We start from the raw sequence: 72,089 nt of genomic DNA, 5'->3' as shown, positions 1-72,089 counted from the left end.
TGCATGAGCCCAAGCAAAGCGAAACAGAATGTGTTTCGCTTCGCATGCTTCATGCGAAGCGAAAAAGCCTCTTTAAGCGAAAAAACTGACTTAGCTATTTTTGATCCCCTTTTCATTCCTTGGGTGTCTCCTAGATCCGAATTGGTTTTCTGGAAAGTTTGGGACAAAATCCCTCTGGTCATGGTCAATTGAACCTTTAAATCCTTGAACAAAACCTAGATCTACAAACTTTTCAAAATAACCTAAAAACTAACAAATAATGATGATTAACACAAACTAAAGTCTAATCGATGATCCTAAGCTAGATAAACAGCACATATTTGAAGATCTGTTCTCAGATCTAGCTGATGGTTAACCAGAAGAACAGAACAGATGGTGATGAACATGATTATGAAGTTATAGCGAACTGAAGAAAAAGTCAAAATTGATCGGGTTTTCATCATTGTCTAACCGTGTTCAAAGCTATTTATTTCTAAGGCATTCGAGAAGTTGGATCCGAAAGATGAACTTCGAACAAATTAGCTTTGTCATTTGACCGTTGAATTCGGTAATTCGATATTGATTTGTGGATATTCAAGCTCATCTCAACCTATATTGCTTAAGATCCGAGAGAATGGATAAAGAAGCGAGAACTCCTTCATGAATGAAAATAGGTGGGTCATACCTCGAAGGGGTGAATTGAAACGATGAGGTTTCGGTTTATCGGGTGATTTGTGAAGATGCGAGACATGGTTTGACAAAGTTGATATCACAAGCCAAGGGTGATTGTAAGGCCAAAAATATGACTTGTGATATCAATGTGACGAAAATTGTTTTATATATATTGGTTAATCAAAATGGTGACGTCGGATAAAAACATGGATACGAAACGAGAGCTTTGGGACGCACGTTTAGCTTCAATGGGGAAAGCTTCAAGAATGTTAATTGTTTGGCTATAAATAGAGCCTTATGTTGTTAGTTTTAGGGTGTGTTTTCCATGGTGTAAATAGGGATGGCAACAGGCCGGGTTCGGGCCGAGTATTGCTAAACGTGTACCCGTACCCGATTATAAATTTCAATCCCATACCCGGCCCATTACCCGTCGGGTATGTGTCGGGTAATTACCAGTTGGGTATCGGGTGTACCCGAGGGTATTGGGTATACCCATTAGATTGTTATAAAAAATTCATTAGGATTTTTACCATTATAGTTATCGTATATATTTTATATATGAACTGTTATAAACTAAAATATGACACATTACATGTATTTAAATGCTAGCTTAAATAAATAATAATACTATAACTTTTGTATAACTTTATATATAAACTTGATAACATATAAACATAAATAATACTTTTTAACGCACATCTTAAATACAAAATGTAAAGAAAAAATGGAAGTAATAATATAAAAGTTTGGGTTTCATTTCAGGTATATAGTTCAGGTAAACGGGTATGCCTTTTCGGGTAATCGGGCCGGGTATCACCAAATCCCATACCCAGCCCGTACCCACGAAAAATTTTCAAAACTAATCCCATAACCTGCCTAATACCCGTCGGGCTTTGAGTATACCCGTCCCAAATGCTTCGGGTTTCGTGTATACCCGTCGGGTCCAGGTTATTTTGCCATCCCTAGGTGTAAATCATCCACCCATGGGGAGATCACCTTGGTTGGGTCGGTTCGTTTATGAATATATCAAATCTTTAACCGACAACGAGATCGTTCACTTATTTTATCTTTGTTTTAGTTATGTTCGGTCGTTTGATTTACCGCACCCGTCTCGAGCACCAATCAAGAACAAAGCCGTTAGTTTTCGTATCCGGTTTCGGGACCTACAATTGGTATCAGAGCGGGTTTGAATCAACTGATTCAACTTTGTTCTTGATATTCGGGTTCTATTTCCACTATTACCCGAACCAAGACGTTAATTCTGTTGAAGTTTTGAAAATAAAGTTGGAAGTTTGGAAATAAAGTTTGAAGATTTGAGAAAATAAAGGTGCTCGAAGTTCGTCACGGGTTCGTACCTCCAGGTTCACTGCCGATTTGAGGTTCGTTTTTGGTTTTTATGAAGATTTTATGAGTTGTTGAAGATGAACAGGAAGAACAATAGATGTTTGTGTGTATCAAAGCTGAAAAAGTTGGAATTTTCATGCATCATCAAATCAAAACTTATTTAAAGATTTGTATGATATGTTGAAGATCTGGAAATCAAATCAATATGGGATTTTTTTTTCTCTATTGCTTTTAGTACACATAGTTGTGTAAGAGAGAGTTGAAAAAAAAAACAAATTCAAATCCAGATCTAAAAAAAACAATAATAACAATAAATAAATAATTTTCTTCATTGTCGCCTTTGGCTCACATTCAATTGTTACATATATTTATCTCAAGATCACCGGAGTTTGTGATCTAGTCAGGGAGGTTCTAAGGTGAACCACAGTAACCTGGTTTAGTAAGGGTGTTCTCTGGTGGAACTAATATGTCAGCGCATGGTGGTCGATGGCCACTTTGAGAGATGATGATTGTCGACGGTGGTTGTTAATGGTGGGGGCTGTTATCGAAGCTGAGTGGCGGGGTGTTAGAAGAAGGTTTTCCGGTGAGTGTTTTCCGGCGGGGGTCACAAATGGTGGCAGCTGTGGTGTCGGATACGGGTTTAGTGGAGAAGAGGTATCCGGAAATGGAGGTTGTTGATGACCTAGAGAGAAGATAACTGATGTCGTCAGCGTATGTGTGGCTGGTGTGTCGCCGGAGTTCCTTTTTCCGGCGAGAGTCAGATCTGGTGGCTGTGATGTCAAGTATTTCCATATAGATAAAGTTTTTATGTTGGGCTTTACTAGTGTGGACTTGGGCTGAATTTTAAATTGTGGGCTGGAGTGTATTATAAGCTTGGGCCAGATTATTTTATTATGGATCGGATGGTTGTAAGTTAAATTTTGGGCTCAAGATGTTGAGATTATTTTTGTTGCTTATGTTCGGGGTTGACCAAACTGAAGAAAGTCAAAATGATCGGGTTTTTGTCGTTGTTTAACCGTGTTCAAAGCTTGTTATTTTTATATTATTTTCATGGCATTTGAGAAGTTGGATCCGTGTGATGAACTTTGAACAAATTGGATATGGATTTGGATTTAAAGAAGAAATAATGAGTTTTGTTCATTTAATCGATGAAGCCGGTAATTCGAGATTGATTTGTGGATATTCGAGCTCATTTCATGCCTATATACAACTTAAGATCCGAGAGAGCGGACAAAGAAGCGAGAACTACTTCAACATTAAATATACGTGGGTCATACCTTGAGGGGGTGAATTGAAACGAAAAGGCTTCGGTTTATCGATTGATTTGTGAAGATGAAAGACACGGTTTGACAAAGTTTTTGAGATCACAAGTCAAGGGGGTGATTGTAAGGCCAAAAATGTGACTTGCGATATCAAAGTACGAAACCCGTTATATATTTACAGTCAAGTTAATAATTAAAGTGGGCGAGAAATCCGGACATGAGACGAGAACTTCGACACACGTTTAAGTTTAGCGGGAAGGCTTCTAGAAAGAATATTGTCTTTTTTGTTATATATATGTAACATGTTGTCATATGTATGTGTGTGTTTTGATGGTGTAAACAACCACCCAAGGGGAGCTCACCTTTGGTGGGATCGGTCCGTTTTAATATGTTAATCTTTTGTACCGGTTACGAGATCGTTTACCCTTTATATTATATGTTCAATCGTTTTTTTTATGCCGCACCCGTCTCACACGTTTACCAAGAACAAAACCGTTCGTTGTCGGATCCAGTTTCGGGACCTACAATTGGTATCAAAGCGGGTCGAATCTTATGATTCAACTTTGTTCTTTATATTCGGGTTCTATTTCCGCTATTACCTGAACCGAGACGTTAAAGATCCGTTAAAGTTTTGGAAATAAAATTTGAAGTTTGGAAATAAAGTGTTTGAAGTTCGTTTAAGGTTCGTAGATCTTGATTCACATCCAATTTTAAAGTGTGTTCTTCAACGGCTTCATACAAGGGTTTGCTTCCTGTAAAGAATATGTTTATGGCTGATTTACGTATGGATTTTCTTCGGCTGGAATACGTTTTTCCGGCAAAGCGGTGTTGATGGCTGTAAATGGCGGGTTTATCCGGTGACATGTGACGGGGGTGGCTGTGACTGGAATGGTTTTCTGGAAAAAATGCGAGACACGGATTCGACGATGTTTTGAGATCACAAGTCAAGGGGGGTGATTGTAAGACCAAAAATGTGACTTGCGATATCAAAGTACAAAACCCGTTATATATCTACGATCAAGTTAATAATTAAAGTGGGCGGGAAATCCGAACACGAGACGAGAACTTCGACACGCGTTTAAGTTTAACGAGAATGCTTCTAGATTGTTTTCTTTTTTACTATGTTTAGCTATAAATAGAAACTTATTGTCTTTGTTTATGTGTGTGTTTTTCATGGTGTAAATCATCCACCCAAGGGGAGCTCACCTTGGGTGGGTCGGTTCGTTTATGAATATATCAAATCTTTAACCGACAACGAGATCGTTCACTTATTTTATCTTTATATTATTTATGTTCGGTTATTTGATTTACCGCACCCATCTCGAGCATCTATCAAGAACAAAGCCGTTCGTTGTCGGATCCGGTTTCGGGACCTGCATTTTCTCATTTGCAACTAGTTTTTCTCTCATTTGCAAATAGTTTTTTTCTCTCATTCGCATCCCTAACTCGCATCCTAACCCTTATCAAACTTGCACTCCTAACTCGCAGATCCGATTAGCATCCCCACGTGACTCGCATTCGCAAACCCCTAACTCGCAAATACCTTTCTCATATCCCATTCCTAACTTGCAAAAGCCACATATCTCACAAAAGCCTATCAATCTTGCAAAACCCTTGTCAATCTTGCAAATTCTCGTAAAACTCTTTTACTCAAATTATCCATCTTGCAAGTTCCAAAACTTAGAAACTTTTCAAGTTTGTATATTTTCGTCTTGCAACATCAAATATAGCTTCCGAAGAAGAATCTCTCTTCAAGTTTGCGGTAACATTCTGTAGGTCCCTATTTGGGTGGATCTAACAACGTCTTTGGATCAACCTAACTTAGTGCTAGCGGAAATCACACTAAGCAACCAAGAGGTCTCGGATCTTGAGTTTATTTTCGGTTAAAGAAAGGTGAGTGAGAGAGAGAGAGCCGAGAGAAAATAAGAGAGAAGGTTAGAGTGATAGAATTTTTGCCAAAAGGTTTTCTATTGAATTATCAACAACATGCTTCTCATGGCATGCTTCCTATTTACAGGGAAGCATGCATGAGAAGTAGAAAACATCCAATGCCCAATGGGTTTTTCAACATTGTTTCCCTTGGGCCCGTACATTTAGCTCTAACAACTAAAGTCCAAAACTTATATTTACAATATAAAAGACTAAAACAAAATGGGACTTAAAATCTCCCTCTAGTCTTTAGTATTGGAACCCGTCGGTGTCGTAATCCAGCCAACCGTTCTCGGGTAGTGGAAGTTCAACAACTCTTTTAACAAATTTGTTGAAGGCTTCCACTATCCGGTCTGTGTTCTGACACCGATGTCCTCGATGGTTCCCAGGGGTGAAATGCAGAGCTTCTTGATATCTTCTATATGCAATCCCTCAGCTCATGCTCGTCAAATACGCGAATCTCTGGCAGATCTTTGCAGCGTATGGTGGCGCTCCCCTGTTGTGTTGTCAAATTCCCAGCCTGTAAAGTCTCAGAGAATGTTAGGAATAAAAGGCTCTCCATAATAAATGATATGACAATTCTTCGGTGCCCTATATCTCCACATGGTTCGTGGCTCTCTGGTGGCTGGTCAATTTCTCTTGGGTTCTTGTACTTTTGACCCTTATTTGGCTCAAACTCCTTGTAATTGACCTTCGACTGTCGATGAAGATAATCTGGAATCCAACTGTCCAGAGTGCTCCCAAATGCACCATGACCTAGAGCTTTTCGAAGATAATTGAGGTCAAGCTCTGGTAGTGACTTTAGCTCATGATGGTTGAGATATTTCAGATCACCACTGTATCGCCTGATTGCCCAACATGCGTTCTCCTTGTTGTACTTTGCATATACGATCAAAGAATCATCGTGGTAAGGATAGATGAGATCGTGGGCGCATGCACTACTTGACACTATGTGATTCTTTCTCTTTCTCTTTAGTGGTTCCTGTGTCAAGTCATCAGCAGCAGGAGTCTCTGTAGTCTGAACTTGAGCAGGAGGAGTATCTGGATTTGGTGAGAATTTATGTAATTGTATTCAATCCTCCCCTCCGTATTTTGATCAATAAGTTGATCCAAGTTCTTTCCTTCTTCGATAAATCATCCATGGCACCTACAAAGTCATCAGGAAATAAATCTTTATAAATGTCAGTAATCTGAGTGTCATGTTCCCTGACTTTGCCAGCAGAGTCGCGAGCAGCAAGGTCTTGAACATCATGTTGATCTGGTTGAGGTGTTTGAGAGTTATCTCCACCTCCTCCTCCTGCTTCCTCGAGTCCTCCGTTTCCACCTGCTCCACCTTCATCACCATCATTGTCATCATCATCAAAACTTTCATGAACTTCATCATCGTCGTCATCTTCTTCTTCATCATCATCATCTTCTTCATCACCATCATCATCACCATCATAACCACCACCAACACCGCTAGATTGGCCACCCTGTTGTACTAACCGACCAACAGTCGCCTCTCCTTCACACACAACAGCCTGTATGCCTCGCACGGTCACAGAAGGACCTATGACAGGTTGTGAACCACCGACTTGAGAAGTCTCACCAGACCTTCTCCAAGTTCCAAAAATAGCGTCAAGCCTATCCTCTAGACCATGAAATTCATATTCTTGAATACCCATGAGGTCTGAGGAGGCCGCCTGGTACTTGCTCACCATATCTTCATTAGTCTTGAGCTTTAGCTCATTCAAACGGTCTTGTTCCTTGATCCTTTCTTTTATGGCCTCCATTTCTGCTCTGAGCGTATCGAGAGAGGTGGAGGAAGCAAGTTGATTTTCCAAATTAGCAACTCTTGAGTTTGTAGCTTCCTTTTCAACATCCCACCTACTCGTAGCATCTTCAATTTTCTTGTTTACGCTTGATCTGAGAGCACTAGCACTTGGTAAGTCTCTTTCAAGTGTAGCCAGTCTATCTCCAAGTCTATTGTGATATGTTCTCATATTAGCGTTCTCAAAGGCCTCATGATTCATCAACGCTTGTAGATTCTGGATTCGAGTGTGGAAGGTGTTTGTCAACAATCTTTGTTTTTCGGCAAGAGCCTCACTTGCCTCCTTCTGCTCTTCCAACACCCTTATCCTATCCCTCAGGGCCGCCTTTTCTGCCTCATCCTCCAGCGCTTTCTGCTTCATCTCCTTGATGAAATTGAGGAGCACTATTTCTCTTTCCGCCCTTTTAGTGTTTGATTCCTCCAGTGCGACGATCCTATCAAGGATAGGATCAACGTATACTGGAGGTGTCAAAGACATCCCTCGGGAGATGGGTTTGGGTGAGATAATGGTGGATGGTGGGGTGGTGGTTGTTATGGGTGGTGAGGTTGTTGGCAAAGGTAAGGTGATGGCTTGTGTAAGGATTGGTGAAGGTATAGTGGTGGGTGGTGTTGGTTTTATTGTAGATGGTGTGACGGTTTGGGTTGGGGAAGTAGGGATGGTTTTGCTTCCTAAGCTTGTTGTTTGTATTGGGGAGCTAAAAATTGATGAAGTGAATATGGATGAGGTTGGTTGGGTAGGTGGTGTTGAGGCTTGAGTTGGTTCGGGTTGGGTTTGTTGTTGTGATGGTGAGTGTGGTAAGGAAGGTATTTGGGGTAGGAATGTTGAAATTGGTTGGTCTGTTGGTGAGGGTTCAGGTGAGGATTCTAGTGAGTCATGAAGTAGGGTCTTGGTTTTCTTGGCTTTGGTTTTCTTTCTGGTTTTTGTTGGCTTGTAGGTAGGGATTTGTATTTTAGTTACATCTAGTGTTTTGAGGGCTTGGCCAGGGCTTCTTTGGTTATTTTTGGTTGTTCGGAGGGCTTGTCTTGTGAGGGAGACTTGACATGAGACTTGGTTGACATCTGGGAGTCTCCAAGTCTCCTCAAGCGCTTCAGGGGCGGCTGGTCTTCTTCCACCTCATCAAGTTCTATCATTTTACCCTTTTTAGCCACTTTCCTCTTCAAGTCATGCTTGGCCTTTGTTCGATCCTCGGCCGGCTCATCTGATGAATCTTATTCACCTTAAACTTCAGCTTCTTCATCACTTTCATCTTCCCCAGACGCCTATTCCCCAGCAGGCTCTGTCTCTTCAAATAAACCAAACTTAGGCCAGGTCGTGGTCCCGTATATTGATGACCTCTGCCCTTGGTGCTCAACAACACACCAAAAACTGACACCTTAATCTCGTTCACATGATATGGCTCGGGGTGTGACTTCTTGTCCTTTGCTTTCTTGAACCCTGGCCTTTGAACATTTGGTAACATATCATCTTACAGAAGCTGCACAAATCTTGGGTACATAAGCCATGTAACCCCACTCTTTATATTTCCCATCATACACAGAAATATCCTTCGAGAATAGTTGAACTTCTCATTGGTAGTCAATGCAGACATAACACGCACCCAGTCAGAGCTCATGCTGTCAAACCCTCCACAAATATCGGAAAAACAGTGAGTGATGATGTGGAATATGAATTTCTAGTATGGTGACAAGTGACTCTTCTCCAAACTTTTCCATTCAGTGTCATATCCCATCTGTGTGACAAAGTCAGCCAGCTTCTTCTTGTTTCCTCTTTCATACTTATACTCTGGCTCATCCTTTATTTTCAACACTCTTCGGATATCAGCTTCTGTGATGGTCAATCCCTGTTATGTGACCGTTTTTGTGAAGGACAGAGAATCTTAAGATATCTTTGCAAATGCTCAGAAGTCCAAAATCCACTTGTAATACACGGCTGGATTGGCTGTAATAGCATATGAAAGGGGTGATTGCTTTAGCCCCTTGACCATGGATGTGAACACCTTATCTGCCTTCGCCTTAGGCAACCTGAGAGCACAAAAGTTGTTATGCCCCTAAAGTTAAAAACCAACAGAGCATGAGAGTCATCATTAAGACATAAGCAAACTAAACAAGATATAAACATAAGTATTAAGTATCTACATATTATAAATAACATCATTATGTACATTTTAGATTTAGTAAGTTAATAAGTCAATTTTAGTCAGTCTATAAGTTAATTAGACCATAATGTTCAAAGATCAAGTCCAAAACAGTCCACTAGACCAAACAGTTTATTTGTTCAAAAACAGTTCAGTAGCATTTGGTTTGGGATTTTGAAAATTTTGCTAAGTGTGGGTTTTTCGCGTGAGACCTTGTTTCGTTTCGCATGGGGTCAAGTGAAGAGAAACGGAAAGATGTTTCTCTTCGCATGGGGTCAAGTGAAGCGAAACAGAAAGGTGTTTCGCTTCGCATGGGTCAAGCGAAGCGAAACGGAAAGATGTTTCGCTTCACATGGGGTCAAGCGAAGCGAAACAGAAAGATGTTTTGCTTCGCAGGGGTCAAGCGAAGCGAAACAGAAAGATGTTTCGCTTCGCAGGGTCAAGCGAAGCGAAACATCACGGAATGATGTTTCGCTTCGCATGGGTCAAGCGAAGCGAAACAGAAAGATGTTTCGCTTCACATGGGGTCAAGCGAAGCGAAACAGAAGGATGTTTCACTTCGCATGGGTCAAGCGAAGTGAAAAACCCTTTCATGCGAAGACCTGTACTTAGCCCTTTTTGATCCTCCCTTTTCTTTACTCAAGGTCGCCTAGATGCGAATCAGGTTTCTGGAAAGTTTGAACTTGAATCTCCTTTGTTTACTTGGTCAATTTGTCCTTAGAACATTTGAACAAAAACTTAAATCTACAAACTTTACACAAACAACCCTATTTCTAATAATTAATGATGATAATCAAGATCAATAAGTCCAACAACAGATTATTCACAACATATGAATCAATCTCATAAGAAGATCAGACATGGATCAAGCCGTCGTCTCGATCCACGAGAACCCAGAAACATGAAGATGAAATGATTTATGGTATTCTGATGTCATACCGAGGGTGGATACTCAGGATTCAACGGCATGTTTGTGATTATGAGGGCCGGATTCTTTGAAAAGTAGAAGATTAGGGTTTGAGAGTTTAAAGATGTGAGAGAGAAGAGAGTTAAAGTTAAAAGTGTTTGGTGAATAGTGAAAGATATTTTAGGTTTCCCTTATATACAGGGTCAGCCTATCTCGCGATAAGGTCAAAACATCGTGAGTATTCACCAAAAATACACTCTCAGTCCTCGGTCTTTAAAACAATTAGCATTTTCAAACCCGAAAAACATTTTTCCACCGAAACCACGCACTTGATTGTTTATAATATTTTCTTTTATTGGTCCATAAGTGTTAACATTTGCAAGAACGATCTCTTTTGTCAAAATAAAACGTAATAAAAGAAGACACCAAACTAAAAGCAAAAATAAAATTAAAATTTAAAACTAAAGATAAAATAAAATAAAAATAAATAAAAAAATAAAAAATAAAGTTTAAGATATTAAACTATTCAGATACTTAATATTTTAGAAAATACAAACAACAAAAAAAAACAAAAAAAAAGATAATTTAAGACATTTTAAAGTTAAATCAATAATATTAAATTGATTTTCATAGTTCTTTTCTTTGGTTAATTTACAAAGAACGATCACGATTTGAAATCATATGGATTTGCAAAGCCCTAGATCGCATTTCCATTTTGAAGTTATTCTGACACAAGATCATCATTGACTGTAGGTAATGTCCTCCTTTTTTTAACTTGACAAGTGTTTTGATGCCAGTAATGATACGTTTAAAGTACAATTAGGCACGGTGCTTATGTGGTCCCCACTTAATCAAACATGTTACTGATTCCATCATATCTCAGGCCTACTTTGTGTTAACATATCACCTCAACTTGACTTAGACCTTTCTGAGTTGATCACAACACTCTTATTAACAGACTGACTTACTGTACACTTTACACATGACACTTTGTGCTTTGCACACTTGACTCGATCTAGAAAGATTAAAATAAGGCAGAAGTTCAGGCCATAACAATCGGGTTGGATAATACCATATTATCGCGCAGAGAAAGTCCAAGGCTTGAAAAAAAAAGAAAATAAAACAAAGCAGAAGACTCAGGGCCTTAACAATCAGATCTTATATGACTACAAACGTAGAAAGTCCAAGGCTTGAGTCGAAAATAAATGAAGAAATAAAGCAGAAGTTAAAATTCCTAGGACTGACTCCTTTTCTGACTATTTTTCTTGATTTTTCTTTTTCTTTTCTGACTCTTTTGTTTTTCTTTTTCTTGCTTTTCTTGACATTTTACTTGACTCAATAAAAATTAAAACTGACTTTCGTAAGACGACTGTGATCAGTTAAAGAGAGGCTTGGGTATGGCATGTATAGCTACATTTTTGCCTTCATGATTATGACTTGGTGGTTAGCCATTGGTTGTACATTCATTCAGTATGGGTGCATCAGCAGCTATGTCAACATGTCCAAGATCTTTCAAAATAGCATGCATCAGGATAGACTGATCATTATCTGGTTGAGCAAGCGGCGAAAGCAACAGTGAAACCACTGGTGCAGCTGGTGTCATATACATTCCACGAAACTGCTTGAACAATCCTTCATAATCAAACATCCAATCCGGACCATTGTGTGCATCAGTAGGGTTTAACCCTTGCCAATCAATGTTGAAGGATTCCAGGATTACTCTTGATTCCTTGTTATACACATGATAAGCACTTTTATCAGCAGAATAACCAACAAAGTAGCACTCATCCGCCTTTTCAACAAACTTGGAAGTCGTTCCAATATTCATTTGGAAAATGGTACAGGGACATCCAAACGTTCGGAATAAATTTACCCTTGGCTTCGATCCATAGAAGACTTCATATGGAGTCTTGTTCAGTCTTTTGTTAAGCAGCACACGATTTTGGGTAAAGTAGGCAGCGTTGATGGCTTCTCCCCAGAAAATCAATGGTAGTTTTGAATATGAGAGCATTGTTCTAGCGGCTTCCACCAAAGTACGGTTTCTTCTCTCAGCCACCCCATTTTGATTGGGAGTGTAAGGTGCGCTGAGTTGATGAACAATTCCCTTGTTTTGACAGAATTCATTCACCACCTTGTTGCAAAATTCTGTGCCATTGTCACTTCTGATACATTTTACCTTCTTATCAGTTTGATTCTCAACCAACACAATAAACCTGAGCAAAAAATGTGACGTCTCGTCCTTGTGCCCTAACAAAAATGTCCAATTAAAACGCGAAAAGTCATCAGTAATAACCAGACAAAAGGCTTTTCGACCTATTGCCATTGGTTGAATTGGACCAAAAAGATCCATGTGCAACAACTGAAGAGTGGATTTGATGGAATTGACAAGCTTGGGGCTATGAGGGAGTTTGTGCTGTTTGCATTTAGAACAAGATAAACATTTTTCAGCACAGTGAAAAGATTTTACTGGCAAACCCATCACATGGTCACCTTTAACCAACTTGTTCAAGTTCTTAAAGTTGACGTGACCCAACCGTCGATGCCATAAAGATGAATCGTTCTCTGAGGCCTTGGACATCAAGCAAGAAGCAGACCGCATGGAATAATTGCTTCTCATGTCCAGAATGTAGGCATCGTTGTGCCTTGGAGTACGCATCATAATCCATTCTTCCGGGACTTTGAAACCTGGTTTCAGAATAAGACATTCATTTTCAGTAAATAGGGTTGAAAATTTCTTATCACAGATCTGAGAGACGCTTAGCAGGTTGTGGTTGAGCTGTTCCACCAGATTGACTTCATCAAATGTTAATGTGCCATTCGAGACTTTTCCTTGTTTCGTTATCTCTCCTCCAATTTCACCGGCAAAGGAAACATGACCACCGTTGAATGGTTTGATGTCGAACAACAGCGATTCATCTCCTGTCATGTATCGGGTGCAGCCACTATCCAAGTACCAAATGCTGTTGACACGCCATCCAGGCTGACCCTACACACGAAGAACCAGTCAGTGGAGGGTTTCTCGAGACACTCTTGTCTCGGGAAGGTTAAACACAAAATCACCAAGTTTAATTTTATGATTTTTGAAAATGTAATCCTTTGGTGAATCAGAATCTGAAGAACAATCCCTCGAGGAACTTGAATTATGATTTCGTTTTGTTTCTTTTGTTCTTAACTTATTATTATTATTATTATTATTAGATGACACGTTTCCTTTTTTTTATTTTTTTTTATATTATAAATAATAGTTAATAAAAATTAGTAATATATAATATATGCTTGACCCTCGGTCTCAAGTTTAGTAAAAGTGTTTCATTTTAGCTCATACTCTCTAGAAACTATTTAACTTACATTCGAACCAAATAATAATAATATTCAATAAAAACTTGGCTCATAAGTATCTAAAAGTTGGGATTATTTATATAATAATATGTATAATTGAGATCACATCAAATATCCTCACACTTAAATCTTTTTCGTCCCTAAAAAAGCTATTTGCAATGGTATCATAATCGGAAAACTGATTTTCAAAACATTTAGGTTACTTTAGTTAATAATAGATAAACGCAAAAACCGCGATTGCCGATATTGTTGTCCACTTAAACCCAGCCACCAACCTATCAAGCCCCCCCCTCATCATATTCAGTGATTAAGTTTAAGTGATATCAAAACCTATGGGTCCCACACCTAAAAAGTTAAAGATCCGCTTACCCTCATCTCAAGCATAATCAAGACAATATAAACCGGGTTGAAGCAGACTGGTTCAACCTATCACCGTAAGCTAAAAACCCTTTAATGGTAAGAAGAAAATGCACTTAGGTGGAATTTAGATGGATGAGAGGTCAAGTGAGGTCGTACGAGCAATTCCTAAACCTAAAACTATATTAGCGGATGTCGGCCCAGCATTGTTTCACCCGAGCTGCAACCCAGTATATGATGGTCCCAGGCCTCCACCTTTAGTATTTCCTAAAAATATTTATTGACTAAAGACCTTGAACCCCAATAATGTATCCTTAGAATCGCCATCCCCTTGGTAGCAAGTAAGCTCTCGGCCCTGCCTAGTATGTGCCTTTTGGCCTCTTTTACTATTTTTTTAGATTTTTTTCTTTTTTTCTTTTCTTTTTTTTCTTTTTTTTTTGAATGCTTCTTTGGCATTTGCATTACTTTCTCATTCACTTTGACTTTCAAAATATTTGCACATATTTGACGTTCGTGCAACAAATTTTTGTGCTCTTAGGCATCTTTTACCTAAATATATAACTATTTTTCTAAGCTCGTAAAGAATTTGCACATGGCCGAGCGCCACCAATCATTATTTACTTTCATAAAACAAAGTGGTGTGTTAATTTTTAAGTGCATGTAATTCTCACCACATCAAGGTAGTCAAATAATACTCGCTATGCCTTATCGAATTTTCAGCTTCACTATCCCCCCTCAAGATGAGAACCCACAAGGTTTATGACTATTAGGTATATTAATAATAATCAGGGGAAACCTTTCAAGGCTAGTTGGGCCAACCGACACATCCCACATTAAGTGCGCTTTCTTTTTTTTTTCTCATATATATTAGTAGTTTTAAAAACCAATCCCCAATTTTTCTATCATTTTCCATTTTGTTGCAAAACATTCAATTCAATGGACACTTTTTTTTTTGTTTTTTGTTTATTTTATATAAATATATACTTTTTTCATTTTTTTAATTTTTATTTACTTTTTTTTATATATATATTTTAAACTACCTAAAAACGTCAGTTTCCCATCCCCACACTTAAATTTCACATTGTCCTCAATGTGAGACAGGAAAAAGACAAAAATAAAGGAGAAATAAAATAAAAAAAATCATAAATAAAATGGAACAGACTCCCCTGGTAAATATGCAGTGGTCGTGTGCCATGAGTCTTGTTCCGTGCCCTCCAATTCGAATGCGATAAAAAAATGCTGCAATAACGTAATCTCCTACGAACGAAAGTGGCAATCCTGAAGCAACTTGCATCCCCACACTTGTTTAATACCATAGCTGAGCAACCATCTCATAAGAAACTTTGGAACAACCTGCAAGCGAAAGAAGAAACACCTAACAAAACAACGAAATAAAAAAATGAAAATAAAATAAAAAGAAAAGATATTACCGGGTTGCCTCCCTGGAAGCGCTAAGTTCACAGAAAAGTCTTCAGCCGGACTCACTCCCAAAACGTCAATCAGTAGGCTTCTCCTTTATCCTCTTTCCACTTGTACCCCTCAACACTCTCCTCTTACACATGGTCAGGAAGAAACCCATTTCAAAACTCTCGTGGACCCAAAGATATGAATTCAACTCCGCCCATCAACTCATAAATTTCCCAGGACCGAACTGTATGATATGCATATAATCCAAGAGGTTGTCAACCCTATAGAATGAATTGATGAAGTTAGGCGGGTATGACAAATTCCTACGCGCAATTCGATCCCTGAGCCTCGGTATCCTTTCTCTTCTAGCCAATTTTTCAAACCTCGACACGTCCCGAATGGAAATTGAGTACGGTTTGTGTTTTGGTTTATCGGATTCAATGTGTAATGCAATAGGAACTGAATCACTTACATCCTCACGGCTCTCCTCACAAGGCTCCTTCTCGATCCCCGCACTTGGCTCGTTATACAGTAAATCTTTGAGATGTTGTAAATCACCAAGTGGGTCAAACTCCTCTTCTTCACAACACGGAATGGGCAAATCTAATAGCTCGTCACCAAATTCCAGCTCCCATGAAGGAATGTGCTTCTGCTCCATGCCGTTCTCAATCACCTCATCGCCCTCATCAATTTCAACCTCGGTGTTATTAGACAACTCTACTACCTCTGTCTCCTCATCACCCCAAAAATCATCATCAATGGGTTCTGATCCAAAGTACCAAAGCATGGAATACTGATAATCTGAGCCAACATGGCCAACACTCTGCTGAACTGGAGGTGGGACTTCATCGTCCATTATGGTCTCCGGTTTCGGGACGTGTTCCGGCTCACAAACAATTTTCTCGGTACTGCTAGTTAAATGCTCCTCTCGATCTTTGGTTCAATAAATCCAAATTCTCATTCATTTTTCTAACTGCTTCATCAAATTCCTTTAGATGTTGCTCAGTTCTAATTCTACTTTGCTCTGGATTCCAACGATGACAACTATTTAAACATTTTTCCAACAACTCATCATTGAATCTAGCGAGCTCACGTATAGATGGTGATTGACATTGAGGCTCATACGGTTGTGAGTAAGGTCGATGATCTTCATACTCGTATGCTCGACCCCCTTGTGAATAATAGCAATCATTTGACCAATGGAGTCCACCACATATCTCACACAAAACTTCCCTAAAATGATCCCGATGACTATAATTGTGTCCATGCTAGCGGTTCCTGTAGTAATGCTCCATAATAATCACTGTAATTGACACTCAAACAAAACGGATCACGGGCACCAGATAAATATATAAATAAGAATATTTACAAAAATTTAAATATATGTGTATAAAAAAATAAAAAGAAATATATACAATATAAAATAATAATAATTTTTTTTCTTTTTTTTTTTTACAAAAATTACTATACACACTAAAAAGACTGTCTAAGACCTACTAAACACTAACAATTAGATACACAAATAAGACCAAGTAATCAATTAAGAATGTCAATCAAAGCTAGTTTCGCTATCGCCTAAGTGTCCGCGGCAACGGCTCCAAAAACTTAACCTAACCTAGACACTCTAGTTTTAAATTTATAAATCTAGACTATCCTAATGCTAGACCAATAGACAGGCAAGTGTACCTATCAACTGTAGTAAAGCCTAATGAAGTCCGGATATCGAACCTAAAGGACACTAGCGACACCTAAACTAGACCCTGACTAATAACTTAATTAAATAGATTTAATTGTTTTTTTTATTAACTATAAACTAAAAAATACTTAAACTAAAACTAACACTAACTGACTTTGACAAACTTTAACTCTATAACTTAGACGAACTCAAAGATAGGAAAAGCACTACCTAGGTTTAGAATCATACTTGTGAATCTTGGATCTCTCTCGGCTATGGAAACTATGATGGAACCGGGATCTTAAAATACGACACCCTTAGACAACCTAGTGGGTCCCTGATCATTCTTCGGGTGTCACCTAAAAGGAAACCTAGGGGCGTTTAAACATACCGGTTAGTCAGATCACTTGTCAGTCTCTCCAACAATACTCAAGTACCCTAAAAGATAGATTACCTGGCAGTCTCACTATCTCAATACACCCTAAAGTGCAAGGGGTAACCTAAGAACAATCGATAAGACACGGAATTACAATGAAACTAGGGAAATCTACGAAACCTTATGTCAGAGCGTTGTAGACTAAACACCTAATCCCAAGGACAACCCGACTATCTATTACCTCTTAGTCTCTAGATAGGTAGAATATAAAATCTTAATAAATCACCAATCAATGTTCCTATGGATTACTACGTCTAGTAAAACCATAAAATAATAACAAACACACAGTAAGCGACCTAAATATGCGTCTATAACTGAAAGACTTTCAACAAGACACATACGAAACAAAGATCAACAATAAATCAAAATTATATATGCAAACATATCAAATCAATTATAAAAAGATTCTCTACTTTAATATTAATCCAACATTAAAATCCAAAAGCCAAGAAAAAACCTCAAATCACAAAGTAGTCATCAAAAACCTAGGTAGCTAGGGGGTTTAGCCAACATCCATACTCAAGAGTAAAACATAATAATTAGGTTCAAACACTGAATTCATAATGAAAATAATAAATTCAAACCGAAAAAATAGTGTTATGAACGAGTAGATGTTGAGCCCCAACGCTCTCCGAAATATTACTGGCTTGCGGCTCCTTCTCTTTCTTTTTCCTTGCTTGCGGCTGACTACTGTCTTCTATGCTCCACCGACACCAAAGTAAAATAATCTAATGATGTCTTCCAAAAGTGATGGCTGAATATTGCTCCCCTTTCCAAGAGAATAATAATTTCGTGGGGATCTCTTCAGTGAATCTAAGTGGCGGCTGCTGTCTCCTGACCATATAATCGAGGCTAGCTCTAGTCTTCTTGACCTACCTCATTCAGCTTTTGGGCTATTCATATATGTCATAGGCCCTACCAAAATGAAAGACTTTAATATATTTGTTTCTTTTGTTCTTAACTTATTATTATTATTAGATGATACGTTTCCTTTTTTTTATTTCTTTTTTTTATATTATAAATAATAGTTAATAAAAATTAGTAATATATAATATATGCTTTTCGTCGGTCTCAAGTTTAGTAAAAGTGTTCCATTTTAGCTCATACTCTCTAGAAACTATTTAACTTACATTCGAACCAAATAATAATAATATTCAATAAAAACTTGGCTCACAAGTATCTAAAAGTAGTGATTATTTATATAATAATATGTATAATTGAGATCACATCACTTGGTTGAGGTTTTGAAGATGATGAAATCCCTTGAGCTTTTAGGGCTTGGGCAACTGCACTGTTGACCGCCTTTTGGAACGAGCTTGTATTTAAAGAATATGATTGATTTGTTGTTGAGATGAATGCTGTTGGTTGCGAAGGAACACATGAAGAGTACTTGGGAGTGGTCACAGGATACACATTCAGTTGAGCTTTGCTTATAAAAGCAGTTTGCATCGAGGTGGCAACACTCACTCCAGCTTGATCCAGTGAACTGAGATGATTGTTCATTCTCATCTGCTCAACCATTTCAAATGACTTGATAGTGGATATCAAATCAGTGTTTGTCATCATGTTTAGATTGGTAGTTCTCTTGATTGTGACAGTATTGGTACTCCAGCTGTATGGCAAAGAGTTCATCAACTTGTGGTTGACCTCGGCATTTGCAATGTTGACATTTGCAGCCCTAATTCTTACCATCAACTTCTCAAATCTCTTTACCAACTCCAAAACAGCTTCACCTTGTGATTAAACATATTGAACTCTTCTTTTAACAGGGCCTTTTTGTTTTCCCTGATTTCGGCATTGCCCTCAACCTTTTCAATAAGTGCTTCCCATAGACCCTTGGCACTTGTGTGTTCACGAAGAGTTTAAGAGATTTCGTTTGAAAGACAAATAGTCAATATGAGATAGGCCTTCTTATCTTGAGCTAACAGGTCCTGTCTGCTTGATCATAGTTTTCTGGAGCTTTAAGTTCTTCCCCAGCATCAGTGCGAGTCACTGGAACATGAGGACCTTGTTCAAAGCATCTCAACAAGTCAGTCTCAGTCAAGGAGATATAATTCATAAATCTCCATTTGAAATATGCAAAGTTATCATCTAAGGTCATATATTTTGGAGGCTTTGTGGGGTTCCTACTTGATTTTCCAACAGCAAATAACCCTCAATCAGTGCTAGCCATGGTCTAAGTAGTTACAAGCCTTCAACAAAGCTTAATCTTCAAAACAGTCACCTTTTTCACACGAAAGAGCTTCAAGCGAAGCGAAACAGTCTTGTGAGAAGCGAAAGGATCCTAAGCGAAGCGAAAGGATCCTAAGCGAAGCGAAAGAATCCAAGCGAAGCGAAAGGATCCTAAGCGAAGCGAAAGAATTTTATCTTTCTGAAAGCAAATCTTCCTTGGGATCTGTTTTCACCTAACCTTATCCATACTAGGTCAAAGGTTGTTGAACAAACTTTTATGCCATGAGAAGCAAAATGTTCTTTATCAATTTTGACCAACTTTTTAAACCCGTAACCCAATCTTTAGCACAATTCTTTAGCACAAGCTTTGATACCAATTGTAGGTCCCGAAACCGGATCCGACAACGAACGGCTTTGTTCTTGATAAGTGCTCGAGACGGGTGCGGTAAATCAAATGACTTAACATAAATAATATAAAGATAAAATAATATTGAACGATCTCGTTATCGGTTAAAAGATTTATAATAAACGCACGAACCGACCCCACCCAAGGTGAGCTCCCCTTGGGTGGGTGATTACACCATACAAAAAACACACACATATGACAACATGTAACATATATATAGTAAAATAAAAACATAATCTAGAAGCTTTCTTCTCGTTGAAGCTAAACCCGCGCCGAAGATCTTGTCTTGTATCCGTATTTCTCGCCGACATTTATTATTATCTTGACCGTAAATAAATAATGGGTTTCGTAATTTGATATCACAAATCACAAATATTGGCCTTACAATCACCCCCTTTAACTTGTGATCTCAAAACTTTGTCGAACCGTGTCTCGCATCTTCACAAATCACCTGATAAACCGAACCTTCTTCGTTTCAATTCACCCCCTAAAGGTATGACCCACCTATATTTAATGTTGAAGTAGTTCTCGCTTGTATATAGGCATGAGATGAGCTCGAATTTCCACAAATCAATCTCAAATTATCGGCTTCATTGATCAAATGAACAAAACTTATTATTTCGTTCGAAGTTCACCTTTCGGATCCAACTTCTCGAACGCCTTAGAAATAACAAGCTTTGAACACAGTTAAACAAGACGAAAACCGAACAAATTTGACTTTCTTCAGTTTGGTTAATCCAAACATATAACAATCTTCCTTCCAAAAACGCCCCTGATTAAATGACTAGGCTAAACTGGGCACATTTCTTCACAAGCCCAAATTGTAGGAAATTTTGATCTCTTAATGATTTACAGCCCAAGATAAAATCCTAGTGGATTATGAAACAAACACCATCTCAACCAAAACTTTGCTAGACAAAATGTGTGTATTCTGATCCAAACACAAGCCCAAGTGGCATTACCACAGGCCCAATTATAACACAATCAGTAAAAAGTGCAAAGATCTGACCTAGCCGTAAATGTATTCTGACATCATCACCAGTGGTACAATATCAATGAGACAACCACATCAATGGCCACCCACATTTACTTCCGGAAAACTTCTCCGACCGGTAACCATAAATCGTTGTCGTCATCATCATGTCACCGGAAAAGCTAGGCATCAACGGAGAGGCCTTCAAGTCGCCAGAAACAATAGATCTGGTTCTGTCATCTTCCTCACAAACCATCGGTTACAGCCGCCACCACATAACCACCTATGGCCGGCCACCCTTTGCCGGAAAGATGAGATGTCGCCACAACATCTCTAACTCCACCGAAAACCATAAACCACCATTAACTGGCTCCCTTCGCCGGAGAAACAAGCTCCGGCCAGCCATCCTTTCCCGTCTGTCCTTTCTCACTCCACCAACGGCCACTCCTACCGCCGCCGCCTTTTTCTTCTTTTCTTCTACATGTCGGCCGGAAAAACGCAGCCACCACCACTACCGCCGGCAGTTACCGACAAACCCGTCGGACACATCTTTATCCAATAGTTGCCACAATCAGAAATAACCGACGCTCACGCACATCGGAGTTTGATTTTTACATATTCAACCTCGGAATCATCGCCGCGATGGACCGTATGGTCGCCGGATTTTCGGCGTATCGTGTAATGGTTCCCGAAACACCCAGATCTAGTACTTATAGATCCCGAACATCCGGATCTACAAAGAGAATGCTTCAAACACGCTTATTTCCCACTTTATTTTCAATTTTGTTTCTAGATCTAGAAACTTTATTTTCTAACTTCAACGGGTTTTAACGTCTCGGTTCGGCTAATAGCGGAATTAGAACCCGAATATCAAGAACAAAGTTGAATCATAAAATTCGACCCACTCTGATACCAATTGTAGGTCCCTATTCGGGTGGATCTAACATCTTTGGATCAACCTAACTTAGTGCTAGCGGAAACCACACTAAGCAACCAAGAGGTCCCGGATCTTGAGTTTATTTTCGGTTAAAGAAAGGTGAATGAGAGAGAGAGAGCCGAGAGAAAAGAAGAGAGAAGGTTAGAGTGATAGAATTTTTGCCAAAAGGTTTTCTATTAAATTATCAACAACATGCTTCTCATGGCATGCTTCCTATTTATAGGGAAGCATGCATGAGAAGTAGAACACATCCAATGCCCGATGGGCTTTTCAACATTGTTTCCCTTGAGCCCATACATTTAGGTCTAACAACTAAAGCCCAAAACTTATATTTACAATACAAAAGACTAAAACAAAATGGGACTAACACATTCGTTAATTTTCAAACCAGAAACCCAACGCGTTTGAATTTTTCTATGTAATTCGGACATTAAGATATTGACGTGAGGTCGAAGTCCCACTCATATTTGAAATATCCTTCTTATCCGTATACAAAACTCTCTGCTCGTTCTCTCTAACACACATCTTCTCCTACCTTCTAGCAAATAAACCAAACACTCCAAGATCCGAGATCTTGGTTAACCACTAGTGATTTCTGCTAGCTAATGGTTCAGATTGGTTCGAGAACTTAGTTGTTAGATCTATCACGGGATCTACATCCTTCGTAACTCATACATGCTAATAATCCGGCTCCTTCACAATTCACACGCCGATAATCCGGCTCCTCCATAACCCGCTAAAAAGTTAATGTATATTAATTATTTCCTTTATGTACTTCATTTTAATCTTTGCATTACATTTTAATTTTCTCCTTTACCTAACCTTATCAGTACAAGGTCAAAGGTTGTTTGCACAAACTTTCATGCCATGAGAAGCAAAATTGTTTCTAATCAATTTTGACCAGCTTTTTGAACCCGTAACCCAAGCTTTAACACCTTTTAACTCAAACTTCTAAGATCTAGACTTGATATTTTTGCCAAGAACACTTTTTGTACTTTTCTTATTTTTGAGGTTTTTGTGAACTTTCTTGTAAAGAGCACTTGTTTTTTTCTTCTCAAGATCAAAACCCAAGGTTGTGATCCAAAACCCTCAACTAGTGAGCCGAATTGTAGGTCCCTATTTGGGTGGATCTAACAACGTCTTTGGATCAACCCAACTTAGTGCTAGCGGAAATCACACTAAGCAACCAAGAGGTCTCGGATCTTGAGTTTATGTTCGGCTAAAGAAGTTGAGTGAGAGACAAAGAGAGAAAGAGAGCCGAGAGAGAAAGAATGTTAGAGAGATAGAATTTTTGCCAAAAAGTTATGTTTCTCATGGCATGCTCCCTATTTATAGGGTGGCATGCATGAGAAGCATAAGTTATATTCATCAAGGCCCAATGGGCTTCTTTACAATGGACCGTGGCCCAGTACATACAAAATGACCAATCGGCCTCAAATACATAACCGAACCAATACAAAAGACTAAAACATACAAAACGGGACCTAACATGAATATCATTTGACGGCTGCTTTATGCCATGATCGGTGCTCTTATCCAGTCTGTGTACGTTCTTCTTTCGATCGTTTGTGTTCTATAATTATTGATCTGATCTGATCTTTTGTTCTGACGATGGTTTTAATTTGCATGTTAGGGTGGTCAGAGTATACGTTGAATATCATAACATGTTGATTGTTCATAGCAGAAGAATATCATATCTATCAGGTAAACTCAAGATTCCGTATTCTTGTTTACTAACAGATCGATGGTATGAAGGTTTTCATTTTTATCACTTTTCGCAGGCAAACCACAACACTGATGCGGTGTTCCTTACAATATCGTCACGGAAGCACTTAAAATGAATTATGTGCCCAGGATGCGTTTTGAAATGCTTTGTAATGGAGTTGACCCTGAACACATAATCAGATTTTCAGGGACCATAACCGCAAGGGGAGATAGCGATCCTGCCAAGTGGCCAAATTCTGAATGGAGATGCCTTGAGGTAATTCATTGTTCTGATAACCAGATTTCAGTACAATTAAATATGTTTTTTCAATTGTTGAGGATCCATTCTTAATTTTTTTAATCTTATTTTCTTTAAATGATTTTCTAAAAGTTCTTAAAAGAAGTATCTTTATGATAGAACATGATAAATGCTTGCTGTATGTAATCTTTATTTTTAAAATCTTGCAGGTTAAATGGGATGCCTTATCATCCAGTGATGTGCTTCCTCCCAGGGTTTCCCTGTGGGAGATCCAACCTCTCGGGCGGTCAATGCCGTTTAAGCCCATCATTTGTAACATTCCGTTTTCAAGGACTAATGGTTAGCATTTCTGTTTTGGTTTGTCATAAAGATTTAAAATAGTTCTTTATTATACAATACTCTTATAACAAAAGGTTGTGACAGGCAATAATCAATCGGGTGGCTTGCAAAGTCAAGGGTTGACTCACTCTGTTTTCGACATTGGTAGTTCCTCGAACCAAAATGAGGAAAATATGGATGATATTGATAAAGGTATTTCTACTCTATTTTATTGTATAATCCATCAACCTAGCCTGTTTTTTTTCTCGTTTCTAAAAAGTACTTGAGCTCATTATCTGACCCGTCCATTTGGCAACCATTTTATGTGTTAGGCGGGTGAGCATTGAAGCCAAGATGAGTTTGTGATTTGAACTATGGTTGGGGGGATGGTGGTGTCAAGAATCTTTTATGGAGGAAGTATTGCTACATGTCGAATAAGTAGAAGGCGTCTTTTGTAGTTGTTGCATAGTATCAGGGTATGGATATGGAAGTCTATCTCCTCTGTGCATCTTTTTAAGTTGTCATAACAAATTCTTTTAAAACGTATAATTTTATGAGATAATATTATGTGTGCAGGTTCATCGTCTTTCATAACTTTTAAGTGAATCAGTTTGAATCCATCTTCTGTCCCGTCCATTTGTCGATCGCCCTTTTAAGTGTTAGGGGGGCGGTCGAGCATTGGAGACAGGGCAGCGAAGATAACTTTGTGATTCGAACCAAAGAGGCATTTGTTAGTGACAGGTTGGAAGGAGTTTATCAGGGGAAAAAAGCTTAAAGCAGGTGACACTTGCATCTTCATGAAAGGGCTGTAAGTATATATTCTTTCTTTTAATTGCTTGTGTTTCTATAAAAAAAAAGTATTTTTGTTTATACAAAATGTTAATTTTTTGTGACAGACGCACAGATGAATTTTACATTGGCGTTAAACAAACGGTTAGTATACACACAGAGTGTATAGATTTATTCGGTTTAAATATTCGACATGGCGTTCTACTTGATGCCTCTGGCCAATGCAATTTCACTGTACTTTACCATCCTAGGTACTTAATTACCTTCTTTGCTTTCTTTTTTCAGTGAATGCAAATATTATTATTAAATCTGCATATGGATAATGGATTTACTGCTTGCAGTATGTGCACTTCTCCTTTTATTGTCTAACTTTAGCTGTTTTAATCTTGTATCTTTTGCGGTCTTCTTATTTTCAGTTTTGTTTCTTTTTTTTCTTTTTTTTTTGGCAGGCAAACCCTGATACTGATGAGGTGTTTGCTAAGTTTGTATTGCTCCCAATTGTAAGGGTTTTTATTTCTTATTTGTTACTTTTATATTGTTTGATTGATTATGTAACATGGATTATTTTCTAGAGTGAAGAAGGTGATGGGGGACCAGAATGGTTAGAATTGTTCCTGTGAAAATTTCATCACATTGTTTCAGGTAGAATATTACTGTTTCAGACCCAAGTCGACTTGGGGGATGCGGCTTATTCATAGCTGATGTTGCAGAAGCATTTCCACTCTAGGTATTTCACATGTCCTTACTTTCATTAAGACAATCCAAATAGACCCATTTAGAATAAAACTTTTGTGAATCTTAACTGTTCTACAAAGTAAAAACAATGTATTTACCAGATTTTCAGCGAGGATAATTGCAAGGGAAAATAGTGATCGTGCTAAGTGGCGAGGCTCAGAATGGTGATGCCTTCAGGTAATACATTGTTCTAACCAGATTTGAGTATTAATCAAATATGCTTCATGAACAGTATATAAATATAAGAAGATGATAAATGGTATAGTAATTTTATTTTGTAAAATGATGCAGGTTAAATGGGATGCCTCAGCATCCAGTAATGTGCTTCTTCGAAGGGTTTTCCCATGGAAAATCCGACCTCTACCATTCAAGTCTGTTTTCGAGGTTGGCAGTTCCAAACATGAGGCAAATATGGATGTAGATATATATAGGTATTGTTACTGTAATTGTAAATATCATTGGCAGATCTTGTAATTGAACGCATATAAACCCATTATCTGGCCCATCCATTTGGCAACCTTGTGTGTTAGGTGGACTATCATTGAGTCAAGAGGCAGTGAAATAAATGGGTGTGTTTGAAGATGGCTAGTTGATTATTGGTTAATCATCAATCCCGTTAAGTTTATTAGGGTTTAGTTAACTATGTTATAAACTACCGTTATTATAATTTAGTGTCATAGTTCTAATTAGTTGTTAGTTTGTGTAGAGAATGTAAATTAGTATAACAGAACCGAAGCGATGTATCTGTTATTGACCGTTGTGTCTCTTGTCGGGTAACCGTCGCCTGACCGGTCATTTGTAAATTCATTGAAATCATGTTCAGTTTATAATAAAGTCGTTTTCATTATCAGTTTTGTTTATTTATTATTTGTTATATCGATACAACTAGGTTAGTGACTCGTATCAAAGGAACAAACCCTAAAAAGAGATTGTTCTTAGCACTTGTTAATCGTCATAGCAAAGCATACACAAACCAGAACTTTTCTTCTTTGGAATTTGAATGGAAATTTTTATGAGACAAGTCAAAGTAACTTTGTGTATAGCATGATCCACTATCTGGTTCTTCACTTACTAATAGATCTGGAATTTTTTGAATAAAGATTAGTCACTCAAACAGATGTTCAAGTATACTCTAGCTTGGCGCCCGGTTGATAATGTTATGTTCCTTTGTTTACACTATTAACAAATGAACAGAAAAACGACACGAACATGCTTCCACATTGGTGAAATAAAAAGTAATTACTTGAATGAATGAGCATGAACAGATTGCAGGGCTCATTTCGATCTTCATTTTTAAAGATCAAGCTTGGCTCGTTTATAATAAATACTGGGCCCGCTTAGGCTCGCGAGCTTACTTATGCACGTTTAAGCTTGACATGATTCAAGCTTTTAGCTAGCCAATTTCAAGTACCTCATGAACAGCTTGGCTCGTTCACATCCCTAACTTACTATCACGGTTCCTTACCGTTTACCAATCAACAAATTGCACAGCCCGTTTAGTTTTGATACTGGCAACTGCAGCATTAATATCTTCAGCAACAATACCACGAAACAACAAATAACAAGCCACGTACTTTCCATGCCTCGGATCACACTTATCAATCATGCTAGTGGGTACAAACACTGAGTTTGTGATTTCAGGAACCGGCACAAGCAAGTTGGTTTGGAACTCGGTTATATCAACATTAAGTGCTCCGTCAAAACAGAGGGAGGTGTTTAATGATGATATGACCAATGTTTGCGGTGGAGTAAAAAAATAGATTATTGCTTTTGGAACCGGGAACTGCCTGGTCCTCTCTTATGATAGCATTGACTCGCTACAAGGTATGGTGCCGAGGCGAGTTTCTTTAACTCCGCCTAGTTTCTATGAATCGTGTCAACCTCAAACGGAATCGCATCTTAGTCAGTCGACTTGTGCCGATTCGACTTAAAAAGTAAAGCATAATTCATCTCTTTAATATTTAAGAATGAATATCATTTTTTTAATTAATGATTAGCAATTTTTAGTATAACTTTAGTATATAAAAATGTATCTCTTATTTATATAGACATTCACTTATTTTGTTATAAATATTAGTAACCTTGTGATATTTGACATATATATAATTTCTAAAAATTAATTTTCTTTATAGTTACCATGTCCGAGTAACATTGAGTACTCCAGGTACACCCGCCTAGGGTCCGCCTAGCGATTTTTGAAACCTTGGATATGACTAGCAATCGGTTCAAGTTGGTCAGTGATCTCTTGCAGATGTCATAAATAGGTCCTATTACGGTATTACCATGTCGGGAGTACTAGAGTGTCTGGTGTTGTCCATGGAGCAGATCGCGAGTGAGAGCTTGTTGAGGTTTCCAAGAAAAAGCATGGAGATCATTGACCGTGAGTACATTAATATTCTGGTTAGGATCATCGGAATTGCGATTTGGGCTATGGGAATGGCTTTGTTGTCCAGAAGATGAGACATTTGATTTTAGTGATTGTAAATGTAGGCAGTTCTGGTCTTTGTTCTTTAATTTTTGTTCTGATATTTTTATGCGTACTTCTAAATTGCATTGAAAAGTTTATTAATGTTTTGATCAGATTATAACTATTGTTTTAGTGTTCTGAATAATGCACAGCATACGTTGATCATAGCATTTTGAGCAGTCATAGCACGCGTGTATTTACCAGGTAAAATCTAGATATCCGAATTCTTGTTTACAAGATTCTGAGATTTGAAAATGAAACATTTCTTTTCATCGTATATCAGATGGTGTTGGAGATACGGCCATGGAAAAGTGGAAACTGGATCTTGATGATCCACCACCGTTTGGTTCTTTAGTTACTACTAGATCGACATTCGATCGACATTTGACATTCGATCGACATCGAATGTCGATCTGAAGGTCTTTTTTTTTTCGCCACGTTTTTGTGACATCTTTTTCTTTCAATTAGTTACTTGCAACCTTGGTATACTTTTCATCGTGAATTTAATCTCGATTGTTTCCCTATATGTGTTTGTTTTAATCACATGTGTTGTTGGCAATCAAAGAAGCCACAAGCAAATTGGTTATTTGTAAACACAAATTATTAGCAAGAGATTTTATATCGAATGGAACTTTAATTGATAAACTGATGAATCAGATTACAATCTTTCAAACAGTATAAACATATGAGGCGTAGCTTTCTGAATCGGCGCTCCGATTCACATCGCTTCTATCCAAATGGTGCCACTTTTGTAACCCTAACCAAATGGTGCCGCTTTTATAACCCTAAGCGCCTATTAGTCCTAATCACATATTTACATATATGCCCCTGCTACTAATTAATATTTACATAATAATACATTTATTATTATATCCTATGTATTGTATTTGTATGTGATTAATACTTCATGTGTCACTCATAAATGTCGATCACGATTGCATGCCAGATTTTCAATAATGTGAGTATTCCTCTTTTTATGCTAATTTCAAGATACATAGAAAATAAACTGGATCTACATACAAATTGCATACAAACCTTCACAATTAGTGAGAGTTTCCTAGTATGTTTGTGTTGGTTTAAATTTATCATCATTAGAGGTAGGGCCAACTCTTAAGGAAGGCAGGGTGGTCGACGGTGTAGACCACCAGCTAAGCCGGAATTTTTATGATTTTTTTTAGATTTAAGTATATTTTATGACAAAATATATGTATATTTAATTTTAAACTCGGTTTAGTGCTTCGGCTCAACAATTGAGGTTCTCGGATCTTTCTTCTTTCGGGTTTTGATCAAGAAAGTGTTTTTGAAGTTTTGAAGATTTGAATTTTTATAACTTGTGAACATTAGAAAGTGTTTTTGAAGTTTTGAAGATTTGAATTTTTATAACTTGTGAACATTTAAAGTTTCGAAGTTTTAAAGTTTTGAAGATTTGAAGGTTTGAAGATTTGAAGGTTTGAAGATTGCAAGTTTCATTTGCGAAAACTGTAAGGCCAAAAATGTGACTTGCGATATCAAAGTACAAAACTCGTTATATATCTACGGTCAAGTTAATAATTAAAGTGGGCGGGAAATCCGGACACAAGACGAGAACTTCGACACACGTTTAAGTTTAACGAGAATGCTTCTATAATGTTTTCTTTTTTACTATGTTTAACTATAAATAGGAAACTTGTTGTCTTTGTTTATGTGTGTGTTTCTATGGTATAAATCACCCACCCAAGGGGAGCTCATCTTGGATGGGGTCGGTTCGTTTATCATATATGTAATCTTTTGCAACCGATAACAAGGTCGTTCACTACTTATTATCTTTATTGGTTTTTATTCGATCGTTTGATTTACCGCACCCGTCTCGAGCACTTTTCAAGAACAAATCCATTCGTTGTCGGATCCGGTTTCGAGACCTACAATTGGTATAAGAGCTAGTCGAATCAACTGATTCAACTTTGTTCTTGATATTCGGGTTGTAGGTCCCGGTGGATCTAACAACGTTTCTAGGATCAACTGAACTTAGTGCTAGCGGAAATCACACCAAGTAACCTAAGAGGTCTCGGATCTTGAGGGTTTATTTCGGGTATATATATATATAGAGAGAGAGAGAGAGAAAGAGTAAGAGAACTAGAGAGAAAGTAAGAGTATGAGAAGTTAGAGAATTTGGCAAACGGTTTTTCTTTCTCATGGCATGCTCCCTATTTATAGAGGAGCATGCATGAGAAGTTATCTTATTTCCAAGTGTCCAATAGGCTTGTTTACATTTTTCTTTGGTCCTATTTCCCTTGGGCCTAAACATACAAATAGATCAATAAAGCCCAATACATACAAAAGTGACCAAATGGCCCAAATACATAAACGAACCAATACAAAAGACTAATAACACAAAAAGGGACCTAACAATCTCCCTCTAGTCTTTAGTATTGGAATCCGTCGGTGTCGTAGACCAGACATTCGTCCTTGGTCAGTTGAAGTTCAACAAGTCTTCTTAAAAACTTGTTGAAGGCTTCAACTATCCAGTCTGTATTCTAACGACCTGGATCCTCGACGATTCCCAGCAGTGAGTTGTAGAGCTTCTTCACATTCTCAATGTGTAGTCCCATTAGCTCATGCTCATCAAACACTCGTATCTCGTGCATGTTACGGAAGTGGATTATCAAACTCCCAACCAATGAAGTCTAGGAGAGTGTTGGGAGTGAAGGGCTCGCCATGGTATATCTCGTGATAGTCTTTTGGCGCCCTATATCTCCACATGGTTCGTGGCTCTCTGGTGGCTGGGTCTATCTCCCGTGGGTTCTTGTACTTGCGACCCTTATTGACTTCAAAATCCTTGTAGCCCACTTTTGTGATTGCTGATGCAGATGAGTCTTGACCCAACCTTCCAATGTATCATCATACTCACCACGGCCTAGAGCTTTTCGAAGATAGTTTATGTCGAGCTCTGGTAACGACTTCAGCTCGCGGTGGTTGAGTTAGATTAGATCTCCGCTAAATCTTCTTATAGCCCAACAGTTGTTCTCCTTATCATACTTTGCGTAGAAGATCAGCGAATCATCATGATAAGGGTAGTTGAGCAAGCGGGCACAGGCACGGCTTGACACAATATGGGTCTTTCTCTTCTTCTTTGGTGTTTCATGTGTCAAGCCTACGGTTGGATCAGAGACTTGAACTGGTTCATCTGTCGTAGCTTGAGCCGGTGGCGTGTCAGGATTTGGCGAGTAGTTGATGTAGTTGTCACTGGTGTCTACTCCCTCCTCCGATCCTGCAATGAAGTCTGCCAAGCTCTCCCCAGCTTCAATGAAATCATCCATCATCCCTGTAACATTACCTGCAAAAACATGTTCAGGAAACAACTCTTTATACATACTCGCAATTTGTGAGTTGTGTTCTCTGACTTTGCTTGCAGAGTCGTGTGCAGTAGGGTCTTGTACGTGTTCATGAGTGTGTGGAGGTGATTGAGTGTTAACTCTACCTCCACCTCCTGCTGCACCGGCTCCTCCATCTCCACCATTTCCTCCATCATCATCATCATCACCATCATTATCGTCTTCATCAAAACTGTCATGGACGTTGTCATCCTCATCCTCATCCTCATCTTCATCATCTTCACCATCATCATCATCATCATCATCTTCACCACCAGCTTGAGCCTCAGGATGTACCTATTGTTCAGGACCCAGGCTGGTACTAACCCCACTTACGGCTGGCCAACCTGTTGTACAATACGACCAACAGTTTCCATGCCCTCCGATCCCACAACCTGAACTCCTCGCAAGGCCTCACTTGGTCCCATGGTAGGTTGTGATCCCCTAGTCCCAGAAGTCTCACCAGACCTTCTCCAACTCTTGAACATAGCATCAAGCCTGTCTTCCAGCCCATGAAAGTCATTATCATGTATACCCATCAGATCAGAGGCGGCTTGATGCTTGCTTATGAATTGTTCGTTAAGTTTTGACTGCGTTCATTGATACGTTCTTGCTCAGCCAGTTTTGCTTGAAGGGCCTCAATCTCAGTTCAAAATCTTGTGTTTTCAGCAATAAGTGTACTGAGGGAGTCAGAGAGGCCAAATGACCTTCAATAGCAGATACCCTGGAGTTGGTGGCCTCTTTTTCAACATCCCACTTGGTTATAGCATCTTCAATCTTCTTAAACAAATTTACTTCAAGTATAGTGGCAGGGGTAGGTTCCTTTTAAGTGTAGCCACTCTATCACCAAGCCTTGAGTGGTCTAGCATTTTGAGAAGATTCATGGTTCATCAGTAAATGCTTCTGGATTTGGGTGTGGAGTGTGTTGAGAATCAATATGTGACTTTCAATAAGAGCTTCGCTCAGCTCCTTTTGTTCCTCCAAGACTTGAACCCTCGACACCAGCTTTGCATTAATGATCGCAACCTCATGTTCCTTCTTCTTTTGAGTCTTTATATACTCAAGCAATACAATCTTTCGCTCAAAGACTTCCCCTCCAGTGCAATGATCCTATCGAGGATAGGATCAGCGGCGTAGACCGGAGGCGTCAAAGACTTCCCCTTGGTGATGGGTTTTGGTGAGAAGATTGTGGATGGTTGAGTAGTGGACATAGTGGGTGGTGAGGTGATTTGGAAAGGTATAGTAATGGATTGGGTAGGTATTGGTGAGGTTGTGGAGGTGGGTGGTGTTGAGATGAGTGGTAATTGGGTTGGTATAGGTGAGGTTGTGGTGGTGGGTGATTTTGAGAATATGGAGGTGTATGGTATGGGTTCTAAGTTTAAGGGTGTCGGTTGTTTTGGTGGTGGTGAGGTAATGACGGTTTGGATCCATAGGCTTGTGGTTTGGATTGGTGAGCCGAAGATGGAAGATGTGAATATTGAGGTAGGTATTGTTTTAGATGTAGGTTGTGTGGGTGGTGTTGTGGTTTGAATTGGTTTTTCGGGAGGTGTAGTTGGTTGTGGTTGTGATTGAGGTGGTGAGGTTTGTGGTTGGTCTTGTGATGATGAGGGTGGTATTTGTGGTAGGAAGGTTGAGATAGGTTGGTCGGTTGGTGAGGGTTCTGGTGAGGAGTCGGATGAGTCATGGAGCATGGTTTTGGTTGAGATAGGTTGGTCTTTCTGGTTTTGGGTTTTCTATAGGCAGGAATTTGGATCTTGGCTACATCTAGGTCCTTAAGTACTTTGGCTAAGGTTTCTTGTGAGATTACAGGTGGTTCAGATGGTTTACCTTTTGAAGGAAGCTTGACATTGAGCTTGGAGGACTTCTGGGAGTCTCCAAGCTTCCTCAGACGCTTCAAGGGCTGAACGTCCTTGTCTTCTTCTTCTTCACCGTCAACCTCCTTGCCTTTGCCAGAAGAACCCCGAACAGAAGGCTTGTCCGAAGCCTTCCTCTTTAAGTCATGCTTGCCCTTTGTTCTGTCCTCAACTGGTTCATCAGATGAATCTGTTTCTTCAGCCTCAACCTCTGGCTCAGAAATCTCCACTTTCAACAGACGCCTCATCCCCAGTAGGCTTTGTTTCCTCAAACAGACCGAACTTAGGACCTGGTCTTGGTCCTTGGTACTAATGTCCCTTGCCTTTTGTGCTCAACAATACCCCAAAGATCGACAACTTGATCTCATTAACATGATATGGCTCAGGAAGTGACTTCTTATCTTTGGCCTTCTTGTGAGGTGGCTTGGGTACCTCAGGCATCATATTGTCTAGTAGCATCTGCACAAACCTCGGGTACATGAGCCATGTAGGGACATTCTTCACATTCGCTATCATGCACAAAAATATCCTCCGAGAGTAGTTGAACTTCTCCCGAGTGGTCAAAGCAAACATAATCCTGACCCATTCAACCCTCATACTATCAAATCCTCCACGAATATCTGCAAAGTAGTGAGTCACAATGTGGAATAGAAGCCTCAGTATGGTGGGAGGTGTTTCTTCTCCAAACTTTTCCATTCAGTGTCATAGCACATCTGAGTCACAAAATCATTCAACATGGCACTGTCTTCCTTCTCATACTTGTAATCTAGCTCATCTTTGATCTTTAATACTCGTCTGATATCTCCTTCTGTAATCAACAATTTCTTCCAAGCCACTTTGGTAGTAAATGAAAGGTAATCATCAGCAACTTTAGCAAAATCCCAGAAGTCCAATACCCATTTGGAATAAATAGCTGGGTTGGCAGTGATGGCATATGGAAGGGGTGACTGCTTTAGCCCCTTGACCATGGATATGAAAACCTTGTCTGCCTTGGCTTTGGGAAGCCCGAGAGCACAGAATTGATTATGACCCTAAAATCAGACCATAAGATCATGAGAATCATCATTGAAAACAAAAATTCATTATATACATATGTCTTGAATGTGTACAAGTTACTTTGAAGTTACTTTAACTTAATTAATTACATATAGTTAATTACTTATATACATTTTGTTTTAATAAGTTAAAAAGTCCATAAAAGTCCAGAATGTATAGGTTTTATATGTCCATGACAGTCCAAAGTCCAAATAGTTCTCATAGGAACAAACAGTCCAGTAGCATCAGTTACAAACTTCTAAAAATTGTGCTAAGTATAAGTTTTTCGCATAAAAAAATTTCACATGGGCGTTAATTTTGCTTCGCATGGGATCATGCGAAGCGAAACATAATCCCCATTCGCTTCGCATGAGGCCGAGCGAAGCGAAACAGGAAAGTCATTCGCTTCGCATGAGCCCAAACGAAGCGAAACAGAAATTTCATTTCGCTTTGCATGAGCCCAAGCAAAGCGAAACAGAATGTGTTTCGCTTCGCATGCTTCATGCGAAGCGAAAAAGCCTCTTTAAGCGAAAAAACTGACTTAGCTATTTTTGATCCCCTTTTCATTCCTTGGGTGTCTCCTAGATCCGAATTGGTTTTCTGGAAAGTTTGGGACAAAATCCCTCTGGTCATGGTCAATTGAACCTTTAAAACCTTGAACAAAACCTAGATCTACAAACTTTTTAAAATAACCTAAAAACTAACAAATAATGATGATTAACACAAACTAAAGTCTAATCGATGATCCTAAGCTAGATAAACAGCACATATTTGAAGATCTGTTCTCAGATCTAGCTGATGGTTAACAAGAAGAACAGATGGTGATGAACATGATTATGAAGTTATAGCGAACTGAAGAAAAAGTCAAAATTGATCGGGTTTTCGTCATTGTCTAACCGTGTTCAAAGCTATTTATTTCTAAGGCATTCAAGAAGTTGGATCCGAAAGATGAACTTCGAACAAATTAGCTTTGTCATTTGACCGTTGAATTCGGTAATTCGATATTGTTTTGCGGATATTCAAGCTCATCTCAACCTATATTGCTTAAGATCCGAGAGAATGGATAAAGAAGCGAGAACTCCTTCTTGAATGAAAATAGGTGGGTCATACCTTGAGGGGGTGAATTGAAACGATGAGGTTTCGGTTTATCGGGTGATTTGTGAAGATGCGAGACATGGTTTGACAAAGTTGATATCACAAGCCAAGGGTGATTGTAGGCCAAAAATATGACTTGTGATATCAATGTGACGAAAATTGTTTTATATATATTGGTTAATCAAAATGGTGACGTCGGATAAAAACATGGATACGAAACGAGAGCTTTGGGACGCACGTTTAGCTTCAATGGGGAAAGCTTCTAGAATGTTGTTGTTTGGCTATAAATAGAGCCTTATGTTGTTAGTTTTAGGGTGTGTTTTCCATGGTGTAAATAGGGATGGCAACAGGCCGGGTTCGGGCCGAGTATTGCTAATCGTGTACCCGCACCCGATTATAAATTTCAATCCCATACCCGGCCCATTACCCGTCGGGTATGTGTCGGGTAATTACCCGTTGGGTATCGGGTGTACCCGAGGGTATTGGGTATACCCATTAGATTGTTATAAAAAATTCATTAGGATTTTTAAGTAGATTTTTTACCATTATAGTTATCGTATATATTTTATATATGAACTGTTATAAACTAAAATATGACACATTACATGTATTTAAATGCTAGCTTAAATAAATAATAATACTATAACTTTTGTATAACTTTATATATAAACTTGATAACATATAAACATAAATAATACTTTTTAACGCACATCTTAAATACAAAATGTAAAGAAAAAATGGAAGTAATAATATAAAAGTTTGGGTTTCATTTCGGGTATATAGTTCAGGTAAACGGGTATGCCTTTTCGGGTAATCGGGCCGGGTATCACCAAATCCCATACCCAGCCCGTACCCACGAAAAATTTTCAAAACTAATCCCATACCTTGCCTAATACCCGTCGGGCTTCGAGTATACCCGTCCCAAATGCTTCGGGTTTCGTGTATACCCGTCGGGTCCAGGTTATTTTGCCATCCCTAGGTGTAAATCATCCACCCAAGGGGAGCTCACCTTGGTTGGGTCGGTTCGTTTATGAATATATCAAATCTTTAACCGACAACGAGATCGTTCACTTATTTTATCTTTGTATTAGTTATGTTTGGTCGTTTGATTTACTGCACCCGTCTCGAGCACCAATCAAGAACAAAGCCGTTAGTTTTCGTATCCGGTTTCGGGACCTACAATTGGTATCAGAGCGGGTTTGAATCAACTGATTCAATTTTGTTCTTGATATTCGGGTTCTATTTCCACTATTACCCGAACCAAGACGTTAATTCTGTTGAAGTTTTGAAAATAAAGTTAGAAGTTTGGAAATAAAGTTTGAAGATTTGAGAAAATAAAGGTGCTCGTAGTTCGTCACGGGTTCATACCTCCAGGTTCACTGCCGATTTGAGGTTTGTTTTTGGTTTTTATGAAGATTTTATGAGTTGTTGAAGATGAACAGGAAGAACAATAGATGTTTGTGTGTATCAAAGCTGAAAAAGTTGAAGATCAAAACTTATTTAAAGATTTGGATGATATGTTGAAGATCTGGAAATCAAATCAATATGGGATTTTTTTTTCTCTATTGCTTTTAGTAAACATAGTTGTGTAAGAGAGAGTTGAAAAAAAAACAAATTCAAATCCAGATCTAAAAAAAACAATAATAATAATAAATAAATAATTTTCTTCATTGTCGCCTTTGGCTCACATCCAATTGTTACGTATATTTATCTCAAGATCACCGGAGTTTTTGATCTAGTCAGAGAGGTTCTAAAGTGAACCACAGTAACCTGGTTTAGTAAGGGTGTTCTCTGGTGGAACTAATATGGCAGCACATGGTGGTCGATGGCCACTTTGAGAGATGATGATTGTCGACGGTGGTTGTTAATGGTGGGGGCTGTTATCGAAGCTGAGTGGCGGGGTGTTAGAAGAAGGTTTTCCGGTGAGTGTTTTCCGGCGGGGTCACAAATGGTGGCAGCTGTGGTGTCGGATACGGGATTAGTGGAGAAGAGGTATCCGGAAATGGAGGTTGTTGATGACCTAAAGAGAAGATAACTGATGTCGTCAGCTTATGTGTGGCTAGTGTGTCGCTGGAGTTCCTTTTTCCGGCGAGAGTCAGATCTGGTGGCTGTGATGTCAAGTATTTCCATATAGATAAAGTTTTTATGTTGGGCTTTACTAGTGTGGACTTGGGCTGAATTTTAAATTGTGGGCTGGAGTGTATTATAAGTTTGGGCCAGATTATTTTATTATGGACCGGATGGTTGTAAGTTAAATTTTGGGCTCAAGATGTTGAGATTATTTTTGTTGCTTATGTTCGGGGTTGACCAAACTGAAGAAAGTCAAAATGATTGGGTTTTTGTCGTTGTTTAACCGTGTTCAAAGCTTGTTATTTTTATATTATTTTCATGGCATTTGAGAAGTTGGATCCGTGTGATGAACTTTGAACAAATTGGATATGGATTTGGATTTGAAGAAGAAATAATGAGTTTTGTTCATTTAATCGATGAAGCCGGTAATTCGAGATTGATTTGTGGATATTCGAGCTCATTTCATGCCTATATACAACTTAAGATCCGAGAGAGCGGACAAAGAAGCGAGAACTACTTCAACATTAAATATACGTGGGTCATACCTTGAGGGGGTGAATTGAAACGAAAAGGCTTCGGTTTATCGATTGATTTGTGAAGATGAAAGACACGGTTTGACAAAGTTTTTGAGATCACAAGTCAAGGGGGTGATTGTAAGGCCAAAAATGTGACTTGCGATATCAAAGTACGAAACCCGTTATATATTTACAGTCAAGTTAATAATTAAAGTGGGCGAGAAATCCGGACACGAGACGAGAACTTCGACACACGTTTAAGTTTAGCGGGAAGGCTTCTAGAAAGAATATTGTCTTTTTTTGTTATATATATGTAACATGTTGTCATATGTATGTGTGTGTTTTGATGGTGTAAACAACCACCCAAGGGGAGCTCACCTTTGGTGGGATCGGTCCGTTTTAATATGTTAATCTTTTGTACCGGTTACGAGATCGTTTACTCTTTATATTATCTTTATATTATATGTTCAATCATTTGTTTATGCCGCACCCGTTTATCAAGAACAAAACCGTTCGTTGTCGGATCCGGGTTGGGACCTACAATTGGTATCAAAATGGGTCGAATCTTATGATTCAACTTTGTTCTTGATATTCGGGTTCTATTTCCGCTATTACCCGAACCGAGACGTTAAATATCCGTTAAATTTTTGGAAATAAAATTTGAAGTTTGGAAATAAAGTGTTTGAAGTTCGTTTCAGGTTCGTAGATCTTGATTCACAACCAATTTTAAAGTGTGTTCTTCAACGGCTTCATACAAGGGTTTGCTTCCTGTAAAGAATATGTTTATGGCTGATTTACGGATGGATTTTCTTCTGATGGAATACGTTTTTCCGGCAAAGCGGTGTTGATGGCCGTAAATGGTGGGTTTATCCGGTGACATGTGACGGGGGTGGCTGTAACTGGAGTGGTTGTCCGGCAATTAGCCGGAAAATGCGAGACACGGATTCGACGATGTTTTGAGATCACAAGTCAAGAGGGTGATTGTAAGGCCAAAAATGTGACTTGCGATATCAAAGTACAAAACCCGTTATATATCTACAATCAAGTTAATAATTAAAGTGGGCGGGAAATCCGGACACGAGACGAGAACTTTGACACGCGTTTAAGTTTAACGAGAATGCTTCTAGAATGTTTTCTTTTTACTATGTTTAGCTATAAATAGAAACTAATTGTCTTTGTTTATGTGTGTGTTTTTCATGGTGTATATCATCCACCCAAGGGGAGCTCACCTTGGGTGGGTCGGTTCGTTTATGAATATATCAAATCTTTAACCGACAACGAGATCGTTCACTTATTTTATCTTTATATTATTTATGTTCGGTTATTTGATTTACCGCACCCGTCTCGAGCACCTATCAAGAACAAAGCCGTTCGTTGTCGGATCCGGTTTCGGGACGTGCATTTTTTCATTTGCAACTGGTTTTTCTCTCATTTGCAAATAGTTTTTTTCTCTCATTCGCATCCCTAACCCTTATCAAACTTGCACTCCGAACTCGCAGATCCGATTAGCATCCCCACGTGACTCGCATTCGCAAACCCCTAACTCGCAAATACCTTTCTCATATCCCATTCCTATCTTGCAAAAGCCACATATCTCGCAAAAGCCTATCAATCTTGCAAAACCCTTGTCAATCTTGCAAATTCTCGCAAAACTCTTTTACTCGAATTATCCATCTTGCAAGTTCCAAAACTTAGAAACTTTTCAAGTTTGTATATTTTCGTCTTGCAACATCAAATATAGCTTCCGAAGAAGAATCTCTCTTCAATTTTGCGGTAACATTCTGTAGGTTCCTATTCGGGTGGATCTAACAACGTCTTTGGATCAACCTAACTTAGTGCTAGCGGAAATCACACTAAGCAACCAAGAGGTCTCGGATCTTGAGTTTATTTTCGGTTAAAGAAAGGTGAGTGAGAGAGAGAGAGCCGAGAGAAAAGAAGAGAGAAGGTTAGAGTGATAGAATTTTTGCCAAAAGGTTTTCTATTGAATTATCAACAACATGCTTCTCATGGCATGCTTCCTATTTATAGGGAAGCATGCATGAGAAGTAGAACACATCCAATGCCCAATGGGTTTTTCAACATTGTTTCTCTTGGGCCATACATTTAGCTCTAACAACTAAAGTCCAAAACTTATATTTACAATATAAAAGACTAAAACAAAATGGGACTAAAAATCTCCCTCTAGTCTTTAGTATTGGAACCCGTCGGTGTCGTAATCCAGCCAACCGTCCTCGGGTAGTGGAAGTTCAACAACTCTTTTAACAAATTTGTTGAAGGCTTCCACTATCCGGTCTGTGTTCTGACGACTGATGTCCTCGATGGTTCCCAGGGGTGAAATGCAGAGCTTCTTGATATCTTCTATATGCAATCCCATCAGCTCATGCTCATCAAATACGCAAATCTCTGGCAGATCTTTGCAGCGTATAACGGCCTCCCCTGTTGTGTTGTCAAATTCCCAGCCTGTAAAGTCTCGGAGGATGTTAGGAATAAAAGGCTCTCCATGGTAAATGATATGACAATTCTTCGGTGCCCTATATCTCCACATGGTTCGTGGCTCTCTGGTGGCTGGGTCAATTTCTCTTGTACTTTCGACCCTTATTTGGCTCAAACTCCTTGTAATCGACCTTTGACTGTCGATGAAGATAATCTGGAATCCAACTGTCCAGAGTGCTCCCAACCGCACCATGACCTAGAGCTTTTCGAAGATAATTGAGGTCAAGCTCTGGTAGTGACTTCAGCTCATGATGGTTGAGATATATCAGATCACCACTGTATCGCCTGATTGCCCAACATGCGTTCTCCTTGTTGTACTTTGCATATACGATCAGAGAATCATCGTGGTAAGGATAGATGAGATCGCGGGCGCATGCACTACTTGACACTATGTGATTCTTTCTCATTCTCTTTAGTGGTTCCTGTGTCAAGTCATCAGCAGCAGGAGTCTCTGTAGTCTGAACTTGAGCAGGAGGAGTATCTGGATTTGGTGAGTAATTTATGTAATCGTCTTCAATCCTCCCCTCTGTATTTTGATCAATAAGTTGCTCCAAGTTCTTCCTTCTTCGATAAAATCATCCATGGCACCTGCAAAGTCATTAGGAAATAAATCTTTATAAATGTCAGTAATCTGAGTGTCATGTTCCCTGACTTTGCCAGCAGAGTCGCGAGCAGCAAGGTCTTGAACATCATGTTGAGCTGGTTGAGGTGCTTGAGAGTTATCTCCACCTCCTCCTCCTGCTGCCCCGGCCCCTCCGTTTCCACCTGCTCCACCTTCATCACCATCATTGTCATCATCATCAAAACTGTCATGAACTTCATCATCGTCGTCATCTTCATCATCATCATCATCATCATCATCTTCTTCATCACTATCATCATTACCATCATAACCACCACCAACACCGCTAGATTGGCCGCCCTGTTGTTCTAACGGACCAACAGTCGCCTCTAGACCACCACAACAGCCTGTACGCCTCGCACGGTCACAGAAGGACCTATGACAGGTTGTAAACCACTGACTTGAGAAGTCTCACCAGACCTTCTCCAAGTTCCAAAAACAGCGTCAAGCCTATCCTCTAGACCATGAAATTCATCTTCTTGAATACCGATGAGGTCTGAGGAGGCCGCCTGGTACTTACTCACCATATCTTCATTAGTCTTGAGCTTTAGCTCATTCAAACGGTCTTGTTCCTTGATCCTTTCTTTTATGGCCTCCATTTCTGCTCTGAGCGTATCGAGAGAGGTGGAGGAAGCAAGTTGATTTTCCAAATTAGCAACTCTTGAGTTTGTAGCTTCCTTTTCAACATCTCACCTACTCGTAGCATCTTCATTCTTCTTGTATACGCTTGATCTGAGAGCACTAGCACTTGGTATGTCTCTTTCAAGTGTAGCCAGTCTATCTCCAAGTCTAGTGTGATCTGTTCTCAGATTAGCGTTCTCAAAGGCCTCATGATTCATCAACGCTTGTAGATTCTGGATTCGGGTGTGGAAGGTGTTTGTTAACAATCTTTGGTGAGGGTGGTAAGGAAGGTATTTGGGGTAGGAACGTTGAAATTGGTTGGTCTGTTGGTGAGGGTTCAGGTGAGGATTCTAGTGAGTCATGAAGTAGGGTCTTGGTTTTCTTGGCTTTGGTTTTCTTTCTGGTTTTTGGTGGCTTGTAGGCAGGGATTTGTATTTTAGTTACATCTAGTGTTTTGAGGGCATGGGCCAGGGCTTCTTTGGTTATTTTTGGTTGGTCTGAGGGCCATGGATTTGTATTTTAGTTACATCACGGAATGATGTTTCGCTTCGCATGGGGTCAAGCGAAGCGAAACAGAAAGATGTTTCGCTTCACATGGGGTCAATCGAAGCGAAACAGAAGGATTTTCACTTCGCATGGGTCAAGCGAAGTGAAAAACCCTTTCATGTGAAGATCTGTACTTAGCCCTTTTTGATCCTCCCTTTTCTTTACTCAAGGTCGCCTAGATGCGAATCAGGTTTCTGGAAAGTTTGAACTTGAATCTCCTTTGTTTACTTGGTCAATTTGTCCTTAGAACATTTGAACAAAAACTTAAATCTAAAAACTTTACACAAACAACCCTATTTCGAATAATTAATGATGATAATCAAGATCAATAAGTCCAACAACAGATTATTCACAACATATGAATCAATCTCATAAGAAGATCAGACATGGATCAAGCCGACGGTTCATATGAACCGTCGTCTCGATCCAGGAGAACCCAGAAACATGAAGATGAAATGATTTATGGTATTCTGATGTTATACCGAGGGTGGATACTCAGGATTCAACGGCATGTTTGTGATTATGAGGGCCGGATTCTTTGAAAAGTAGAAGAAGATTAGGGTTTGAGAGTTTGAAGATGTGAGAGAGAAGAGAGTAAAAGTTAAAAGTGTTTGGTGAATAGTGAAAGATATTTTAGGTTTCCCTTATATATAGGGTCAGCCTATCTCACGATAAGGTCAAAACATCGTGAGTATTCACCGAAAATACACTCTCAGTCCTCGGTCTTTAAAACAATTAGCATTTCCAAACCCGAAAAACATTTACCCACCGAAACCACGCACTTGATTGTTTATAATATTTTCTTTTATTGTTCCATAAGTGTTAACATTTGCAAGAACGATCTCTTTTTTCAAAATAAAACGTAATAAAAGAAGACACCAAACTAAAAGCAAAAATAAAATTAAAATTTTCGTGTTTAACCAACCATTGTGGACCCCCTTCCTCTCACAACGGTTCCACATAAACTCAACCACTGTGGCCCCCCTTCCGCCCACAACGGTTCCGCGTTAACATCAACCACTTTGGTTCCCCTTCCACCCACAATGATTCCACGTAAACTCAAACATTATATAGTGTACACGCAAATAATTAGTATATTACACATAGTATTCCCTGCGGCTAATCACATAGCATGTATATAGACACATATACACATATAGTATTTATCACGTATCACCAAATACTGTGGCTCCCCATCCGCCCACAATACGCATAATCACATTATTTTCTTAACATTCAGGTCATAATCAAGTTAGTTCATTTAATAAGTTGCAGCAGAACTTGGCTCATAGGCCATACTCAACTTTAGTTTAGTAAGTTGCAGCAGAACTTTTCTCATAGGCCATACTCAACTTTAGTTTGTTACTATTGTGACCCCCTTCCACCCACAATAGCCCTATAATCATCACAGACCACGTTATCCCCATGGCCATTACAGACCACGTTGTCTCCCAAATTAGTTATGTTTAACATTACATAACGTGTTTGTATAAACATGCTGTCACGTGTAATTTCATTATGTTTTGCAATTCGTATTATCTCCACTAAATATATCAATCAACGATAATAATCATCTTTCATCAGCACGTAGTCAATCATTATGTTTGTAGGGACTTTTCATATATAAATGTTCAGATATTTTATATCCTGATCCGTTTTCAGATAGATAACGTGTATAAACATGCTTTCCACCCAAAAAGTTCGTAAAATAGCTTAAAGAGTGGGGTCATGAAACTCACAGTTTTGTAGGCACTCAGTGCGAGGTCAGCTCGGGGTTCGTTTCCCTTGCTATCACTTAGTCCCTATAGTCCATATTATAATAATATTAATATTTTAATATTATTATAATCTCAGTACTAAACTGGGCTGTATAACTAATCTGGGAATAGCTGGAATGCCCAGAAAGTGGCAATAGGCGTAGGTTGTGATGTTGTTCAATGTTTAATACTTAAAACCGAACTTGGCTCAGATTCCCGTTTTCCTAGCTGGGCCAAGTTGTTCGTTTACGCGTTCAGAAAACAGTTATGGGAAAATAAACTTGGGTAAATGTATTGGTTAATAAAATGATTAAGTTATAAAGAAGGATCACATACTGGGGTACCGGATTAGCCTCGGCGCCCGTTTCCGTTTATTCAGTTTGATTTGAGAAGAAACGCGCACAATCTATCCGGATTGTCCAGGTTTTTCATAGAAAAGTTCGTTTTTACTTAATTAATCTGAAAATATGATTTTTGATCACTCTTGGTGTTTTGATATTGTTGTCCACTAAAAACCAGCCACCAACCTATCAAGCCCCCCATCATATTCAGTGATTAAGTTTAAGTGATATCAATAAACCTATGGGTCCCACACCTAAAAAGTTAAAGATCCGCTTACCCTCATCTCAAGCATAATCAAGACAATATAAACCGGGTTGAAGCAGACTGGTTCAACCTATCACCGTAAGCCAAAAACCCTTTAATGGTAAGAAGAAAATGCACTTAGGTGGAATTTAGATGGATGAGAGGTCAAGTGAGGTCGTACGAGCAATTCCTAAACCTAAAACTATATTAGCGGATGTCGGCCCAGCATTGTTTCACCCGAGCTGCAACCCAGTATATGACGGTCCTAGGCCTCCACCTTTAGTATTTCCTAAAAATATTGATTGACTAAAAACCTTGAACCCCAATAGTGTATCCTCAGAGTCGCCATCCCCTTTGTAACACGTAAGCTCTCGGCCCAGTGTAGTATGTGCCTTTTGGCCTCTTTTACTATTTTTTTTGGATTTTTTTCTTTTTTTCTTTTTTTCTTTTCTTTTTTTCCTTTTTTTTGAATGATTTTTTGGCATTTGCATTACTTTCTCATTCACTTTGACTTTCAAAATATTTGCACATATTTGACGTTCGTGCAACAAACTTTTGTGCTCTTAGGCATCTTTTACCTAAATATATAACTATTTTTCTAAGCTCGTAAAGAATTTGCACATGGCCAGGTGCCACCACTCATTATTTACTTTCATAAAACAAAGTGGTGTGTTAATTTTTAAGTGCATGTAATTCTCACCACATCAAGGTAGTCAAATTACGGTAATACTCGCTATGCCCTATCGAATTTTCAGCTTCACTATCCCCCCTCAAGATGAGAACCCACAAGGTTTATGACTATTAGGTATATTAATAATAATCAGGGGAAACCTTTCAAGGCTAGTTGGGCCAACCGACACATCCCACATTAAGTGCGCTTTCTTTTTTTTTTCTCATATATATTAGTAGTTTTAAAAACCAATCCCCAATTTTTCTATCATTTTCCATTTTGTTGCAAAACATTCAATTCAATGGACACTTTTTTTTTTGTTTTTTGTTTATTTTATATAAATATATACTTTTTTTCATTTTTTTAATTTTTTTTTTACTTTTTTTATATATATATTTTAAACTACCTAAAAACGTCAGTTTCCCATCCCCACACTTAAATTTCACATTGTCCTCAATGTGAGACAGGAAAAAGACAAAAATAAAGGAGAAATAAAATAAAACAAAGCATAAAGAAAATGGAACAGACTCCCCTGGTAAATATGCAGTGGTCGTGTGCCATGAGTCTTGTTCCGTGCCCTCCAATTCGAATGCGATAAAAAAAATGCTGCAATAACGTAATTTCCTACGAACGAAAGTGGCAATCCTGAAGCAACTTGCATCCCCACACTTGTTTAATACCATAGCTGAGCAACCATCTCATAAGAAACTTTGGAACAACCTGCAAGCAAAAGAAGAAACACCTAACAAAACAACGAAATAAAAAAATGAAAATAAAATAAAAAGAAAAGATATTACCGGGTTGCCTCCCTGGAAGCGCTAAGTTCACAGAAAAGTCTTCAGCCGGACTCACTCCCAAAACGTCAATCAGTAGGCTTCTCCTTTATCCTCTTTCCACTTGTACTCCTCAACACTCTTCTCTTACACATGATCAGGAAGAAACCCATTTCAAAACTCTCGTGGACCCAAAGATATGAATTCAACTCGGCCCATCAACTCATAAATTTCCCAGGACCGAACTGTATGATATGCATATAATCCAAGAGGTTGTCAACCCTATAGAATGAATTGATGAAGTTAGGCGGGTATGACAAATTCCTACGCGCAATTCGATCCCTGAGCCTCGGTATCCTTTCTCTTCTAGCCAATTTTTCAAACCTCGACACGTCCCAAATGGAAATTAAGTACGGTTTGTGTTTTGGTTTATCGGATTCAATGTGTAATGCAATAGGAACTGAATCACTTATATCCTCACGGCTGTCCTCACAAGGCTCCTTCTCGATCCCCGTACTTGGCTCGTTATACAGTAAATCTTCGAGACGTTTTAAATCACCAAGTGGGTCAAACTCCTCTTCTCCACAACACGGAATGGGCAAATCTAATAGCTCGTCACCAAATTCCAGCTCCCATGAAGGAATGTGCTCCTGCTCCATGCCGTTCTCAATCACCTCATCGCCCTCATTAATTTCAACCTCGGTGTTATTAGACAACTCTACTACCTCTATCTCCTCATCACCCCAAAACTCATCATCAATAGGTTCTGATCCAAAGTACCAAAGCGTGGAATACTGATAATCTGAGCCAACATGGCCAACGCTCTGCTGAACTGGAGGTGGGACTTCATCGTCCATTATGGTCTCCAGTTTCGGGGCGTGTTCTGGCTCACAAACAATTTTCTCTGTACTGCTAGTTAAATTCTCCTCTCGATCTTTGGTCAACCAGTCGCTCAATAAATCCAAATTCTCATTCATTTTTCTAACTGCTTCATCAAATTCCTTTAGATGTTGCTCAATTCTAATTCTACTTTGCTCTGGATTCCAACGATGACAACTATTTAAACATTTTTGCAACAACTCATCATTGAATCTAGCGAGCTCACTTATAGATGGTGATCGACATTGAGGCTCATACGGTTGCGAGTAAGGTCAATGATCTTCGTACTCGTACGCACGACCCCCTTGTGAATAATAGCAATCATTTGATCAATGGAGTCCACCACATATCTCACACAAAACTTCCCTAAAATGATCCTGATGACTATAATTATGTCCATGCTAGCGGTTCCTGTAGTAATGCTCCATAATAATCACTGTAATTGACACTCAAACAAAACGGATCACGAGCACCTAATAAATATATAAATAAGAATATTTACAAAAATTTAAATATATGTGTATAAAAAAAATAAAAAGAAATATATACAATATAAAATAATAATAATTTTTTTTCTTTTTTTTTTTACAAAAATTACTAGACACACTAAAAAGACTCTCTAAGACCTTCTAAACACTAACAATTAGATACACAAATAAGACCAAGTAATCAATTAAGTATGTCAATCAAAGCTAGTTTCGCTATCGTCTAAGTATCCACGGCAACGGCGCCAAAAACTTAACCTAACCTAGACACTCTAGTTTTAAATTTATAAATCTAAACTATCCTAATGCTAGACCAATAGACAGGCAAGTGTACCTATCAACTGTAGTAAAACCTAATGAAGTTCGGATATCGAACCCAAAGGACACTAGCGACACCTAAACTAGACCCTGACTAATAACTTAATTAAATAGATTTAATTGTTTTTTTTATCAACTATAAACTAAAAAATACTTAAACTAAAACTAACACTAACTGACTTTGACAAACTTTAACTCTATAACTTAGACGAACTCAAAGATAGGAAAAGCACTACCTAGGTTTAGAATCATACTTGTGAATCTTGGATCTCTCTCGGCTATGGAAACTATGATGGAACCGGGATCTTAAAATATGGCACCCTTAGACAACCTAGTGGATCCCTGATCATTCTCCGGGTGTCACCAAAAAGGAAACCTAGGGGCGTTTAAACATACCAGTTAGTCAGATCACCTGTCAGTCTCTCCAACAATACTCAAGTACCCTAAAAGATAGATTACCTGTCAGTCTCACTATCTCAATACACCCTAAAGTGCAAGGGGTAACCTAAGAACAATCGATAAGACACGGAATTACAATGAAACTAGAGAAATCTAGGAAACCTCCTGTCAGAGCGTTGTAGACTAAATACCTAATCCCAAGGACAACCCGACTATCTATTACCTCTCACTCTAGATAGGTAGAATATAAAATCTTAATAAATCACCAATCAATGTTCCTATGGATTACTACGTCTAGTAAAACCATAAAATAATCACAAACACACAATAAGCGACCTAAATATGCGTCTATAACTGAATGACTTTCAACAAGACACATACGGAACAAAGATCAACAATAAATCAAAATTATATATGCAAACACATCAAATCAATTATAAAAAGATTCTCTACTTTAATATTAATCCAACATTAAAATCCAAAAGCCAAGGAAAAACCTCAAATCACAAAGTAGTCATTAAAAACCTAGGTAGCTTGGGGGTTTAGCCAACATCTATACTCAAGAGTAAAACATAATAATTAGGTTCAAACACTGAATTCATAATGAAAATAATAAATTCAAACCAAGAAAATAGTGTTATGAACGAGTAGGTGTTGAGCCCCAACGCTCTCCAAAATATTACTGGCTTGCGGCTCCTTCTCTTTCTTTTTCCTTGCTTGCGGCTGACTACTGTCTTCTATGCTCCACCGACACCAAAGTAAAATAATCTAATGATGTCTTCCAAAAGTGATGGCTGAATATTGCTCCCCTTTCCAAGAGAATAATAACAATAATAATTTCGTGGGGTTCTGTGAATCTAAGTGGCGGCTGCTATCCCCTGATCATATGATCATCGAGGCTGGCTCCAGTCTTCTTGACCTACCTCATTCAGGGCTATTCATATATGTCATGGGTCCTACCAAAATGAAAGACTTTAATATATTTGTTTCTTTTGTTCTTAACTTATTATTATTATTATTATTATTATTAGATGACACGTTTCCTTTTTTTTATTTCTTTTTTTTATATAATAAATAATAGTTAATAAAAATTAGTAATATATAATATATGCTTGACCCTTAATTCGTCGGTCTCAAGTTTAGTAAAAGTGTTCCATTTTAGCTCATACTCTCTAGAAACTATTTAACTTACATTCGAACCAAATAATAATAATATTCAATAAAAACTTGGCTCATAAGTATCTAAAAGTAGGGATTATTTATATAATAATATGTATAATTGAGATCACATCACTTGGTTAGGGTTTTGAAGATGATGAAATCCCTTGAGCTTTCAGGGCTTAGGCAACTGCACTATCGACCGCCTTGTATTTAAAGAATCTGATTGATTTGTTGTTGAGATGAATGCTGTTGGTTGTGAAGGAACACATGAGGAGTACTTGGGAGTGGTCACGGGATAGACATTCGGTTGAGCTTTGCTTATAAAAGCAGTTTGCATCGAGGTGGCAACACTCACTCCAGCTTGATTCAGTGAACTGAGATGATTGTCCATTCTCATCTACTCATCCATTTCAAATGACTTGATAGTGGATATCAAATCAGTGTTTGTCATCATGTTTAGATTGGTAGTTCTCTTGATTGTGACAGTATTGGTACTCCAGCTATATGGCAAAGAGTTCATCAACTTGTGGTTGACCTCGGCATTTTCAATGTTGACGTTTGCAGCCATAATTCTTACCATCAACTTCTCAAATCTCTTTACCAACTCCAAAACAGCTTCACCTTGACGATGATTAAACATATTGAACTTTTCTTTTAACAGGGCCTTTTTGTTTTCCCTGATTTCAGCATTGCCCTCAACCTTTTCAATAAGTGCTTCCCACATACCCTTGGCACTTGTGTGTTCACGAAGAGTTTCAAAGATTTCATTTGAAAGACAAACAGTCAATATGAGATAGGCCTTCTTATCTTGAGCTAACAGGTCCTGTCTGCTTGATCATAGTTTTCTGGAGCCTTAAGTTGTTCCCCAGCATCAGTGCGAGTCACTGGAACATGAGGACCTTGTTCAAAGCATCTCAACAAGTCAGTCTCAGTCAAGGAGATATAATTCATAAATCTCCATTTGAAATCTGCAAAGTTATCGTCCAAGGTCATATATTTTGGAGGCTTTGTGGGGGTTCCTACTTGATTTTCCAACAACAAATAACCCTTCAATAAATAGTTCTGAATCAGTGCTAGCCATGGTCTAAGTAGTTACAAGCCTTCAACAAAGCTTAATCTTTAAAACAGTCACCTTTTTCACACGAAAGAGCTTCAAGCGAAGCGAAACAGCTTCAAGCGAAGCGAAACAGTCTTGTGCGAAGCGAAAGGATCCTAAGCGAAGCGAAAGAATCCAAGCGAAGCGAAAGGATCCTAAGCAAAGCGAAAGATTTTATCTTTCTGAAAGCAAATCTTCCTTGGGATCTGTTTTCACCTAACCTTATCCGTACTAGGTCAAAGGTTGTTGCACAAACTTTTATACCATGAGAAGCAAAATTGTTCTTTATCAATATTAACCAACTTTTTGAACCCGTAACCCAATGTTTAGCACAATTCTTTAGCACAAGCTTTGATACCAATTGTAGGTCCCGAAACCGGATCCGACAACGAACGGCTTTGTTCTTGATAAGTGCTCAAGACTGGTGCGGTAAATCAAACGACCAAACATAAATAATATAAAGATAAAATAATATTGAACGATCTCGTTATCGGTTAAAAGATTTATAATAAACGCACGAACCGACCCCACCCAAGGTGAGCTCCCCTTGGGTGGGTGATTTCACCATACAAAAAACACACACATATGACAACATGTAACATATATATAGTAAAATAAAAACATAATCTAGAAGCTTCTTCACGTTGAAGCTAAACGCGCGCCGAAGATCTTGTCTTGTATCCGTATTTCTCGCCGACATTTATTATTATCTTGACCGTAAATAAATAATGGGTTTCGTAAATTTGATATCGCAAATCACAAATATTGGCCTTACAATCACCCCCCTTAACTTGTGATCTCAAAACTTTGTCGAACCGTGTCTCGTATCTCCACAAATCACCTGATAAACCAAACCTTCTTTGTTTCAATTCACCCCTAAAGGTATAAAGTATGACCCACCTATATTTAATGTTGAAGTAGTTCTCGCTTGTATATAGGCATGAGATGAGCTCGAATTTCCACAAATCAATCTCAAATTATCGGCTTCATCGATCAAATGAACAAAACTTATTATTTCGTTCGAGTTCACCTTTCGGATCCAACTTCTCGAACGCCTTAGAAATAACAAGCTTTGAACACAGTTAAACAAGACGAAACCCGAACAAATTTGACTTTCTTCAGTTTGGTCAATCCAAACATATAACAATCTTCCTTCCAAAAACGCCCCTGATTAAATGACTAGGCTAAACTGGGCACATTTCTTCACAAGCCCAAATTGTAGGAAATTTTGATCTCTTAATGATTTACAGCCTAAGATAAAAGCCTATTGGATTATGAAACAAACACCATCTTAACCAAAACTTTGCTAGACAAAATGTGTGTATTCTGATCCAAACACAAGCCCAAGTGGCATTACCACAGGCCCAAACACAATCAGTAAAAAGTGCAAAGATCTGACCTAGCCGTAAATGTATTCCGACATCATCACCAGTGGTACAATATCAATGAGACAACCACATCAATGGCCAACCACATTTACTGCCGGAAAACTTCTCCGACCGGTAACCATAAATCGTTGTCGTCATCATCATGTCACCGGAAAAGCTAGGCATCAACGGAGAGGTCCTCAAGTCGCCAGAAACAATAGATCTGGTTCTGTCATCTTCCTCACAAACCATCGGTTACAGCCGCCACCACATAACCACCTATGGCCGGCCACCCTTTGCCGGAAAGATGAGATGTCGCCACACAGATCTAACATCTCTAACTCCACCGAAAACCATAAATCACCGTTAACCGGCTCCCTTCGCCAGAGAAACAAGCTCCGGCCAGCCATTCTTTCCCGTCTCTCCTTTCTCACTCCACCTACGGCCACTCCTACCGCCACCGCCTTTTTCTTCTTTTCTTCTACATGTCGGCCGGAAAAACGTAGCCACTACTACTACCGCCAGCAGTTACCGACAAACCCGTCGGTCACATCATTATCCAATAGTTGCCACGACCAGAAATAACTGACGCTCGCGCACATCTGAGTTTTATTTTTACATCTTCAACCTCAGAATCGTCGCCGGGAAGGACCGTATGGTCGCCGGATTTTCGGCGTATCATGTAATGGTTCCCGAAACACCCAGATCTGGCACATATAGATCCCGAACATCCGAATCTACAAGGAGAATGCTTCAAACACGCTTATTTCCCACTTTATTTTCAATTTTGTTTCTAGATCTAGAAACTTTATTTTCTAACTTCAACGGGTTTTAACGTCTCGGTTCGGGTAATAGCGGAAATAGAACCCGAATATCAAGAACAAAGTTGAATCATAAAATTCGACCCCCTCTGATACCAATTGTAGGTCCCTATTCGGGTGGATCTAACAACATCTTTGGATCAACCTAACTTAGTGCTAGCAGAAATCACACTAAGCAACCAAGAGGTCTCGGATCTTGAGTTTATTTTCGGTTAAAGAAAGGTGAGTGAGAGAGAGAGCGCGCGCCGAGAGAAAAGAAGAGAGAAGTTTAGAGTGATAGAATTTTTGCCAAAAGGTTTTCTATTGAATTATCAACAACATGCTTCTTATGGCATGCTTCCTATTTATAGGGAAGCATGCATGAGAAGTAGAACACATCCAATGCCCGATGGGCTTTTCAACATTGTTTCCCTTGGGCCATACATTTAGCTCTAACAACTAAAGCCCAAAACTTATATTTACAATCCAAAAGACTAAAACAAAATGGGACTAACACATTTATTAATTTTCAAACCAGAAACCCAACCCGTTTGAAATTTTCTATGTAATTCGGACATTCAGATATTGACGTGAGGTCGAAGTCCCACTCATATTTGAAATATCCTTCTTATCCGTATACAAAACTCTCTGCTCGATCTCTCTAACACACATCTTCTCCTACCTTCTAGCAAATAAACCAAACACTCCAAGATCCGAGATCTTGATTAACCACTAGTGATTTCTGCTAGCTAGTGGTCCAGATTGGTTCGAGAACTTAGTTGTTAGATCCATCACGGGATCAACATCCTTCGTAACTCATACATGCTAATAATCCGGCTCCTTCACAATTCACACGCCGATAATCCGGCTCCTCCTTAGCCCGCTAAAAAGTTAATGTATATTAATTATTTCCTTTATGTACTTCATTAAATCTTTGTATTACATTTTAATTTTCTCCTTTATCGCATCACTATTTAGTGTGACAAATTCACCTCACATTTGGAATCTATACAATATGAGTATCATTTGGGGTCGGTGTTTCCGTTATCATCTGTAGTGTGTTACTTTTTTGTTAAAAAACTGACCAATAGTATTACTCATTTTATTTATATATGTCATGTGTAAAGCCCAAATAAAATAGTCCGGTTTTAAGTTTTGAATTAATTTAATTTCATACATTAAAATTAATGATTAGGGTTTACCCTCCTAATATATAGCTAGGATGTACATGCTCATTTCATTTGGAATATCATTTGACGGCGGCTTTATGCCATGATCGGTGCTCTTATCCAGTCTGTGTACGTTCTTCTTTCTATCGTTTGTGTTCTTTAATTATTGATCTGATCTGATCTTTTGTTCTGACGATGGTTTTAATTTGCATGTTAGGGTGGTCAGAGTATACGTTGAATATCATAACATGTTGATTGTTCATAGCAGAAGAATATCATATCTATCAGGTAAACTCAAGATTCCGTATTCTTGTTTACTAACAGATCGATGGTATGAAGGTTTTCATTTTTATCACTTTTCGCAGGCAAACCACAACACTGATGCGGTGTTCCTTACAATATCGTCACGGAAGCACTTAAAATGAATTATGTGCCCAGGATGCGTTTTGAAATGCTTTGTAATGGAGTTGACCCTGAACACATAATCAGATTTTCAGGGACCATAACCGCAAGGGGAGATAGTGATCCTGCCAAGTGGCCAAATTCTGAATGGAGATGCCTTGAGGTAATTCATTGTTCTGATAACCAGATTTCAGTACAATTAAATATGTTTTACATTGGCGTTAAACAAACGGTTAGTATATACACAGAGTGTATAGATTTATTCGGATTAAATATTCGACATGGCGTTCTACTTGATGCCTCTGTGGCCAATGCAATTTCACTGTACTTTACCATCCTAGGTACTTAATTACCTTCTTTGCTTTCTTTTTTCAGTGAATGCAAATATTATTATTAAATCCGCATATGGATAATGGATTTACTGCTTGCAGTATGTGCACTTCTCCTTTTATTGTCTAACTTTAGCTGTTTTAATCTTGTATATCTTTTGCGGGCTTCTTACTTTCAATTTTGTTTCTTTTTTTTCTTTTTTTTTTTTGGCAGGCAAACCCTGATACTGATAAGGTGTTTGCTAAGTTTGTATTGCTCCCAATTGTAAGGGTTTTTATTTCTTATTTGTTACTTTTATATTGTTTGATTGATTATGTAACATGGATTATTTTCTAGAGTGAAGAAGGTGATGGGGGACCAGGATGGTTAGAAGTGTTCCTGTGAAAATTTCATCACATTGTTTCAGGTAGAATGTTACTGTTTCAGACCCAAGTCGACTTGGGGGATGCGGCTTATTCATAGCTGATGTTGCAGAAGCATTTCCACTTTAGGTATTTCACATTTCCTTACTTTCATTAAGACAATCCAAATAGACCCATTTAGAATAAAACTTTTGTGAATCTTAACTGTTCTACAAAGTAAAAACAATGTATTTGCCAGATTTTCAGCGAGGATAATTGCAAGGGAAAATATTGATTGTGCTAAGTGGCGAGGCTCAGAATGGTGATGCCTTCAGGTAATACGTTGTTATAACCAGATTTGAGTATTAATCAAATATGCTTCATAAACAGTATATAAATATAAGAAGATGATAAATGGTATAGTAATTTTATTTTGTAAAATGATGCAGGTTAAATGGGATGCCTCAGCATCCAGTACTGTGCTTCTTCGAAGGGTTTTCCCATGGAAAATCCGACCTCTACCTTTCAAGTCTGTTTTCGTTTTATGTAGCTGTTTCGTCTTTGTTCTTTAATTATTGATCTGATCTTTTTCTATGCATATTTCCAAATTGCGTTGATAAGTTTAATTAATTCATGTTCCAACTATTGATTTGTGTGTTGAAGGCTGCTCTCAGCATATACGTTGATCATAGCATGTTTATTACTCATAGCAAGCACATATCATCTCTATCAGATAAAATCAAGATATCCTTAAATCTTGTTTAAATATTCCTTTTCATCGTATATCAGACAGTGCTGTTGGAAAATGGAACTCAATTCTGGATGATCCACTCTTTGGTTCTTCACTTACTAATAGATCTGAAATTTTTTGAATAAAGCATAGTTACTCAAAAACAGATGTTCAAGTATACTCTAGCTTGGCGTTCGGTTGATAATGCTATGTTCCTTTGTTTACACTATTAACAAATGTACATAAAAACGAACACGGGCATGCTTCCACATTGAGTAATTACTTGAATGAATGAGCATGAACAGATTACTGGGCTCGTTTTGATCTTCAGTTTTAAAGCTCGAGCTTGGCTCGTTTATAATAAATACTGTGCCCGCTTACGCTCGCGAGCTTACTTAAGCACGTTTAAGCTTGACATGATTCAAGCTTTTAGCTAGCCAATCTCAAGTACCTCACGTGCAGCTTGGCTCGTTCACACCCCTAACTTACTATCACGGTTCCTTACCGTTTACCAATCAACAAATGGCACAGCTCGTTTAGTTTTTGATGTTGGCAACAGCAGCATTAATATCTTCAGGAACAATACCACGAAACATCAAATAACAAGCCACGTACTTTCCATGCCTTGGATCACACTTATCCATCATGCTAGTGGGTTCAAACACTGAGTTTGTGATTTCAGGAACTGACAGGAACCGGCAAAAGCATAATTCATATTTCTTTAATATTAAAGAATGAATATCATTTTTTTAATTAATGATTTGCAATTTTCAGTATACCTTTAGTTTTAAAAAATGTATTTCTCTTATTTATATAGACATCCACCTATTTTGTTATAAATATTAGTAACCTTGTGATATTTGACATATATATAATTTCTAAAAATTAATTTTTTATATAGTTACCATGTCCGAGTAACCTTCGAGTACTCCGGGTACACCCGCCTAGGGTCCGCCTAGCGATTTTTGAAACCTTGGATATGACTAGCAATCGGTTCAAGTTGGTCAGTGATCTCTTGCAGATGTCATAAATAGGTCCTATTACCATGTGGGGAGTACTAGAGTGTCTGGTGTTGTCCATGGAGCAGATCGCGAGTGAGAGCTTGCCGAGGTTTCCAAGAAAAAGCATGGAGATCATTGACCGTGAGTACATTAATATATATTCTGGTTAGGATCATCGGAATTGCGATTTGGGCTATGGGAATGGCTTTGTTGTCCAGAAGATCGATTCAGTGATTGTAAATGTAGGCAGTTTTGGTCTTTGTTCTTTAATTATTGTTCTGATATTTTTATGCATATTTCTAAATTGCGTTGATAAGTTTAGTTAATGTTTTGATCAGATTCTAACTATTGTTTTAGTATTCTGAATGCTGCACAGCATACGTAGATCATAGCATTTTGAGCGGTCATAGCACGTGTGTATTTACCAGGTAAAATCTAGATATCCGAATTCTTGTTTACAAGATTCTGAGATTTGAAAATGAAACATTTCTTTTCATCATATATCAGATGGTGTTGGGATATACAGCCATGGAAAAGTGGAAACTGGATCTTGATGATCCACCACCGTTTGGTTCTTTAGTTACTACTAGATCGAATGTCGATCTGAAAGTCTTTTTTTTTTCTTTCGCCTGACATCTTTTTATTTCAATTAGTTACTTGCAACCTTGGTATACTTCTCATCGTGAATCGAATCTCGAGTGTTTCCCTATATGTGTTTGTTTTAATCACATGTGTTGTTGGCAATCAAAGAAGCCACAAGCAAATTGGTTATTTGTAAACACAAATTATGAACAAGAGATTTTATATGGAATGGAACTTTAACTGATAAACTGATGAATCAGATTACAATCTTACAGCCAATATAAACATATGAGGCGTAGCTTTCTGAATCAGTGCTCCGATTAACATCGCTTCTATCCAAATGGTGCCACTTTTGTAACCCTAACCAAATGGTGCCGCTTTTATAACCCTAAGCGCCTATTAGTCCTAATCACATATTTACGTGTATGCCCCTGCTACCAATTAATATTTACATAATAATACACTTATTATTATATCCTATGCATTGTATTTGTATGTAATTAATACTTCATGTGTTACTCATAAATGTCGATCACGATTTCATGGCAGAGTTTCAATAATGTGAGTATTCCTCTTTTTATGCTAATTTCAAGATACATAGAAAAGAATGAGTTCGTGTCATGATCAGTGCTCTAATCCAGTCACTTTTCGGGAGGCTGAGATATGTGTTTCGTTTTATGTACGTTGTTTTCGTCTTTGTTCTTTAACTATTGATCTGATATTTTTCTATGCATATTTCCAAATTGCGTTGATAAGTTTAATTAATTCATGTTCCAACTATTGATTTGTGTGTTGAAGGCTGCTCCAACCATATGTTGATCATAGCATGTTGATTACTCATAGCAAGCACATATCATCTCTATCAGGTAAAATCAAGATATTCTTAATCTTGTTTAAGCATTCCTTTTCATCGTATATCAGATGGTACTGTTGGAAAATGGAAATCAATTCTCGATGATCCACTATCTGGTTCTTCACTTACTAATAGATCTGGAATTTTTTTGAATAAAGCTTAGTTACTCAAACAGATGTTCAAGTATACTCTAGCTTGGCGTCCGGTTGATAATCTTATGTTCCTTTGTTTACACTATTAACCAATGAACAGAAAAACGACACGAACATGCTTCCACATTGGTGAAATAAAAAGTAATTACTTGAATGAATGAGCATGAACAAATTGCTGGGCTCATTTCAATCTTCATTTTTAAAGATCGAGCCTGGCTCATTTATAATAAATACTGGGCCCGCTTAGGCTCGCGAGCTTGCTTATTCACGTTTATGCTAGACATGATTCAAGCTTTTAGCTAGCCAATCTCAAGTACCTCACGAACAGCTTGGCTCGTTCACACCCCTAACTTACTATCACGGTTCCTTACCGTTTACCAATCAACAAACTGCACAGCCCGTTTAGTTTTGATACTGGCAACTGCAGCATTAATATCTTCAGCAACAATACCACGAAACAACAAATAACAAGCCACGTACTTTCCATGCCTTGGATCACACTTATCCATCATGCTAGTGGGTTCAAACACTGAGTTTATGTTTTCTGGAACCGACAGGCACCGGCACAAGTTAGTTGGTTTGGAACTCAGTTATATCAACATTAAGTGCTCCATCAAAACAGAGGGAGGTGATTAATGATGATATGACCAATGTTGTAAAAATAGGTCAATAAGGAAAAGTACTCTCCGAGTACTCGCTATAAGGTATGACCAATGTTTCTTTAACTCCGCCTAGTTTCTAAGAATCGATCAAAGGTGGTCAACCTCAACCGGAATCACATCTAGTGGCCGATTTCGACTTAAAAAGTAGAATATAATTCATATTTCTATAATATTTAAGAACGAATATCATTTTTTTTAATTAATGATTAGCAATGTTTAGTATAACTTTAGTATTTAAAAAGTATTTCTCTTATTTATATAGGCATTCACCTATTTTGTTATAAATATTAGTAAAGTTGTGATATTTGACATATGTATAATTTCTAAAAATTAATTTTCTTTATAGTTGCCATGTCCGAGTAAGCTTCCCCGGGTACATTCACTTAGGTCCGCTAGCGATTTTTGAAACCTTGGATATGACTAGCAATCCGTTCAAGTTGGTCAAGTGATCTGTTACAGATGTCATAAATAGGTCCTATTACCATGTCGAGAGTACAGGAGTGTCCGGTGTTGTCCATGGAGCAGATCGCGAGTGAGAGCTTGTCGAGGTTTCCAAGAAAAAGCATGGAGATCATTGACCGTGAGTACATTAATATTCTGGTTAGGATCATCGGAATGTGATTCGATTCAGTGATTGTAAATGTAGGCAGTTTTGGTCTTTGTTCTTTAATTATTGTTCTGATATTTTTATGCATATTTCTAAATTGCGTTGATAAGTTTAGTTAACGTTTTGATCAGATTCTAACTATTGTTTTAGTGTTCTGAATGCTGCACAGCATACGTTGATCATAGCATTTTGAGCGGTCGTAGCCGTCGCATGTATTTGCTAGGTAAAATCTAGATATCCAAATTCTTGTTTACAAGATTCTGAGATTTGAAAATGAAACATTTCTTTTTATCGTATATCATATGGTGTTGGGAGATACGGCCATGGAAAAGTGGAAACTGGATTTTGATGATCCGCCACCGTTTGGTTCTTTAGTTACTACTAGATCGAATGCCGATACTAGTGTTAGTTCCATTTTGTTTTAGTCTTTTGTATTGTAATTATATGTTTTGGGTTTTAGTTGTTAGTTTTGGATGTGTAGGCCCAAGGGAAATAATTTAACCAAGCCAATGGGGCATTTGATGTGACATGTTTCTTATGCATGCTTCTCTATAAATAGAGAAGCATGCCATGAGAGATGTCGGGGTTGTTCATTAATAGAAAACCTTTTGTTAACTCTTTCTTTCCTTCTCTCATCTCTCTCTTTCTCTCTACTCGAAAATAACCTCTCAAGATCCAAGACTGCTTAGGTGGCTTAATGTGATTTCCGCTAGCACTAAGCTCGGTTGATCCAAGATTATTGTTAGATCCACCCGCGTTGGGACCTACAATTGGTATCAGAGATTCGGCTCACTAGCTGAGGGTTTTGGATCACAACCTTGGGTTTTGATCTTGAGAAGAAGAAAACAAGTGTTCTTGTAAAGAAAAATTCACAAAAACCACAAAAATAATCGACCAAAATCTTCATAAAATGTCTTAGAGTGTGTTCTTGGTGAAGAACAACAAGAGTATTAGCCTTAGATCCAAAGATTTTGGGTTTAAAAGTGTTAAAGTTGGTGTTTAAGGGTTTGAAAAGTGTTGAAATTACTAAGTGAAAATTTTCGCTTCTCATGGCATGAAAATCAGTGTACCAACCTTTGACCTAGTACTGACAAGTTAGGTGGAACAGATCCCAAGAAGGATTTTCTGAACTTTTTCGCTTAAGAAGGTTTTTCGCTTTGCATAGGTTTTTCGCTTCGCGTGTCTTTTTGCTTCGCGTGTCGTTTCGTTTCGCATGGCTTTTCGCATCGCTTAGTTTTTCGCTTCGCCTACTTTTCGCATCGTCTAATGTTTCGCTTCGCTCAGAATTTCGCTTCGCATCACTGTTCATCTTCACAACTTTTTTGCTTCGCTTTACTGTTCACAACTTTTTCGCTTCACATAGACTTTGTTTCGCACGAAAAAGTTGCCTATGTTGATTTTTAAGCTATTTGAAGGTTGTTATGTGTTTAAGACTGCCAAGACCATGACAAGCATTGATTCTGAGTTGTTCAAGGGGTATTTGCTGTTGGAAAACCATGTGGGAACACCTCAAAAGCCTCCAAAATTCATGACCTTAGAAGATAGTTTTGCACACTTCAAATGGAGGTTCATTCTCATTAACTGATTCTGACTTGATGAGATGCTTTGTACAAGGTCCTTATGTTCCCGTAACTGTTACTCAAGCTGGGGAACAACTAAAAACTTCTGAAAATTATGACGAAAATGATAGGACCTTGGTAGAGCAAGATAAGAAGGCATATTTTACTTTAACATTCTGTCTTTCAAATGAGATTACTAAAACCCTAAAAGAACATACAACTGCCAAGGGTTTGTGGGATGCTCTTGTTGAGAAGGTGGAAGGAAATGCAGAAATTAGGGAAAACAAGAAAGCCCTATTGAAAGAAGAATTCAACATGTTCAATCATCATCAAGGTGAGAATGTGTTGGATTTGATGAAGAGGTTTGAGAAGTTAATGGTTAGAGTTAGAGCTGCAAGTGTCAACATCACTAACTCTGAAGTCAATCACAAGTTGATAAACTCTCTGTCAGTCATACAGCTGGAGTACCAACACAATTACAATCAAAAGAACCATAAATTTGAATGCCATGACAAACTCTAATTTGATCTCAATCATCAAGTCATTTGAAATGGACGAACAGATGAGAATGAACAATCATCTGAGTTCTCTGAATTAAGCAGTGCATCAACAATTCCTACTACTTTCATAAGGAAAACCCAACCGAATGTGTATACTAAAAGTTAGCTGGCTGAGTGAGTTCTAGTTAATCAATTTAACATACAATACATTCCTATCCTTACTCATACGCGTCTGAAGATATGTATTCATACCTTACTTTGCTATTACTTCTTTCACACATACTTTATATACATGCATACGTACTTACATACTTTCTTTCATAAAACCCTATGGTATACCATAAGCTATTCTATCTTAAACATCTAAGATATCATAAGGGTCTGGTCCCTAACATCTCAGATATTATAATATAAGGGTCTGGTCCCTATCATCTTAGATATTATAAGGTTCTGATCCCTATCATCTCAGATATTATAAGGGTCTGGTCCCTATCATCTCAGATATTAGGAGGGTGTGGTCCCTATCATCTCAGAAGATATTAAGAGGGTCTGGTCCTATCATCTCAGATATTATGAGGGTCTGGTCCCTATCATAAGCGCATACTTTACTTGTTTGATGTGTATAATATTTACATACACATTCATTCAAATAACCATCATATAGTAATAACATTCAATGCATGATCATACATGTATCATATACCTATCACTTAAGATATGCATTTTAACTGCCACATAGGAGTATGCACACAGCCCTGAAAACATAACCAGGAAATGGGGCTAGAACTCACCTGGAGTCGGTTTCTCTCGCCGTTAATGGTAATGCCCTTCCTTAGTTGTGCACGGCTAACTGTACAATACATTACGTGTGTCAATTATCCATTACTACTACTTCCTATATCTAAGTTAATGAAACTCTCAACTAACGCGGATCCGGGGGCAACGCCACTAGTAGCGGGGTCTAGGGGCAGCTCCTAGCAGGGTCCAAGGGGCAGAGCCCCTGGCTGGGTTCAGCTCGGAAAAAATTTATTTTCATTAACAGTCCTTTAACAAAAACGCATCAGAAAATTTATAGGGTCACATTTTAATAACAACTTAAACAATTTCACATGGGAGGAATTTTGCATAGAATTTCGCTTCGCATAACCTGTTTCGCTTCTCAAGGCTGAGTGAAGCGAAACGCCTGTTTCGCTTCTCATGGCTGAGCGAAGCGAAATGCCTTCTTTTCTTCGTTTTTACCATTTCAAAGCCATTTTACTTCGTGGCTCTTCCTCAAAACCTTATTTTATACTCTTTCTCAACTTTCGACACATTCTGACCCCATGCACCTGATCCTGAACCCATCTCTCAAAGTCTAAACACCACCTTTTTATCTTAAAGTGCACCCGAGAGGTTATAACTTACAAAGTTTATATTTTTCTTACATTTCACAACCCGATCTATCATTATATCTGTTTGCATGCCGATTCTGACTATAAAACTTAACCATTTAAACCGAAACCTACCTTTTGCTTCGGGTTCGAGTTCTGATCCGGACAATACGTAGATCTGGATGTGATTCTTGTTATTTGATGATGTCTACACACGAGATTCTTCCTCTTTTTACACGGATTTGGATCCGGAATGTAGAGAGAAAGTGTGTGTGTGGTGAAAGGTAACAAAATGGTGAAAGGGTGAAGATGTTAGGCTTATATAGGGGGCATGGGCCCCACAACCCACTCACAATTCCAAATCCAAATATTATCCAAACATTTAACACACGACTAACTTAACGACACAGTTAATAACAAAACTTTCCGTCATTTATTATTTAACAAAAAGTTGGATGTTACAGGAGGGTAGGGTGGTCGACCGACTCGACACCCGTTAAGCCGGAATTTTTTTGATTTTTTTAGATTTATATATATTCTATGAAAAAATATATGTATATTTAATGTTTAAACTCAATTACTCTCTTGGAAATAAGAATTCATCTTTTACTCTTTCTCTTTTTCTCTTATTTTGTTTTAGTGTGTTTTGTTGATCCGAGATCCGGATAAACTTGGTGATTTCCGCTCTCCTAGTTTACGTATTGATCCTAGATTAGTTGTTAGATCCATAACGAGATCTGTAATTGGTATAAGAGCTTTAGGTCAACAATTGAGGTTCTCGGATCTTTCTTATTCAGGTTTTGATAAAGAAAGTTAGTGTTTTTGAAGTTTTGAAGTTTTGAAGTTTTAAAGTTTTGAAGATTTGAAGGTTTGAAGTGTTGAAGATTTGAGGATTGCAAGTTTTATTTGCAAGCTGGTCTCTTATTTGCAAACTGTTCTCTCATTTGCAACATGTTCTCTCATTTGCGACCTGTCCTCTCATTTGCAACCAATTCTCTCATCTACAATCAGTTTTTCTCTCATTTGCAAACAGTTTTTTTCTCTCATTCGCATCCTAACTCTTATCAAACTTGCACTCCTAACTCGCTGATCCAATTAGCATCGCCACCTAACTCGCATTCGCAAACCCCTAACTCGCAAATACCTTTCTCATATCCAATTCCTATCTCGCAAAAGCCACTTATCTCATAAAAGCCTATCAATCTTTAAAAAACCTTGTCAATCTTGCAAATTCCCGCAAAACTCTTTTACTCACATTATCCATCTTGCAAGTTCCAAAACTTAGAAACTTTTCAAGTTTATATATTTTCGTCTTGCAACATCAAATATGGCTTCCGAAGCAGAATCTCTCTTTAAGTTTGCTGGCATGGCATTTGTGAGGAGTGAGAGCACTGGTGATAAAAAAAAAATTAAGACTAGTGGAGAAGATCAAGTGTTGCATGATGAAGACTGACGATGGAAGCTCACATATAACAAATCAAACTAATTAGGTCATTCCCGAGGTACACAAACTCTTATGCTCTCAAGCTTGTACTAGTAAAATAGAAAGCCTCAAAAGAGAAAATGTTAACCCGTATAGATGAACTTGTTAACCTGTATAGATAAACTTCAATACTATAAGATTAACTTAACTAAATCTAGAAAATGTTAATTAACGGAACTAAGTCTCATAAAAATGATTGGCTACTCTAAATCTTAAATTGTTTGATGTCACTACTAGTCGGGACTTTTATAAAAACAAAATAAAAGAACTCAACAAAGAAGTAGATGCACTTAAGATAGAACTGCTTGATAGAAAAATTCAAGTCGATAAATTTGAGATTGCTTCCAAGACTCTAGGGGGAATTATTAATTCTCAGTTGGGGTTAAACAAAAGGTGGGAATTGGGTTTGATCGTGTTACTGTACCACCTCCGTTTAACAACAATTATACTATTTATCATAGATTTGAGATTAATGTGAAGCCAGGAGATGAGATGGTATATGGTGTTGGTCATGTGCCAAAATATGAACCATCCAATCCTCTGGCATCCTACATGATTAACTCTATTGGTAAACCTAAAAATGCTAACAGTGATTCGCCTTGTGAAGCAGGTGGAGTAGTTAGTGAGAAGGCTAAGGAGGGTGTTCCTTGTGTTAAGGAATATTTGGATGTTTGAAATTTGAATTCAGATTTGGGTTGTAATAACTTAGTTAAACAACTTGGCATTATTTCTGTTTGTGACACCGTTAACTTGTTTCCCGTTTGTTAAACAATTAATGATCAAACTCCTTCTGTTAAAGATGGCATCTCTTTACATCCTGACAGTCTTCATTAGATAAGACTAGCAAAAGGACTTGTGATGTGTTTCTAAATGGACTTGTTGATAATGAAAATAAATTTTTTCAAAAAACAAATCAGGATTTTGTAAAACAAAAACAATTTGATAATATGGTTGAGAATGTTTGTGATGTTGTGAATGATTCTCATTGTGCTGATATGGTTGAAAATACTTGTGTTGAATTGAATGATGATGTTTGTGTTGATATACCAAATATTTCTTCTACTATTTGTGAGATTAAGGATTAAACTACTAAAATTAAAGTGTTTGAAAATGTTAATCAAGAAATTACATCTAGTAAGTATGTTCCACCATGTAATCGACAAACAACTAATCAAAATCCTCAATATTACAATTTTGTAGATAGAAACTATTATGGTAATTTTGGTTATGTTTTTGGAAATGTTGAAACATATGCAAATTTGTTTGATGATTGAGGTTATTGTTCTCATCCCTTTCTTCTCCATCATTTTATCAATTTCACAATGCTGCTTATGAGTATTACAGTCGTCCCAAAAGAAAGTGTTGCTATATGTGTGGTCACCCTTCTCACGCGGCAAGACATTGCAAGTAAGGATACTCATCGGGTCAACCCGATCGGGTTTCGAGTTAATCAGGTCGGGTTAGTCAGGTTTTCCTTAAAAAATATCTAACCCGCAACCCGACCCTATTAAGGTTCGGGTTAGTCGGGTTCGGGTTATTCGGGTTTCGGGTTTGTCGGGTCGGGTTAGTCGGGTTAATCGGGTTAACCATATTACTTTATAATTTTAAGTTGTTTTTTTATGTTTTTAACTTGTATGTCGCAAAATTTCTCATTTCACTCAATTTTCAATTTCTTTTACAAGCAATTATCTTATAATTACATATATAGACTTGTAAACGAATCGAACGGACATGAACAAAGGTATGCCGGTGTTCTTTCGTTTAACTTTTAACGAACACAAACACTTAACAAAACAAATATTTGTGTTCATATTAGTTAGTTAAAAACTAAGCATGTTCGTGTTTTGATGTATATCGGATAACCCTCACAACTAAGCTTTAAATATAAAACAAAAATCCTAAAACCACACACAACCAGCAAGTGTACCGATCACAAGTAGTATAGACCTAGGAAGTCCGAGTATCGAACACGTGGACACGTAAGACGCTAACGATCACTAACCCTAGACAAGACCTACCTAAGAATAATATTTAATTGATTTTTGATTTCTTTTAACTTAACTAACTAAACTGACAGACAAAGCTTACCAAAAATAGAAAACTTAACGGGGAACTAACTGTGTTAACTTCGGATGGAGAAAAACGTCTACCTAGGTTTGAATCAAATTATAGGCCTAACAAGCTAATGGATTGGATGACTTCAAGATACCGGCCCCTAAAGATGACACAACTAAGGATCGCTCGGGCTCACTGGATCACATCTCGGTCTCACTCAACAAACCCTAACTACTCTTAATCGGCTAAAACGACCAAACCGGGAAACAATTGTTAACGTGTTCTAATGTTGACTCACCTCTCGGTCTCACCAACACTCGACGCTAATGGGAAAATACTACACAACCAAGGATAGAGGAACAATTCAACTTAAACCAAAATAGATCAACTAGTCGCTCAAAACACCTAAACCTGACAAGAAACGAACTCGCTCTCGCGCAATCCTTAGTCTAGCATGCAAAGACAATGAGACGACCCTAACTTCTTATCGCCTCTCTGTCTCTAAGAAGGTGCCTAACCGCTGTACTTTAACCTCAAATTCACACAACAAAACCCTACGGTTGTACCTACTGCAAACAAACCCTAAACACAAAGTCTAGAATTAAACAACGCACCGATCAATCAACACAAAACTAATTAACCGACACACAAGGTTTATGCAATGAATTACTAAAATTTCCAGCCACTGAACACAACCTATTTCATGTCTAAATCAAACTTTACAATAACAATTAACATCTATTAATCAAACAATCCATAAAACTCATCAAACATGAACAATTATCATCATTCCTATGTAGAACTAACAAGATTAGCCTCTCATAATTTTTGGACAGCAGCAAATAATCATTAAAATCACCATAAAACTCATACCAATCATCTCAAAAATCATTCAACAATCAATACTAATCAATAACAAGTCAATCCTTAAAAACAATTGCAAAACTAGTTAACAATTCAAAAAGAATAAGAAAGATTGATGAACAATAGTGTAAAAGAAAGGATATGTGATGAATATGGGCTGCTTCTTGGCCGTGAAAACTGATGGTGAATGATCCCGACACTTGTTTCTTGCCTCTTCTTCTTTCCTTAGCCGCCACAAGCTCCAACCCTAAGCCGAAAAAACTTTTCTCTCCTTGGCTGCTGTCCCTTTCTACGATCGGACCAGGCTCCCTAGGTTAGGGTTTTTTTTTCTTTTTTATGTTATAATGTAATAGGATCTTGGGCTTTTCTAATATGTAACCGGGCCGGGCCTTAAGCTTTGTCTTGAAATTGTATGCGTAAAAGACCCGTAAGCTCTCCGAAAAGCTCGGTTTTTCTTCCTTTCCAACCTTTGCCTACAAGATAAATAAAAATATGTAAAACCTATCTAAAACAAGTAAAAGTACATAAAATATAATATAATACGTAGATAAAAGGTGCGGAAAATACGTGTGTTTTACAACACATCAAATATCCCCACACTTAAGACTTTTTCGTCCCTGAAAAAGAATACTACACAGGATCATATCCGAGTTCAACCGACTACTCTTGGTTTTATTTATTTATTTAATATTATTATTAATACATATATATTTTTTTAAAGTATTAGAACAAGTGACCCGTTACCCAAATATCTCTTCCAACTTTCACCTAATAAGCTAGATCAGGTCAATTGCCGGTATTGCTGTCCACTTAAACCATGCCCCTAATACTTACCGAGGCAAATAAGGCGTGGCGATTCTATTAATTTGCATTACTAAGTGGAACCCACACCTAAAGGCCCTGCTGCCACTTCACCAATTCCATTATATTACCGGGCTGAGTCATCCCAACTTGACTTAAACCTATTTCCACATGATTAAAACATTTCGACTCATATACAAACTATAAACTCTAGCTCTCTTTCAAGTGCACGCAATTACAAATGCATTCTTTTTTTTTTTTTTTAAGTACATGGCTTTGCATGAATAAAAACAAATACAAAAGATAAAACAACTAATATACAGACTATCATGTGACTCGAGGCTTGAGTATGACCCGGCTTTTCATTCCAGTCATGTCACGAGTTTAGTTAAACAAACAAAACCCCTAAGATGTTTCCCACTAAAGTCAGGTCATTTAAAAGGTTCAATTAGGTCAACAACCAAACCGCCCTTTCATTCTCAAAGGCTGAGCCTACCGACACATCGATTACCGAGTCTAAACCGTTCAATTACCATACATTACGTGCGGGTCTAATGGGCACTGGTCTTATTTATTATATATATATACATATATATTTGAAAACACCAAGAAGTTATAAAATAACCACTACTCGGTAATAATATCATTTCCTGTTTAACGTAGAGAAAACAAATTTCAAGGGACTATTTTTTTTTTAAATTTCTACAACTAAGTAAAATAAACCCCATCACCACCCTTAGAACGAAATCATCCTCGACGAGAAAAAAGAAAATAAATAAATAAAAATAAGAATAAAACAAAAATTAAAAGGATAATATACAAGACTAAAACAAAGAACGGGTTACTCCCCTGGTTTGTGTGCAGAATCATCAATAGCTGTGTAGTACCCTAACGACCGTATAGCATTTCATTCGTGGCCGCAACCTCGGGAGAACCTGTTCCAAAACGCCATCGTAGCTACCATGCGCATAATATAACTTGCAAAACTCAAACTCGCTCGCATGTAGCGACGTAACACAGAAAACAAAAACATAAAGAAATAAACATATTTTTGTGTTTTTGGTTTTTATAATTTTTTTTTATTATTTATTTTTATTTTTTTATATATTTTTTTCAATAATGGAACGCCCCTTAAATCAACCGACTCGAATGGAGATTGAGTACGAGCGGTTTCATCTTGGAACATCCTGAAATTGACATAACAAATAAAACAGATAGCACAAACATATAACAAAAATACAAACTCTACAACTCGGGCAGTCTCCCGAGTGGTGCATCCACACGTCTACGTCTCGGAGAGCAAGTCAAGGTAGAATACCTCAACCGTCTGAAAAGTCAACGGCTCGCCAATGTAGTGCTTCAGTCTATGACCGTTCACCTTAAACTTCCCACCTTTATCCTCTATCTCAACAGTGCCGTACGGGAAAACCTTAGTGACCGTGAACGGTCCCGACCATCGGGATCTCAACTTTCCCGGGAATAACCTCAACCGAGAATTATACAATAAGACCAAATCCCCATACTTGAACTGCTTGTTACCCTTCAACTTTATATCATGCAGTTCCTTCATCCGCTCCTTATACCTGAACGACTGGGCGTAGGCGTGATCTCTCAGCTCCTCTAACTCGTGAAACTGGTGGAACCGAGTGGCCTCCGCGGCGGACATATCAAGATTGACCCTATGTAGGGCCATGAAGCTCGGTGCTCTAACTCAACAGGCAGGTGGCATGCCTTCTCTTAAATCATCCGAAACGGTGTGGAACCGGTCGGAGTTTTGTAGGCTGTACGGAAGGCCCACAACACATCATCCAACTTGTCGGACCAATCCCGACGATTCGAACCAACCGTTTTCTCAAGAATACGTTTGATCCCCCGGTTACTCAATTCTACCTGCCCACTAGTCGATGGGTGGTAGGCGGTTGCAAGCCAATGGGTGACCCCATAGCGTCGCAACGCCTTCTCCATCTGCACATTGCAGAATTGAGTACCTCTGTCACTGATCATCGCCTTCGGGACACCAAAACGAGCAAAAAGGCTCTTGAGAAAACGGAGTACAACTCGGGCATCATTAATGGGTAAGGCCTAGGCCTCAACCCACTTCGAGACATAATCAACAGCCACAAGTATGTACTTATTCCCACGCGAAGATGGAAACGGTCCTATGAAATCAATGCCCCAAACATCGAAAACCTCACAAACCTGAATAGCATTTTGGGGCATTTCATTTCGCGACAAAATGTTGCCAACACGCTGGCAATGATCACAACTCCTCACAAACGCGTGCGCATCCTTAAAAATCGAATGCAAATAAAAACCACAATAAAAAACCTTCTTCCCCGTCAAACTCGCACCGTGGTGACCTCCTGTCGGTCCAACATGGCAATGGCTCAGAATCTGTCATCCCTCCTTAACGTCAACTCACCTCCTGATCAACTGGTCAGCACCTATACGTAAGAAATACGGGTTATCCCACAGGTAAAACTTAACATCAACAAAGAATTTCTTCTTTTGCTGGTAAGACATCTTCGGGTAGTACCCGTCCGCAAGATAGTTCGCAAAGTCGGTGAACCATGGAAAACCCTCATCCTGAGCCGAAATAAATATGAGACTCTCTGTCGGAAAGTGGTCATTAATCCTGACCACCGGCTCTCCTAACTCAGCTCCGATGATCGGCCGCCACATTCTCGGCCCCCTTTTATCACGGATTTCGATATCAAACTATTGAAGCAAAAGGATCCATCGGATAAGACGTGGCTTAGCATCCTATTTGCTAAAGAGATAACGAATGGCAGAATGATCCGTGTACACAATCGTCTTGGACAAAACAAGATAGGACCTGAATTTATTGAATGCAAATACCACAGCTAAAAGCTCTTTCTCGGTAGTGGTGTAACTCTCCTGTGCACCATTCAGGGTCCGGCTGGCATAGTAAATCAGATGGAAGTGTTTATCCTTCCGCTGTCCAAGAACCGCTCTGACTGCGAAGTCGCGCGCATCACACATCAACTCAAAGGGAAGCGACCAGTCGGGAGCAATCATAATCGGGGCGTTAACGAGTTTGTCTTTTAAAAGATCAAACGCCTCGATACACTGCTCAAAAAACGCAAATGGGGTATCCTTCTCCAGAAGTTTGGTCATGGGTCTCGCGATCTTAAAAAAATCTTTAATGAACCGGCGATAAAACCCAGCGTGACCAAGAAAACTCCAGATGGATCTTACAGAAGTGGGCGGGGGAAGATTAGAAATGGTCTCGACCTTCGATCGGTCGACCTCTATCCCCGCACTCGAAATACGATGCCCCAAAACAATGCCCTCGCGTACCATGAAGTGACACTTCTCCTAGTTAAGAACTAGGTTGGTGTCAACGCATCGGGACAACATCCTCTTGAGGTTGGAGAGACACTGATCAAAAGAACTCCCAAACACAGAAAAATCGTCCATGAACACCTCCATGGAGTCCTCGATCATGTCATGAAATATAGCCACCATGCACCTCTGAAATGTGGCTAGAACGTTACACAATCCGAACGACATACGTCTATAGGCAAATGTGCCGTATGTGCAGGTAAACGTGATTTTCTCCTGGTCATCGGGAGCAATAGGAATCTGAAAGTACCCGGAGAAACCATCCAAGAAGCAGTAGTACTACTGACCTACCAAATGCTCCAACATCTGATCAATGAAAGGTAAAAGAAAGTGGTCTTTCCTCGTGGCATCATTCAGTCTGCGGTAATCAATGCAGACTCTCCAACCGGTCATAGTCCTAGTGGGAATGAGCTCGTTCCTCTCATTGGTGACGACAGTCATGCCACCCTTTTTAGGAACCACCTGGACTGGACTAACCCATGGACTATCAGAAATGGGGAAAATGATCCCCGTATCAAGGAGTTTGATAATCTCCTTCTTCATGACCTCCTGCATCTTCGGATTAAGCCGCCGCTGCGGTTGAACGATAGTCCTAAAATTATCCTCCATGAGGATTTTATGAGTGCAGAACGAAGGGGTAATACCCTTAATGTCGATAATCTTCCACGCAATGGCCTCCTTGTGCTCTCGTATCACCCTCAACAAACTCTCTCTCTCAACCTCCGTCAGAGCAGATGCAATAATAACCGGCAGCTTC

The 72,089-nt window shown here is 38.4% G+C and overlaps 1 protein-coding gene and 1 long non-coding RNA gene across 2 annotated transcripts; both read left to right on the top strand.

The window, feature by feature from the left end:
• The first annotated feature begins 23,559 nt into the window (after window positions 1-23,559).
• On the top strand, window positions 23,560-25,433 carry LOC143580111 (auxin response factor 16-like). The gene is made up of 7 exons (XM_077063228.1): window positions 23,560-23,724; window positions 23,916-24,045; window positions 24,130-24,237; window positions 24,766-24,832; window positions 24,921-24,957; window positions 25,263-25,313; window positions 25,386-25,433. Exons 1-7 carry the CDS (start codon window positions 23,581-23,583, stop codon window positions 25,431-25,433), a joined length of 585 nt encoding a protein of 194 aa, XP_076919343.1. The 5' UTR covers window positions 23,560-23,580.
• Window positions 25,434-54,823: 29,390 nt separating this feature from the next.
• Window positions 54,824-55,248, top strand: LOC143580114 (uncharacterized). The gene is made up of 3 exons (XR_013143586.1): window positions 54,824-54,897; window positions 55,007-55,082; window positions 55,197-55,248. It is a non-coding gene; the product is annotated as an uncharacterized LOC143580114 (long non-coding RNA).
• The last annotated feature ends 16,841 nt before the right edge of the window (window positions 55,249-72,089 follow it).

Source organism: Bidens hawaiensis, unplaced genomic scaffold, assembly GCF_021521415.1.
Source record: "Bidens hawaiensis isolate Kalapana, Puna unplaced genomic scaffold, B.hawaiensis_p1.1 tig00030237_1, whole genome shotgun sequence".
NCBI lineage: Eukaryota > Viridiplantae > Streptophyta > Magnoliopsida > Asterales > Asteraceae > Bidens > Bidens hawaiensis.
The sequence above is the reverse complement of the archived record's forward strand: the minus strand, read 5'-3'. Positions and strand labels throughout refer to the sequence as shown.

Coding starts and splice junctions, on each gene's coding strand:
- LOC143580111 (XM_077063228.1), top strand. CDS start 23,581: ATGAATTATGTGCCCAGGATGCGTTTTGAAATGCTTTGTAATGGAGTT. Junction 23,725..23,915: donor CTGAATGGAGATGCCTTGAG/GTAATTCATTGT, acceptor AAAATCTTGCAG/GTTAAATGGGATGCCTTATC. Junction 25,314..25,385: donor AGTTTGTATTGCTCCCAATT/GTAAGGGTTTTT, acceptor ATTATTTTCTAG/AGTGAAGAAGGTGATGGGGG.